The sequence below is a fragment of the Echeneis naucrates genome, chromosome 7 (genome assembly GCF_900963305.1).
Source record: "Echeneis naucrates chromosome 7, fEcheNa1.1, whole genome shotgun sequence".
Lineage (NCBI taxonomy): Eukaryota > Metazoa > Chordata > Actinopteri > Carangiformes > Echeneidae > Echeneis > Echeneis naucrates.
The window spans coordinates 12,371,972-12,430,966 of record NC_042517.1 but is presented as its reverse complement, the minus strand read 5'-3'; the positions used below and the strand labels follow the sequence as shown (position 1 = coordinate 12,430,966).

The window sequence follows — 58,995 nt, the reverse complement described above, 5'->3', positions numbered from 1 at the left end:
CAACAATTTTCAAACTGAGCTGTGAGCCAAGACTTTAAGAATGTTCTCATGGAAAAAGAATGACTTATTTTCACGCAAAAAGGGCATCCAAGAAGAAACAATGACATTGGAGGATTAAAATTACCAACTTTCCCTTATTGAATAGCACCAATGTCTATGGAAAAGGCTTAAAGGGCAACATGAAATTAGAAAACTTTATTAAAACTTGTAGGAGTGAAACAGTAGCAACAAAGCAATTATCGCAGTTGCTCAGACATTTCAGATTGTTATTCATGAGTAATTGACTCGCACACGTTGCCAGCATCCGTCACCAGATAAAAAGTGGTTTATTGACGTGCTGACTGTGTCAAGATGCTCCTAAACTAAATGACCTGTTTGCAGAAGATGTGCAATTTGAAAACAAAGATTACATTAAAAATTGTGGTGAAACCTCTATAAAATATATTAAATTCCAATTTTGGGTGAAAGAATAAAAAATAAAAAAAATACAGTGGAGGCGACAACAAAACAAAAAAAAAAAAAAAAGAAGAAGAAGAAGAAAAAAAAGTAAAAAAAAAAAAAGTTTAATATTCTGGGAGCATTTTCTTACAAAAGAAACCTTGTTGCACCAGAAAAGCCAACAATCACTGTTAAACTGGGCACACACAGACACACACATTCTCTGTCTGTCTCATACATGTATACACGCACACACGCGCACACACACACACACACACACACACACACACACACACACACACAAAATGATATTGGGAAAGTGCACATTGTTCCTGCCAAAATAATCTGAGACTTTTTTCTTTTGCAATTGATGTCATTAAATTAAACAATGCAGAAAAATGCTGTCAAGTATGAAAGATCAGTCAAGTTTTTTTGTTTTGTTTTGTTGTTCAAATTGAGAGTTCAAAGTTCATTTCCATGTACACATTAACACAAGTAATACAGTATTTGACCTCTAAAATACAGTATACAGACAACACCCTTGCCCTCATTTATCACCCCCCTTTTTTCTGTAGGGAGGATTCTGCCACTTTTAAATCATGAGTTTCTCACTGATTGATGTGATTTATGTTATCTATTCAGTGTTACAGACATTCAGAAAGAATTGGTTTTAAATGGTAATGTTGAAATGAGAAAGGCATGATCACAAACTTAAAGAGACAAAACAAAACAAACAACAACACAAAAAACAAATAAACAAGACCCCCCCCCCCCCAAGGAACATGTGGTCTGAGTTTGTTTGATTTATGAACTGGAGTTTGATTCAACATGTGAAATGCAGCGAAGGATTAAATGTAAAAAGTACTGACGTTCCACAGGTTTAGTAAGGCAAAGTCTGTCGTCATTCTTCATGCCATATTTTTTATGAATTATCCTTTTTTCCAGAGATTCATTAGTTTAGAACTGCGAATATCACAATAAAAAAGGCACTGACTTGCCTTCGGATAATTTATCTAACTTTAGAGGAAAGATGCTCTTCGCTCTGAGATGGGAAGTCATGCAGACTGAAAGCTAAGAGATCACTTCAGCTCAAGCCAGGAGACAATGAATTATCTCCTGAACCCCCCGAAGCTTTCAATCATTTTACAGGCTTCAAAGTTTGTTCCCTCTTCATGGGCGTTTTTGATGGTTGAAAGCCCTTGCAGTAAGTTTACCTTGAGTTTCTTTCTTTCTTTTTTGTTTTTGGCCATCTGGTGATTTCATTACGTTACAGTTTAAGAGCACATTATCTGATTTGCCAAAAAATAAATACTCAGCTATAAAAAAAAAAAAAAAAAGAAAGAGGGAAAGAAGGTTTTTCATTAAAATTTACCATTACAAAAAAACTCCTGTGTTGCAACTGTATTTTCGAATACAAAGGACAGTGGCTACACAAGATGTTAATGAACAAAAGTTAAAAATCAATTGTACTGATGAAGGCTCATTTATTTTTCTTTCTTTTTTTTCAATTCCGATCCTGTTAAGAATGTTGTTCCTCTGAAACAGATGGGGTATCTTTCCCTCCAGATGAGAAAGAAATACTCTCAAAATGTGAATAATAGACTTTCTAAGCCTTTCAAGTATTGCAGAGTAATTCATTTTCAGAAAAGCAGATATATGTGCTTTGACTTGCATGTAATTCCAACAGGAAATGCACAAAATGGGGCTAAACTCTGAATATTCAGCGTTGAACAAGCTACTCCCCTGCTGTCGCTCCTGCATGGCTTTTTTGTTTGTTTGGTTTCTTTATGGAAAATAACTGACTTCCAAACTACCATGCACAGCTCAACACCAGGCATAGCTTCAACACATCGGTGCTTTTAAGAAATGAATTAGTAACATCATAACCAGGAGGAGGGCAGCACAGAGGCATAGTGGTTAGTGCTGTTGCCTCACAACAAGAAAGTTGTAGGTCTGGTTCCCGGGCCTGGGGCCTTTCTGTTTGGAGTTTGCATGGCCCACTGTCTGAAAATTGTCCGTAGGTCTGAGTGTGAGTGGTTGTTGGTCTCTGTCTGTCTGTCTGTCTGTCTGGCGGCCCTGTGATGGACTGGCGACCTGTCCAGGGTGACCTCGCCCTCACCCAAAGTGAGCTGGGATTGGTTCCAGCTCCCCCCGTGAAACAGATAAGCGGTAGAAGACGAATGAATGATTGAATAAATGAATAATCATGAGAGCTACAGACCAACATCAATCTAATGGATTGAGGTCTACTTGCAGTGAAAAGGAAAAATTTTTCATCTTTACTCTCCATCTCAGTATGATAATGAAAAACAAGTCTTTTTCCAAACCAACAAATAACCATGGTGTATTTCTTTTTTAGGAGATTTTGTAACATATGATTGCCAACTGCATGTTTATCGGCAAATACAGCATGTGATTGGAGGCAAACACCTCGGTGCACCTGGTAGGGAGGTTATGCATTAGGATGGCCTCTGTGGGCTGCACTTACTGGTGGCACTTTTTAATACTGTTGTGGATTTGCTCTTGTGACAGCAGCAGACATGCGGGGTGTCCCCTTGTGGAAGATGAGGCAGGAAGTGGCCTAAGAGGTGCAAGGACTTAAATATGCAAGGGGGGGGGCAAAGTTCAGCAGTTCCAGTGCACCATCCTGCCTGCAAGATCGAGGGAGTCAAGAAGCAACATGGGGTGGTTCAGGGTAAAAACCAAGGAATGGAGGATGGTGGGATTTCTTTCTTTGATGAAAGTATGGAATTAATAATGTCTTATAAAAACATGAATTGGAGCCATGAGGGAGAAGTGGGATGAACACAAAAGATCAGGATCAAATTTCCTCCAGTTGACAGATGTGTCTTCTGTACAGAGGAGAGAGAATCTCAGTGAACGTGGACCGCAGTGATCGAGCAGGTGGAAGCAAAGGACCAGTTTCTGAGGGGGAGGCAAGCTCTCACTACAGCACTTGTACTGTACTTGCATTCCCACAACATTTGGTGTTTTTAACATGTATCTGAGGTTTAATATCCAGGTTGCTACTGAACACACCCCGATTCCTTCTCCCTCATGTCTGTCCTCAGAGCCTGGCTCAGTTTTCTGCATCACTGGGTGAAGGGTGTTCACATGTTGTAGGCCACATAGATGGGATCCAGTTGGTCTGCGAGGAACGAGTCTCGCAGGTGCATCCTCTGCTTCTCTCCTCTGGAGTTGATGGGAATCACTCCCGGGTCCACGATGACGACCACCCCCACGATGAGGTGGTGCTCCTCCAGGACCACGTTGGTGACGAGGGGCACCAGATCCAAGGCCTCCTGCTCCGAGCCGCTCAGCTCCGCCACCACCACCAGCAGGTTGGTCCATGTGAACACGGCGCTGAGGAGCAAGAGCACAGACCAAACTCTTTTGTGTTACTGCCTCAAATTACAGTCGTTCCAAATAAAGACACAGCCTGCATATGAACAGGACATGAACAGACTGAACCGCACCTCTCTGCGATGCTGCGGTGGGCTCTGGACACAGATGTCTCAATGTCGATTGGATGGTAGCGCAACCCCCTCAATTCCAAAGTTTCATCGAGGGAGCCCACGACAAACAAGGCGTCGTGACGATCTGTAGCCAAGAGGGACAAAAGGATTTGATTATTTGCAGTGGACATGATCATATCAACAATATACAAAGGTGATATATGGTTAATTTAGGAGATTTTAGAGATCTCACCATCCCTTTTATTTACAATTTTTAAAAGTTGAAAGTCAGAGAGGACAACTGCTTTAAGGGAATTTTGCATTAATGTAATGACTTATATTAATTATTTACTCTGAATGCTTGCTGAACCAGAAAATCTTTCTAGCCAAGAAACAAATGCCTTCTCACCTCCACTTGCATCCAGGAGCTCAGTCCTTTTGATGAAGCCCAGGTAGCCCGTCCTGGCCCACAGAGTGTGGGGCTCTCCAAAGCTGAGTCTGGTGTTGAAATGATCCGCCTGCAGGCCCTCTTCCCCGTAGATTGTGTAGTAGCCACTGGCAGTGTGAGGACTGTTCACCCAGATCTGAAGAGAAACAGAAAGGCTGGAGTATTTCTGGATTTGTATGACCTCTAAAATCACATTTCCTTTGTGAAACGAATAGAGAATAAGGCTATGGTTAAAAAAAAAAAACAACAACAATGTCCAGTGCATTGATAAGTTCCCCCTCTGCTCTATTGCCTAAATTTGCCAGTTAAACAAATCTAAATGCAGCACAACCATAAGAAAGAAGAAATAATACCCAAGTATCGTTATGCCATGACTCTTTCTGCCCACTCACCTCCCCGAGATGGGAATCTCCCAGTGGCCCCCTGGTCTCTGGGTTGACTATGATGACCCTCACTCCAGGCAGGATCTTAGGAGAGAATATAAGATGAGGCTTCAGATAATACAACCACTTCTAATGGCTCTCTGGGTCTGTGGCCACTGTAACCACCAAACAAATGACTCTTACTCGTCAATAATCAATACTTACAGTGCCTGACTCCATGAGTGGAAGACTTTGTGGCGCTCCTCGCTCCACTAGCCTCACCCTGAGGGACATGGACAAAAGATAGTCCGTCGATCATTCTGTTTGTTTTCACCATTTAGCATCATGTGACCATAGCTACTTTGTACTGGTTATTAGCAGGGATGCTCTTGTCAGCTTTTTTTGGCCGACTACTGATTACCAGTCACTGAAATCAGTATTTGCACTGATTCTTGATCAGTGCTTACTGCTCACAGGATGTGTGGGGGGATGAGACTCACTAACTGTACACAAAAATATATTAGAAATGCAATTAAGAGCTTAAAATAATGTCAACAGCTGTTTATTTTGAAGCATGAATGTCACGTTATAGTCTATGCTGCACGTTGTTCCCCTCTTCCTTGTGACTTTCTGCTGACCCCTTCTTACACTTACTGTTGTTGGCATTATGGCATAAAAGCCCAAAAGATGGAACTTTAAAAACAGTTTATTCATTAGGAAATGTATTTAAATTTTTCTGGAAACTAGGATGTCTAAACAGCTCATTCACTGCCAAATGAATGATGGGTGAATTAAGCAAGTCTGGCTTTTCTTGTTTTTCATGCTTACCGTATTCTATGAGGTGACAGCTTCTCAAATGTTTACTGAGGTGGTATTAAATGTCACTGATGACTTAAACCACCAAGAATTTCAATCATATACATTGTTTCTAGTGAGTGTGATGTATTTTCAGGTATCTTGAAAAACTGCCAAACCAGAAAAGTTATTGTTGCCAGCTGGTTTCATCGTGTGCAAAGTCTTTTGGCTCAGACAAATCCGACATCACATGATCGAGGAGCGCCAATCAAAAACATTTATTTTAAGTGAATATTGGATGATAACTAGGCACCCGATACTTTGGAGCATCCTTAGTTGTAGGAGGTCCAACTCTTACCTGTCGTGGCGCAGTGACTTCATGTCAACATAGACTGTGGAGGGGTCTGGTCCAGCAGTGCCCTGAGGACACACAGAACCGTGAAACTGTACGTGAAACTTAACGTATATTCTGTAAACTTTTTTTAAAAGAGAAAAGAAGTATTGCAGAACCATGACAAAATAAACACTTTCATAAAAATTTATAGAATAAAGCAGCATCACCTATCTACAGAGACCAACCTGCAGGCAGATGGCCAGGCTGACCCTGGAGCCAAAGGCTGTGCTGACAGCGCGCGGCGACAGGCCAAGGTCTTTGAAGAGCTTGGAGAAAGACTGAGTGAGAGCAAGACGGGGCCGCTCCTCTGCTATCACCACACAGCTCCGTACGCATGACAGATTCAGACCCCGTGCCTGGAGACGTGCACGGTTAAAGTTTACTCACACTTTTAACATAGAAATGTAGATGCAGCGTGACACTGGCACAAACCCAGAGCTGATGTACCAATAGAAGCAGATGATATGCTGACACACATAGAACCACATGAGGAAGATTGTTGTGTATATACGTGTGGGTGCGCACGTGTGTGTTTCTGACCTTCAAAATCTCTGTCTGGGTGCCCAGGCCTTTGGTGCAGAGCTCCATTACAGAGTAGGAGCAGAAGGTGTCTCTGATCTTGTACTGACTGAGTGTGCTCAGCCACAGAGGAAGCGAGCTCTCCAGCTCCAGCGGAGGGATAAGGATGGACTGGTGACCTGAGTAAATGCTGGACCAAAAACATATTGACTTTAACAACACTGCCACAATTAAACACAATGGTTAAACTAAGTGCAGTTTTCAGGCTGTGTGTGTGCGTTACCTGGAGAGGCACCACAGGACAAAGCCCAGGCCACAGTATGGGTCCAGACAGATGGCTATTTGTCGTGAGGAGTAGAGCTCACACTGTAGCTTAATGGAGCGGCATAGAGTACTGACTGCAGCATGAGACATCTGGAGGGAAATGTTAAAGCTGTCGTCAATCCCAAGAGCTCTTCTGCTCCAAATACTATTCTATTATACACCAATACTATTCATGTCCTGTGCCTAGTATGTGTAACATATTAACACAGTGTATGTCTGATTTGTGTCAATAATTTACCTTGACTCCAGTCAACATGCCTGTGGTGGACACACTGAAGTCCAGGTAGGCCAGCATCTCTGCTGTGGGGGGCTTATAGATATGTGGAGGCCGCTTTCTGGGGAGATCATCTGAGAAGAGTAAAAAATAATTTTCGTTATCTTCTTACTGGGCAAAACAATTATGCACTTTCACTGTCTTACTTTATGTGTTCTTGTAATTCTATTAGGAGTGTGCTACCACCTAATAATTGTTCAGTGATTTTGTCACTGATCATGTGACTATCATGTTCAAAGTTGGGCAAAGAGCATATAGGACACCTTGTGGCCAAAGAAGGAAAAGGCTTTGTTAGACAGATTTTTGTACTACGTGTGCAGCCAGATGTGTGTCATAAAGAAACTTAAGTGCAAAAAACAAAAAAAAAAAAAAAACAAAAAAAACTTGTCAACTGTGTTCAGCTGCCCTCGACTGTGCCAAATCGATCTATCCATTGTCCAGAATCCAGCACCTGTATCAATGATTGTGGGCCATGTCTTGACGTTGACGCTGGCGGCAGCCTCCCTGGACCTGAGGATCCTCATGAGAGGCTGAGTGGTGAGGATGCAGGCTGCTTTGCTCACCTACGATGCACAGCAGACACAGAGAAGTTGGCTACTATACACAAACTATCATGCTTTAACAGCAATCCCGAATAAAAATCATCCATTGAAGGTGTTTCCCACATAAGAGGCATTTCATAGTTGTTATACTTTATTGATCCCTGAGGAAAATTCCATTGTATTGGCTTCCTTCCAGGGAAGCCAACGCCAGAAGTACTTCACTGAGTCTGGGTGGGATTTAGTTTCTTGCTTGAGTTTGCACTTCAATATTTATAACAGGTTTCTGAAGTGGTGCATAGAAGCTATCATGAGTAATGTTCACATTGTTTTTTGAACAATAAGATAGATGTTTTTGTGTTTACTAATCTTAACAATTGCAATGTTTTGTTTTGAATGGATACTATATAGATCAGTGAAAAATAAAAAACACTGGAAGAGTGAAACATTCAATTCAATCAAATCACAAACCAACCAAATAGTTAGTGGCAAAGCTTGATATAAAAACACTCTGATATAGAAAACACTTTTTTAAATGCTTGATTTTCGCGTGCCAGTCCAGGAGTCTTGTACTCACATCAATGATCATGCGGACAGTGGGCAGAGTAGCAGCCAGGTTCTGTGGGTGAGGTGGCCTCACTGTCACAGGGATGACTCCCGCATAGAGACAACCATAGAAGGCAGCTATCAGGTCAATGCCTGCAGAAGTAAGACAGACAAACAATCCTGTGAGCTAAAATCACAGCAAATTTAAAGCATTGGCACTTTACTGTGTTTTAAACGGAACCATTTAAAAGGTGGTCATCTACAATGATGGGATTGACTGTATGTTTACCTGGGGGATAAAGCAGCACCACATTATCTCCTGTGTTGAGGCCTCCTCTCTCCATTAAGGTAGCTGTGATTTTCTCCGCTCTCTTGTGTAGTTGTGCACAAGTGGCTGTGCACACTGCCACACCCTAGAGCAAAAATGAAAGAGGTCCAGCTGAACATACCAACAAAATGGATCACAATTACCAAGAAAGATCAAGGACTTTTATCTAATGCAGTGTGTGTGTGCGCGCTGAATCTACCTTGGCATTGAGCAGCACATACAGGACATGGTCTGGGTCTGTTTGGGCTCTCCATTGCAAAGCTTCAGACAAAAACTGGTGCTAAAAAGAACAAAAAGAAATTTGTTATTTTATAAACATAAAAGGTGAGTTGACTGAATACATTTATTACACATTTAAGGTCAACCAGTGGCAAATTATAATAATTGAAAGAGTCAAATAGCCTCCTCGGTGACAACAGATACATTTTTACTTTCAGTCTCAGACAACAGAAACATGATAAAGAAAATATTTTGAAGTGCATCAACAGATATTATATACTATGCTTTTGACCTTTCACATAAAAACAAACAAACACAGAATGGGAGTACAGGAGTGTCCAGAGAATATTTTTGCCAAGACTAGGGTCATGCTGGGACCATCTGCACCAGGCAGGAGACAAATTGAAGCCACTGTAAAAAAAACTAACAAGCTTTGGGCCTTTCAAAGAAAGAGTCATAACAGTGAAAAACAAGTCAATGCATCAGTGTACAAATTCTTCAATTAAGTGGCTTCAAAGAAACAATCCTCCAGCTATTTTTTACAATTAAATTCACAAGTGATATGAAACATGTTGTTAGCATCTCAATGAACAGTATCCATAAGCTGAGGAACGAGCCAGTGCACAGGGAAGAACAGGACAGAAGGTGGAAGCAACAAATCCTTTAAAGGCAGGGGACAAAAGAACATTTTGCAGCACATAGAAAATACAGAAAAGGAAATGAAGTTAACACCGTGGCATTTTCTGAACATAAAAACAGAATTTGCAGTGGTGTCACATGGCTGCCACTTGCTGGAGTTATCCTTTGTGCCGACCACTCCCTTAAACAGGTTGTGTTCTGGTCAACATTGAACCAGGAGTCACATCATGCAGACCAGCTGCCCTGACCACTCATCAAGCCATGCTACACATGGGAGCATCACAGTGAACGCAGCGAGCAGAGGTGCACACGAAAACGTTCCTGATTACTATTTACATGATACTTTTAAAATGTGTCGCAATTTACATGTACACATATTTAATGGGTCAAATGCAAGGAGTTTATGATTGTTTCATCGTTTCAAGTTTGCATTGCATCCTTAAAGCAAAGTGATTCTATGTCACTGATTTTTGGAAAGAATATAAACTTTCATTACCTAAGATGTAGTTTACTACTGAGCTTCATTTAAAACAAATAGGTTGCTGGCCATCTCCCATTTCAAAAGATGATAGAAAAGATCAGATAATCTGTTATGGGACATCTTATAAATAAAGGTAAACGCAATTGATTCCATTATGAATGAATTTTCCTCATTTGTCATGCATTTGTTTATTAAGATGTGTGGACCCCTGCTGGCCATGGAGCCAGCCTGGACTGCTATCTCTGTGTGCCAGGCCAAAACTGTTGCTGGTGGCCATCACGATGTCACGGCTGCAAAAGCACATCTGACTGTAGCGGAAGCAAAGACAAGGGGGGGGCCAGACTAGAACCTTACCATCATGGTGGGCCACATACAGAGCTAAAGCCCAACCCAAGCAAAGTAGAGGCAGAACAACAGAGGTTTAGAATAAGACAGCTACATCATTATGTTTCATATAGTGAACAGAAGCAGCTAGCTAGATTTTTTCAATTTTGATTATTTCTATTTAACAATCATTTGGTCTATAAAACAGTAAAATTTCCTACAGTCCAAGGTGATGCCAATAAATATATTGTTTGGTCGTAAGTAGTCACTAGACAACATTTAAGAAACATCACATACTTATATATGCCTTTATGAGTAATAATTCTCATAGTTGATTAATTCTCCCAGCTCTTCTGTAATGTACAGTCTATACTGACTAAGCAATAAAACCAACATCATCAAATGAAGTCGCAAATTTTGTCTCACCAGTATTGTTGTTCAACACTTAAAGTCTTGCAAATGTACCTGTTGATTCATTTTCCTGACATTATACTAATAAATGCTATATACCTTATCTCATAATTTAGTCAGATAATTTTTCTAGGGTCAAACTGTTGTTTTATTTCAGTACCTTTCGTATCAGATCCTGGTCCTCCACCACACCCAGCTCTCTACCCGTAGCCTGAGCGATTCGTTTCCCCGCCACCAGGTTGCCAACCAGCATTGAGGCTGGACCCACATCCACTGAACAAATGAGAAACAATCAGGATCTCACAGTGATCTAATGTGATGGGACGTGCCTAAACAATTGTCAAATTCCATTAAATCAGAATGTTACATACTGAATGTGATATTATGTTGGTAGCAGCAGTAGATATGGTCAAATATGGCTTACCTGGCTGTTTCTGCCGTGGTTTGGGCAGATTGGTGACGCAGGTGTGTGGGCACATGAGAATATTACAGGGGTGCAAATTTCCCTCCAAAAAGTTCTGCTTGGTTTCACAGATATGGATGCCGCCAAGTGGCGTCTTTGGGAGGGTGTTAGCTGGGACGAGTGCAAGGCAGTAAAGGCCAACCTGGTGGATACTGTCGATAGCCTGTACAGGGAACATGCAGCATGTGATATGGGGTGATGAATGCAAAGTGTCGTGTCATGTAAAGTCATGACAAGAGGTTGTGCTAGAAATTTCATTGTCTGTAATTTTCAGGGACAGGTAAAAAAAAAAAAAAATCTGTCATAATCTATTTTTCTGTCATTTAAATTTTTGTTTTTTTAATTATAATAAAGACATAGTCAGTAGCATTTGATTTTCATTCATTCGTTTTTAACGCAAATTCAATTAGAACAAACTAAATGATGCACTTATAAAGGCATGAGAGAAAACATTCATCATTTCAACATCACATTTCCCCGCAGTGACAACTGTGGCCATATGTGCAAATGAACAAGTTTTACAAAATTCAATACTTGCAATTGAAATATGGACAAACTTCGCAAGAAATCTGCTGAATTTAACTCAGTTCACCTGCTGCAGCCTGGACTGAGTCTCATTCACACTTTCCTCCTGTTGCGCATGGAGTGAAACAGGGTGCCCGCTTGTGCATAATCAAATGCGTCAAGTGAGGTTGCTGCAGAGGCGATTGTCATTAAATTTTGTACCTTAGCCTCGGACCGACGGCTTCTCATGCTGTTTTGATATTGTTCTGAAGTAATTGTAACATGGCAGCGAATTCTCGGTTAACGCAACCCCTAGTCATGACACTTCAGACATATCAGGCACAGGGGACATAACTGGTGCATATGATTTGTGGCATAATTTAAGTTTGACTTACCTGCAGTACTCGACTCATCCACTGGAAGCTGTCCTCCTCACTGGCATCAGGCCTCTGCTCTGCCACGATTACTATCCTCTCATCATAAAATACTGTCACTGAGAACACAGCGATCCTGCATGGGTGACAACAGGGAATTGAACTGAGCAGCACAAACAAAAGTCTTGGTCCTTCCATCCTGTTACCTTGAAATTGAAATCGTAAACGCAGAAATGCACACTTGCTCACAGGAAGCAGTCAGTGTCTCACCTCCCCCTGTAAACTGTTTTGACAGGCTCCACTGCGAGTGCCGTGGCCACCAAGTCGTCTGCGTTGTGGCGTCGCCCACTCACCATCAGCAGGCCTTCAATCTTCCCCACAACAAACACCAGACTGCCCTGTGGAGCGCACAATTTAAACTCAGTAGGGTAAGGCAATTCTCACCACCTTTAGAGCACTTACTAGTTGTTGATGTATTTTTGTATGTTTTCCTTACCGGTCCTACGAATCCCAGCAGACCAGTCCGAGTGAAGGGAATTTCTCCAATGGGAGCTCCAGCTTGGTTGACAGGTATCACCTTAAGGTTGGCAGAAGATCAAAAACTCATCTCATATAGTTGTAAAGAATAACTCACACTGTAATTATATTTCAAAAGAAATGAAAGTATATGTGAAATTGCCTCTTACAGAGTTAAAAGTCAAAGACAGAATGCATAGTATTGTGTAAATGCACATTAGGAGTATTATGAAGCCTCTTATCAAAAAAAAGAGAAAAAGAGAAAATAAATAACGCAGCTAGGGAATGATATATTTGGCTCCAACTATATTTTTTTTAAGTCAGTGTTCTGTTCCCATTCATCCATTTTCTTAAGCAGCTTATTCTCAGCAGGAAGGAGGAGACCTGGAGCTGTTCCCTAAGCACACCAAACAAGAAGCAGCACGTGGTCACTCACCAAGAAGTTCATTCTCAAATGTTTAAATAATATTCATTGTAGGAGTGTTTTCTGTGTGCTGCTGAAAATTTGATTTTGTTCACATTTCTTGCTCTGAACATTTAACAATCACTGTATTTTCAAAAAATGTATTATTTTCTCCATTATTACAGAAATTGTGCAGAGACCTCTGTATCAAGGGCAGATGTGTGAGGAGTCGCACAATTAGCTCTGAAACATTTTTAAAACTTTTACAGACCTCAAATGTGTTCTTGGTGACACCAGGAAGGCCATAGTACATGGTCCCTCCAGCCCGAGAGTTGATCACAATCTCTCCTATTTCATCTGTCTTGCACAGTTGAGGAGGTCCATCTGGTTTCACAATGCACATCAGAGCTGCAACACACAGACAGTACACAGTACACTGACATTGATTATGTGAAGGATTCTGATGCTGTAGGAGACAATGGACATAGAAAAGTGATAATGCACAGTAATTGTGGTAGCTGCTGCATTTAAGTTGTGCCAGATAAAACCAACAGCAGCTGCAAACCTCCAGGCATAATGTGGCCCACGTCTTGAACGGTGAGAGCAGAGTTTTTGTCCTCTGTGTTCACCCTGATCACGCTGTGGCTCAGCCCGCCCATGGACAAGATGGCCCTGGCCGGCAGTGGAGCTCCTCGTGCACCAGGTCTACAAAAAAGGCAAAAATGCATTCATTTATTTCATTCATTAATCTTCTACCGCTTATCCGTTTCTGGGTCAAAGGGGCTGCTGGAGCCAATCCCAGCTCACATTGTGCGAGGGCAGGGTACACCCTGGACAGACTGCCATTCCATTGCAGGGCCAACATACAGAGACAAACTACCACTCACACTCAGACCTGGGGAGAAGTTAACCTCAATATGCATGTCTGCGGATGGTGGGAGGAAACCGGAGTACCCAGAATAAACCCACACAAGCATGGTGAGAACATGCAAACACCGCACAGTGCTAACCACTATGCCGCTGTGCTGCCTTGTATTCATTTATGCATCGTCTATAAAATGTATAATTTTATGCGCATGTGTACACAACCACACAGTACAATTAAAATTTTGAATTTGATACATTTCAAGAGTCCTTTTGCATGACCACATATTTGTATAGTTTCCTGTTGTTCCCACACAGATGACATTTACACTTAAAAGAGAAGTGGTTCCACAAAAAAACAGAAGCACAAAAAGGAAGGCAGCCTCCAGTTCAGTGATTCAAATTATGCCATGAACTGTCAGCATCTTAAAATAGCATATCATTTAGCAAAGCAAATGCATTTGAAATACATAAATGAGCTGAGATGATGATGAGTGGCTCTTCAAGGAGGAGACAGACTTAGTACCTGCGTATGGCTACAGTCAAGGCCTCTGGAGAGGTGGCACATGGACAAATGACCTCAGGCTTCAGGCCATGTGACTGGAACACATTTAGGAAGGCATCACATGACGACACAGACCCTGATAACAGAGGATGAGAACATTATTACACAAAAGTGCAATTATAGTTACAATTCACAACCTAACAAAAGGCTAGTATGTAGACATTATTTACTAAAAAGGGACTCACAAGGGTTTGCTCCATCTGCCACAATCAGCATACGTATAGAGGACAAGTTGGTGTCTCTCTGGTCCTTATGGGCCATCATGGCCCAGTGGAGGTCACGGCACTTCACCAAGGCGACGCGTGCTATAAAAGGGGTAGGAGACAAAAGAAAAGGAAAATTCTTTTTGTCTGTAATAGCAGGTGCCTTTTATATAATAATAAAAAAAGAAAGAATCCTATCTTATTTAATTTAATGTGTACAATCCTTAGGCCATTTTTTGTTTTACTTTGAATACCTAAACAGTAGAATGAAAAGATCTTACACTTGTTACATGTTTAGATTCTTTGTAAATCCAAATGCCCTAAGAGAAACTGTGCACAAATTACCTAGAACTGTTACTATTTTAAAGTCATAGGGCATCATGCTAAAATAGAAATTATTCTTAATATCAATTTTACTTTTACTGATACTGGTTAGTGAAGGCTAAAAGGAAAAAATATTAAAGCTATGTAAATATGGCTATTGGCTGAACCTTTATGAATGTGGACCCTTTGCACCCAGGACATTGGACAAGCTTTCATAACTGCATACGGCACTGTGATGGTGTGGATTCTATTCATGACACTCTGCAAGGAAATAGAATACACATATTGTCAATGCCAATGTGTCACACCAAATTAAGGACGATGTGTGGATATATAGTGTGAACTGTTGCATTCAGCCCCACCGTTAAGACACCATGCCACAAGCCCATGTCCTTCTTGCAGTCCAACACATTAACCAGAGTCTCCCCTAAGAGAGAAAGATCACAAAACAAAATCATAAGATAACTGATGCTAACGTTGCCCTCTTGCTCTCTCTCTCTGTTAGAGATCAAGAGCTGAACACAGTTCTTTCATTTGTTTTAATGCATAGTTCATAATGCTGAACCATCTCACACACAACAGCAGAAGAAAGAGAAGCAAGCGATATCTATGTCGCACAAAGTGCTGAGCGCTGACCTTCACAGTAGTTGCAGGCCTGGGTCAGGGCTTGACAGTGAGTTAACATGGAGATCTTGGAAACAGCCACTCCCATCACTGTTCCCTCCTTACTTGCTTTGTACTGTTGTGAAAGAGATGCACAAAAAACATATTTTTTTTTTGCTTCCTGCAGAGAAAAAGTAGCCTGGAAAATAGACCACAACAATATTCGGATAGGTTTCATTTATGCATTGCATGATATGCATTTCCTGAGAAAACATGAAAAATGTGTAATCATATCACAGAAAAAAGTGGGACAAAATAAACAAATCTAATCATAACGGCACTGCATATTTTTAAAACATTGAAAGATATAATTTAATAAAGTATGCCAGGCATCTTACACAGATTAGTGAGATAAAACATTTTATAAAATAAAAATAAAAAGTAATTGAAGATAAATAAATATGTATAAAATAATTAAGAACACCACCTTTCTGTGATGCATCTCTGAAGGTAAAAACAAATAAAATTAATCATAACCAAAATGGAAATATCACCAATAATTAACGTTAATGTTATTTTAATGTAATGAGTACTTCTATGTAGGCGGTGTCTGTGTTGGCGGTGGGGATGTGAGGCTGCCAGTCTTTGGACGGTTTGGTCAGATATTTGGTGTCCGTCACAACCCATTTCATCCTTGGCCATCCTGGTGAACAAAATTACAGCAGCATAAGGACATATCAAAAAACATTTTTGCCAATACACATAAAAAAAAGAAAGTGCTTTAGTCACACTAATTTGGGGTAGTAATAAATTGACAGTGTTCACTCTGCAACCTCATGGCTTCGGGGCTAAATGTGAGCAGCCAACATGTAGCAAAAAAATTATTCAACAGCCACCCACTCAAATATTTTGCCCTTAAACTGGCCTCCTTTTAATGAGTCTGACTAATGGCTCCCAAAGAGACTTGGACACGGATGACTTGGCAATTATGCAGTTTTAGCTGGCTGACCTTTGAACTGAATGATTTCTCCGTTTGGTGTCTTAGGCAGCCCTTTGAGACACACCTCGCTGGTCAGTGCCAGGCTAACACCACAGCTGCCCAACAGGAAGCCAATCTGCTGGCTGCCTGCATCCTGTGGAGAGGAACATGGGTGGAAGCACTTAAAGCACACATGTATGCCATTGTGACAATATATTTGTGTTCTAATAAATCCATATTCTCTATGTGGATATGTAAGTGATGGGGCATCATATACAGCATGTATTATTTATGGTTGCAAATAACACTTCAACTGAATCATCATCATCATCTTTTTCCAAAATCCTGCAGCTCTAAATATTGCATCAATGCCATGTTGCTTTAATGGAACATAATTAAATATTGCTGGGATACAATGCAACTGATATTCATGAAAATGGATTTAGTGATATGAAACAGCACGTTATGGGCAGTTTTAAATTTCATTCCATGTAGTTGACAATACAGTACTTTGATCTGATTTTTATTTCTCAGCGATCAGTGAACACTTAGGAATTCACATATTTCCTGTTTACCTGCCGTGACAGCGGTACCTCGATGGGCACAGGGATGACCTCAGCTAACAGGCAGCCATAGAACGCCACCCAGAACATGCCAGGGTCACTGTTAGGATATACCAGCGCCACCTGAATAACAGAAAAACCTCTTTTCATTTTCATGTTCCATTATACTACACATTCAGAGCAGAGAGTGACGGACTCGTACCCGATCTCCGGGCTGGAGCACAGGCTCAGTCTTGGTGCCCAGTTTATTCAGCAGTGTATAGGCCAACTTCAGACTGCGACTCCACAGTTTGCCTAGAGAAAACAGCAGTGAATAATGTTTTTAAAATGTCCTGCTTGTTGTATGTTTACCATGTATTCATGTTGCATAACCGATCCAGGATAGATTGACTCCACAGCCTACTGCAGCTCCACATGGGGGAGATGAACTGTAGGTGTTTTCCTTCTTGAGCCAGTAAATTATTTATTCAGCTGAACCATCTTTAAAAATATTCTCTCATATTTACATTTGTTGGACACAGTGATGTGAGCAATCATCTTTGTGCTCAATAAACTGAGATGTCGAACAAAAAGTGTGTGACTAGAGTTGCTATTCACCATATGTGAGTGTGTAGAGAGGTTTGCCAGTGATGTCCAGAGCAGTGAGGGCAGGACTCTTGGCCTGTGTGGCCCCCCAGCGGGCCAGAGCAGCCTGCAGGGCAGGGGGCCAGTTACTGACCACGCCAAGGGGCTCCCCTTTCACTGGAATGATTTGACGTCCCTCAGGCTTTGGGGTGTTGGGGTCTGGCTGGGGAACTGAGCATCAAAAGAAACATAGATAAGTTAATGTTTAGAGGAGACAAACAGTGAATAGTAAATTTGCAGGAACACTGTGAGGAAAAAAAAAAAGAAGAAAAAGTATTGCTTTGAATTAAAAAAAACAAACAAAAAAAAAAAAACAACATAAAATGGTAGATCAGTTAATTTTGACCACTTTCTTACTGATGCATTTCTATTAATTCTAAATAATTTATTTTCTTCAATATTATTGTATTAGCTAGTTAATGTTATGTTAATAGCGCTGTGCTGAAAAATGCACTGAAATCCACTTTCAGTCAAAATGATACAACCCATCCAACAAATTGTGAAATATTGTGAGCACATATGATTAATCTGCTAATCCAATGCATTTGGAATAACAAGACTTTATCTCTTAACCATAAAAAAAGAACCCCGTTGCACATTGCTATTGTTGAGAAGGTGTAGCTTACCTTCCACAATTTCCTCAGCATCATCAAGGAAGAATTCAGTGAGTGGTGGCCTTTTGGGCCGTTTGAGTGTGTTCAACAGCTGCTGGATCTTAGTGGACACCCTGCTATTGACAGGCACACCTGGACAACAACCAACAACAACTACTGTCATAAACATATGCAAACTAACAACCTAAAACACCCCACTCATCCACACATGCAAGTCTATTCTAAAACAGATCTCTATTTAAACCCACATGATCAGACAGACAGGAACCTACATACTAGCGCACACCCATGTTCAGAATCAAGAGCAGGAAGGATTCGAAAGGGAAATTTGTGTTTGAAGAGACACAGATCAGACAATGGGAAAATCAAATATAGGAGGTTCTCTACATCTAGACCTACAACAAGAGACAAACATTAAGACAGATAGAAAACACCAGGCTGGAAAGCAAGCTGAGTTGCACCTCTTCAGCATCCCTCCCATTCCCCGATTTCGATTTATATTACCTTTTCTTTTTCCTTTTTTAAATGAAAGGCAAGACAGGGACAGGATTAATGGACCCAAAAGAAAGAACACAAGATAACTGTCATTAGCACCATTCACCACACAGTGAAATGAGGATAATGTTGAAGATGAATCGGGGTGAACATGAGCACCTCTTGTTGATTTGAACACACTCCAGTAATTTTTGTCACTGCAATACTTTGAGTCACACAGTCAGTGCTAAACAGAAAATATCACTCAGCAACTGCCATGATTACATCATGCAAATAGATTTAACCTCCTGTTCTGAAGCAGGAACCAGATGACGGTAACCAAGTACACGACATTTCAGGAACTGGAAGTTATTTTCCCACACATTTACAAAACTTACGCTAAAATACAAAACACATTTATGGACATTCTGGCTTGTGTGAGCATGAGTTTACCATCAGCAGTATCAAGCATGCTGGAGCGGCTCTGCCCTCTGCTCATGCCCCTGACTGCTGGAGGCAAATCCACCCTGGAGCCTCTGTCCTGGTGAGTGGTGGATGTCACATCAGGGGGGACACTGTTTTCTGGAGGAGGAGAGGGATTGAGTCTCATACAGAGAAGCAACAGCGAGCAATTACTCTTTGATATACGTTAATATTGGACCTTTTCAAAGAGAAAAGTTTACCTATGCGTGTGTGAGCCAGTACGTCAGCCAAGACGGAAGCAGCAGGCTGAAGCTGGGGCTGTGGTTGGGTCTTGGGCTCTCCATGGGAGAGGGTGGAGGATGCAGATGAAGATGTGGATGAGCTTTGGACGGAACGGTTGATCCAGTAATCGGGGCTCTGCAGACTCTGAGCCAGCACTGCACTGAGAGCAGCCTTCCTGCGCAGAGAGCCCTCATCTTCTGATGCAGAAGATGTGTCTAATGAAAGGAGAAAGCAGTTCGCAGAGTCTCTGTAGATTACTTTACATACTATACTTTGTCGCCAAAGGGGATAAGATGGAGCCCTCTTACCATTGCTCCAGGGCACTTCACTAATACGGACACTTGCTGTACAGAGAGACTAAAGCCTAGAAGAGACTGAGCACGGGAAATGTAGTTTACCTGGAGGTGTGCAGGTGTCTATGGGAGACTGGACAAAGGCTGAGCGTCTCTTCGTTGGCATAGGAAGTGCCATCTTCTCTTCTTTGTGTTTGGCCAATGCTGCCTGCACAGCTTCTGTGTGAATATCTACAGAACAGACACCAATAAACAGAGTGAAATAACAGTAAAATATTATATTGTATGAAAATAGTTCAGTTCAGTTCACAGGCTGACTTTACTACTTCTGAATGGATAAACTCCATTGAAGGCGTAATATGATCAATGTTCTTGCACCATTTTAAGAGTAAAATTTAATGCTTTTTAAGACCTCAAAGAATAAAATTTAAGACTTTTTTTTTTTTTTAACTAACAATTTAAACCTGGCCCAGCTGCGGCTAGCTGCTGCCTTGCCACTGGTACTTTCCTCCTTTCATATGCAACTGGACGGCTTTGAAACCCATGGTCCCTAACAAAAAAGTCTTTTTGCATTTTGCACATTGCCTCATTGTTGTTCTCTGCCAGCGCCAACCGCCCCCTCCCATCCATTTGACGATAAATTTGCACTTCTACATCTTTGCATGTTGAACTGCTCCCTTCAACGACCATGGTGCAGCACGTAGCCGGACGTCAGTCTGTCTGATGTACTGTAAAATGGCTATTACTCGCAGAGTCTCTCATTTACTACACCGTCTTTGTACTAAGTTGATATAACAAATATACACTATGTTTTAAGTTGCTTTCCCATTGGCATTAGATGCACAGCCTGGAAATGTAATACCTATAGCAAATGTATGGTGAGTTTAAGAAAATTTAAGGCCTTAATTACATGGATTTTAATTTAAGACATTTTAAGACGGGATCCCTGATGATATATACCTGATCTGTAACGCTCATCTCTCGCCCCACCACTGCGATGCGTACGGTGATGTCTGGAGGCAGAAGTGGAAGGGCCTGGGGCCTCTGGACTTGGGCTGGGGTCGGCACTGTGGCCTGGGGAGAGTTGTATATCTGGCAGAGACAGATCCACATCTGCAAGAAAAAGGTATGAGAAATGTCAATAAACACATTTAGTAAAAGTAATTCTTTAAAAAAAATATATATATAAAAAAAAAAATGTAAATATCAGACTTTAGATAGTTGCACACAAACAGAGCACACTCAGTTTGCTTTGCATTATTGTATTAAAGCGACACATACATAGACATGAATATTATATGATACACTGGAACTTCCTCACTACAGAGCCTCTGAATATGATAGGAAATAAGGGCAAGTACTTGACTGATGTAACTTGTACTGTTAACAGCGCACATGAAACTAGGTTAGATTCAAGCAGATATATTTTTATCAAACTGTCTTCCGGCCTGAACCACTGAGTCCCTGTGGAGATGGATGGTTTCAAGGGAAGACCTGAGGAGCTAGGCAGAGGACAGGAAGTGACCTTTGTAGATTCAAAAATTCTCAGTGTAAGCCTTTGCATTCATGACAAGCTGTCCATGATACAGCAGCAACCAGAACCTGCAAACAACCACAGGTTGGTAAGAATTTTAAGATCCTGTGTTCAAAATCATTTGACAAAATGGACCAAGGTCAAAGCAGCAGCCAAAGAAGTCAAGTATCACACTTTTTAAATTAACTTATGTCCCATCAATATGGATTTTTTCATGCTACTGTTAATGTGGTGCTTTTTTTTTTTTTTTTTTTTTTTTTTACAGGAAATACCACACCCTCATGTGAGGCATCTGACTAAGAAAAACCAAATAAAATAGCTAACCATTGAGGACAAAGGCAGCAGGCTCATGGTGACATAGTGAAACTCTGATACTTCCCTACCTCTGTTACTGCTTGTAAACTTGCACTGTCTAAAAGAAATGGTGTCCACCAGTTCACAGATCCCTGCTCTACATTTGCATTGTCATTTTCTTATTCATTTGTCAGAAATTATTGTATGCTTGGTTATTGTGTGTGCAGTTCACCTTTTGTCCACTAGAGTGCCCCAAAAAGCCAGAAGTAGATTTTTTTTTAATGGAGTTAAGAGAGAATTTCACACTTCAAATCACACAAACAAATCTGTTTTTTTAGTGTATTGCTTCAGACAGATGGTAAGAAATCATCTGAGATTGAACAGCATACTGAAGGCACAAATTTATAAGTTCCCCTGATGCAATTAAAGTGCCCAAGTCTCAGAGTGACCAAGTACAGGGATACTGACAGGGGAGAATAAAATTACGCATGGCAGAAAGGAAGGGTTTACAAAAAAATAAGGAAAACAATAGCAGAAGAGGACTTACTTGACAAATGGGGAATGTAGCAGGCCAGCAGCTTAGCTCGCTTCTTCTCATAGCCTTTCTGTGTGATGTCACCTTGGAGAGAAGACAACAACACCACACTGTTATGTTAGTCATAAATGTCACACAAACAACAGACAACTGCACACACATTAACCACATGATGTGCACACTGACACACACACACAGACCATGCTTTAGCTAATACATTTGGGGTTGAGTCATAAAAATAATCCTCTTTAAACCAAATCTACTGAATTCCACATGTTGACGGCTCAGTCCATTTACAACAAGGTAAGGCGATAACACCATTGTTTGGCCTTACATTAGCTCTGGTGAACAAACATGATGTGTGCACAAAAACCTCCTCCTGGCTACAAAACCCAAATAAGATTACGACAACTAGTAGATAACCACACCAGGCAGACAACAATGGCAAAAACTGAAGGCTATCAGAACAGTTGGGATAGCAAGCAGAGCAAAGAGGAAGCCATGTGAGCCAGTTTCACATGGGACTTTACCATTTATCTCCTCCGCCTCCCCCTCTTTTCCCCCCACTGCTCTCCCAGCACCACCCCTTCCTCATTTGCCCTTGGATTTGCAGGACTTCCACCACTACCAGAGTTAGCTGGAGACAACAGAGGCAGGACAAAGGCCACTTGACTAGGACTCCAAAACACATGGTTTGCTTGTGCAGCAAACATGCGTGCTAGACACACCCTATCCAGTTAACTAACATATACACACTCCCCTTGAACACAAACAATCCCACTCCTTCAATCACCCACAGTCACAGTTATTCCCCATCCTCTCTGACCTGTGATAACACTATATGCGCTGTCAAGTGCAAGGAGCCACCAGGCAGCTCTGTTTAAATCTCCTGACACCTCCTTCATATTCAGCAGTTACAATGAGGGGACTCTCACTAAACCTTGCTAGAGGAGAAATGGGAGAAATAAAAAAGATAACAGAGGCTGATTTTGGACATTGGAGTAAGAGCGAAAGTTGGTAAGAGAGGTTTAGGAAGGACAAAACATGGCAAGACTATCTGGTGGAAGTGGTTATCGCAGACATGTACAGTTTGTGTTTGTGTATGCAACAACAATTAAAAGAAAATGTGGATAAAGAGGGGCAGCCATAGCTCAACAAACCATTTTCGCGGGTGGTGGGATGGATTAGCCAGCAATGGGTGGGGACTCCCATGTGTTTAGTGTCTTAAAGCTTTCTCACATTCTGGTCAGTACCCACTGGTGTGGGGTGTTTGCCTATATAAATAATGGGTTCCCCTTTAGAAAAGTGTATGTAGATTACTAGTATGTGTTGCTGAATTTTACTTGTGGCCCTTCCCATGCATGAGACTCTGGAGGTTTCACAATAATGTGAAATCATGAGAAACGAGGGGGAGCGGGGGGGTTGAGGGAGTTCACTACATTTGCGGTGAAAAAGTCAGCAAAACAAAGTCAGATAGTTTTGGAGTGATTGAGCGCTGTGTGCTTTGCCATCCCTCAAACGGGGTGGCCAATATTCAGATCTGACTTCAGGCCTGGGTGCACACGCTGGCTCAAAATCTATGCCAGATAAAAAACACAAACAAATGCGTGCTGCAGCCCCCTTTTTTTGTTTCTCCTTTCCTAGAAGGCACGCCATAGGCCTTGTTTATATAGAGGCAAATGCTCATAGACAGAAGTACAAGCACAGCAATCAACAGCTAATTGATTGTAGTGGACTGGAGTATCGTTGTTGGAGACAGGCTCCTGTCAAGCCCAGTCCTGGTGCCCAAGTGGGGCCGGAGAAGGAGGGAGGAAGGGAGGGATGGGGGTCATTAATACAGACAGAGCAGAGTCTGTATTGGTGTGGGACATAACAACAGGCGCAGGCTGGCACGACCACACTGTCTCTGGTGCTGGCAGTGGGCAGTAAACACTGATGGGCTCCGGGCTGAACGAGTGACTGTGACAGCTGCTTCAAAACAGAGGAAAAGCTGTATGTTTAGAGAGCAAGAATGTGGTATTTTGAGTGTGAGCAGGAGAAAAACAGTACACTAACTGTGTGTGTGTAATCTGAGGTCAGGGGACAGGATATGAGCGCTACCCCACCCTGTGCGTGCGCTGCCAAAATCGTCTCCCAGTGTCCGTCTAGAGAAAGAGGAATGTGCTGATTGGAGTGGACCATACTAACAGAGACAGCCAACTGGCCAGGAGAGTGAGCTCACTGGCCAAAAACTCCCCTGAGGTACAGGAAGTAAATGTGAACTGTGTGTATACACAGCTGGTGCAGGTTAAAGGGCGCCGCAGTACACAGAGGAATGGATGCTGAGTTAGCCCTGAGCGAGAGTGGCATTACAAGCCTGCTCTGTCAGATGTGTGTCAGTGTGTCAAACCAGGACCGGGCGTGTTTTTTTTTTTTTTTTTTGGTGCAGGCACACTCTGCTGCCCAACATACCGTGGTCCAGCTGAGGTGTTTAATTGAACACATGTATAGAAATGTTTCTTAGATGCAATATAAGTTACAGATATCATCAGATTTTTTTATTGGCATCATAACCCCCCTAATTCCCCAGTGTGCACTTGGGGAATGTAGTTTAAACAAGCTTGCCCATGTGGCTGTTTCAGAGCTTGACGAAGAAGATACTGAGTGTCTGATTCTTTCCTTAAACTGGTGCTGTTGACTTATGACTTCAGGACAATTCAGACAGAGTAACAGCACTCTCAAACGGCATGAAAACATACGCACAAATCAGACACTCCTCTTTACATCAATAGCTATCACGATCTTAAGTGCATTCTGATGTAAAGGGGTTTACAGTCGAGGTGATGCAATCATCAGTCATTAACCCTCCTAAACCAATCGCCTCACCAGAGGCAAATTAGCACAACCACACTTCAAATTACTGTAACCTCGCGAATGTTTGTTCTATTAGTCATCGTGGTAATATTGAAGGATATTGAACAGATATTGAAGGTTGGCAAAAGCACTTACTCACATGACAATTTTTGGCCCTTTTATGGTTAAAATAAGCAAAAGGTCCAGGTGGAAAATTTGAATCTTATGATGACAACTTCAGTTTCCATCTGCGCTGCCATTCTTTGATCTGATCTGGCACATTACAGTCTTGACATCTATTCTTCACTAAGTTCAAAAGCAGTTTTACAGTTTATTGTATTTTAAGTTTAGTTCTGAGCTTTTTTTTAGGTCACAATAGGAATTAGCTGGATCCTTTTTTCGTCTTCTTTTTTTAAGGTGAACTGAGAATTCACACGCTTAGGGTTAGTCCTACTGCTAGTTCAGTTCTATAGGGTATTCACACTAAAGCTATGTTTAGTTCCCCATAATTATGTTTCAGTTCACTTAAATTAGTGCCAACAGCACTAATTTGTTTGATGTTTGATGTTTAAAGTGGTGGATCTATAATGTAAGTGGTGGTGACGATGAAATACGATTCTGTCAACATCCATTCAGGACCGAAACCTTCCTTTAGGTTTGGTTATGATATTCAGATTAAAACATATATTTCAAGATTCCTGTTTGTTGAGGCTTGTTCTTGTTGTACCACCTGACTCACTGACTGCAGCAGAGTCTTGGGTTACTATGAACAATAGACAGTGTCTGGTTTTTTAAACAAAAGAAGAACATGAACACCCATCAGTGGAGAATAAATGATGAGTAATAAATGGTCTCACAGCAACACACAGTTGAAGAACCAAAAGTAGGAAAGGCTTAAGTTATGGAAGGAAGGCAAAAACACACAAACATTTTTGACATAGTTAAATCAATGCAATTCAAATTCAAATTCAACATTATGAGCAAGCAATTTGATTTAAGAAGCCTCTATCAGAAAACAACACAAGGGAATATAGATAAGACTTTAGCAGCAAAGCCAATGTGCTCATCAGCTATTCTTCAAATCCAAGCAACACCTGCTGCCAACTTTCACACTGTGACAGTCCTTTTTCTTCTTAACTGATATTAAAGGATTCATGAAAACTGCTTGCAGTTTTGTAAAATGCTCCACATTGCCTGAAATACTTAGTAAAGGACTTTCATGCAAACATTTCCACTCGTCTTCTGTCAGAGAGCATTTTCTTGAGTGAAACTCCCCTTGGCAGTTTCAAAAAAGAAAGCCAGCAAGTCTGAAAGTCCCTCCAGCTGTTTTTGAGTACAGAGGAAGCACCCTGGGTTACAGATGAAGATGGCAGTCTATGAACAAGTTTCTAACCAGCGACTCAAGGACCAAAGCAAGAAAAGATAGGACTGAAAATCCACTAAAACAAAATCAAAGTTTCCAGAGGTCACTGCTGGGTTTTCATTTTATATTATATCATTTTATAAGAATGAGCTACTGATAGATGATAACAGACAGGGCAGAGTCTGGACTAACAGTTCATTTCCATCCATCCAGCAACCTAGACCCAGACTGTCAAGACACATGCACTCATAAGAAAAATCAGATTAAAGCCAGTAGTAGCTGTCGGTACGTTAAAGTGCAAAAGGTACAGGATTTATGTTGTGTTTTTGTGTAAAGGGGTTACTCAGGGGTTTAGGAGTCAGCTGATTAGCCTCGCAGCACCCAGTATCTTACAGTAAGAAGACAAAGGTGATGTATAAACATGCTTTGTCCATTTTCATGTTTAACACACAAGAGGCAGTGAGTCACTTTTTCACTTCTTTATCCTTTTCATCGCATCATATCTAGAACCTTTCCAGTTTGCAGCCACATATTTAGGCCCCCCAGCTGAAAGAGCTCCTATAATTACTGTGGGCAGGTTCACCCAGAAAGAAGTAACATAAGAGCTTTTGTCACTCAGTTTCCTCTTGCGTCACAGTTTCAGTTCCTCTCCTTGCATTTGCACACAGGTACGTACACATCATGTGTCATTGTACAGACATACACAATGAGGATGTCTTTTAAGATTTCACAGATTGTTGTAAATTAAGCCTTCCTTTCACAGTAAGACAGCCCGGCATTCACATCCCTGGCTCTGCCCTAATCTGTAGAGATTACATTTGACCAAATAGATTACATCATTCCATCTGGACATTTGTGTGCACTTGTTAAAAGGATAGATGAACTAAAAGAATGTCTGGGCAGGGACTGGCATCCAAGTCTGAAATGTAGGATCGTGTTCTAACCTTATGAAGTCACGGTCGGGCTCTTGGCCAGTGATACTGGTTTGATCTGCACATTGCTGTTTTTGTTTATCAGTAGTTTACTGTCTGTGACAAATGTGATGCTAACACACAGCACTGTTACAACTCAGTCTCTTGAGAAACCAATACCAACAAAAGATATCACCTCTTTCAAATGGTCTTGGTGAGAAAATGGCAGCAAGGACACACAGCACTACCACAAAGAGAAATGCACACAAACAACCACAGAGCACACATTTACATGTAAATAAAAATAAACAAAGGGGCAGAGAGAAGAGGAACTAACATCACCCACAGAATCTTATTTATGGAGACTAAAAGCGAAACACAAAAACAACAGGCCGGCTGTGCTAAGAACATGGGTAAAATGCATTTGGCAGGAAATGCAAATGAAAATCTGACACAACACCACAAACCCATTTCACAGCACCTCGTCATTAGCTGAAGTAGATGTTAGGATCTTATCACCACAGAGCACTATGGATGGAAGCTAACAAGAGAAAAAACAAATATCTTTATTCTTATTTTGCATGATTAATTATATTTTTCAGCACAATGCAGACAACCTCAGCTCAAACTATTTATCTATAATCAGTCTGTGATGAACCTTTTTGATCATTGCTGAATTTATTCTTTTTTTTTTTTAAAGAAGCAAAAAGGCTCAGGATTTTCTGCCTCTCTATGTGACAGCAAATGAAATATCTCCAGGTCTGACAGTCTTGACCCAGAAAGAAATTGGTAGTGACGATGGTAATGGAAATCTTCAAAGAACACAGTTTTAATAAAAGTGGTCTTGATCAGACTGTCCACACAGGCTTATCCTTTTTCTTCTAAGCAGAATTTACATGAAACATTTACGTATGTAATGTACCTTATAGACCTTTTCAAGCATATTGACAGAAATACAGTGGAAATCACCAGTCACTGTGAGGTTGGTTGAGATATTTGGCTTGGTAATGAAGACCCTGAGGACTGTGTGGGTTTCTACAGGTGCTTTTTCTTAGAGTGAGCAGCTGAATCACAGATATTAAATATCACAAGCTATTTGTTCTTACTCTGGAGGTATTTTTCTTCTTGACTGGGTTGTGATTCAAACATTTGCACAAAGACCTCCCACTTCAAGGGCCAGTGTTTTCCACTGCAAAACAAGGCCTACAATTCCTCAGGGACCCATTGAGTCCATGTGGGGGTTTTCAGGCGGACAGGGAGGATGACGCTCTATCTGGATGGTCGAACAAATCTGCTGCCAGCCGAGAAAAAAGGCTGGGGGTCGTGTAATTTGTCTTGACAGAATCAACATAGGAAAAAGACGTTCACTTTGGTCTTTGGTCTAACAAAGAGCATTACAAAAGTGAATGTGAGAGTCTAAAACTACAAGAAGTAAGGGGGAAACTGATACACTAAAATGCATTCACTTCATTCAAGAGTTTCCTGAATGAGAGGCATAATACCTCAGCTGTGCCTCTGCAAAACCTTACAAAGACCATACCTAAAAATGCAGCGCATACATATTCACATACACGCCCACCAACACATCACCACGCAGGCCAATTCATCCCTGCCTGACTCAAGCACCTAATCATTTCATCAAATCAGACCTTCCTGTACAGGAAAAAAACACTTCGGTTCAATTGTGTTGGCCGTACTCAGATCAAAATTTAGATTATGAACAGTGAGTTACAATTCATTTTAGAGGCAAAATCAGACTGGACAGAGTGGAGGAGTTATTTTTTCCCCCTTAAAAAAATATAAACTGAAAGTTCTGTCCAAGCTTTGAAAGCATCCATATTGCCTGAGTGCAGAGGAAGTACTGCTCTACTTCCCCCATCAGTTCTATTACATTGTGCACTTCTTATTGATGGAGACAGAACAGGCTGTGTGATACAGCAGAGATCTGAGCTGGGGACAATTGCTGCACACTGTTTGTTTCTACTTTTGTCTCAGTGAAAAAGATGCACACATTTGCTGACCTAACGGTCTATAATATCAGCTAGAAAGATATTTATTTATTTAAAAAAAATAAATAAATAATAAAAAAAAATCTGGTCTAATTCATTCCTAAATTTAAGCTGTACTTGCTTTTGACCATAATCTGACATGGTCCTATCCCCAAAGCTATTAATATACTTTCACACCAATTTAAGTCCCTGTGGCTTTTAAAGTGAGAAACAGGCATGTTGTGCAAACTTGGCAATGACCAGCTGTTTCACTGATAACTCAGAGAACATTACTTCATCAGATAAGACTTGTGAACAACTGTACGTGGTTGCTTCATGAGTCAGAGTAGCACAAGTGGGTTGACTGTTGGTCACTGGTTATGCTTATCTAAAGCACAACACCAAAGACAAGCTGCATTGATGCAACACTACCAACACATGGCAGATTTGCAATTGCAAAAACTATTCACACTGGATGAAAGATGGTTGTGGTTGTGATTACACCAAAAAATGTCTTTTGTATACTGCATGCCAAAATGAAAAACCTGGACAGCTGCTGACAAAGCTCAGTGGTTAAACCAAATAATTTAATTAACAATAGCTACATTTCATTTCACCTCTTCACATCCAGAGCACAAAATCTAAACGGAGAGATGCTGTGTATTCTCAGTGTGGAACAGGCATAGGATAGTTTCCCTCCACAAACAGACCACTTCTGTTATTCCTTGCTCCCCAACAGTTTGCACATTTCAAATCATTAGTTATGATAGTTATGTTGCTGTGTGACAGATTGGGTTCAATATAAGTCAAGCTTTATATTTGGGAAACTATCCAACTTGGATTAAACTCATCAAGAGGAAAATTAAGATACAGACCAGTCTATGACTTTGCTGTTAAACCAGTGACTGGTATTGTGTTCTCTATTGTACAATCTCTTTAATCTGCAGGTTTTAAAAAATCCACAGGGGAAAAAACAAAGGAAAATAAAATACAGTGCTGAGAGAGGAATAAATGTGATTATTGCACTGTCATCAGCCATCACCATGATAGCTATTACATTAAAACCCCTGTGTTTTTTCTTCCGGTCAAAATATCAGCAGTTTAAAAAGTACAGTCTCATAGTATAAACTGACATGTGTGAGCACTTTTGTCACTGCCTCGTCGAGCTCTTATAATTTAACAATGAAGGGTAACTGACTTAATTCAGCACATTGTAAAGAATAGAAAAAGACTGGATCTGCGTTTAGAAAAAGGCATCCTGGTCGGCAAACTGCATAACAATGCAGTTTTCAGCCTTGCTGAGTAACCAGAGTGTGTTGAGCCGCTTGGGGATTCAAGTTTCGATGGTACTGGTGTGGAGATACAGCGGACAGACCTGATCTGAGCTTCACTAAGCCTTGGACATCAACTGAACTGTCAGGTCCACAAGGCAACAAAGCTTCAAACACGGGTCATGTAAACTGAGATTCTCTTCACAACTAATGATGTTCCTTGTCTCTCTGTCTTATTGCTCATAGATGGTGGGTTTAAAAAAACGATACTAATGTAGAAAAAGGAATATTAGCCAGTCACTGATTCATTTCATCAATAACAAACTCATAACAAGCCATGAGTGTCCTTGTGAAACCCTCACACACATCTTGGGTGTTGAGTGTGCAGCTGACATTGAAACCACACAGGCCTCATTGCCTACGTTCCACTCCCTGGACAGCTCAAAGTCCTGACCTCTCACCACCCACTGCTCATAGTCATTAAACAGCCTGTCATCAGGATGGGAATCTATGTCTACGCTGAAAATGATGGCTCTGAAGCTGTCGGGATGTGTAGCAATGTATAACAATGTACAACACTAGTAGAAACAAATATCTGTTCAAATCTAAAACAAGCAAACCTTTGTGTCAGTGGAACAGAAGGTTTAATGTCAAGGGGTAAAGGCAATGAGATTTTAGCAACCAGTTACTCATTTTAACACAAGCAGGTATGTGATTAGGAGACTGTGTAGCGACAGAAGGAGAGAACCGACAGTGCAGCAATTAACTCTGGTATGATCCTGCTGATTATTTCATTCAGTGTGGGCATAAAATTATTTAAGTTTTCTCACAGATGTATAATGAAAAACAGAATACAAGACAATTGTATTCAATTTACTATAACATAGGGCTCTAACAACCCATATATTTTCCTACGTTTGGCAATTAAGTAGCATAAAAACAAAACATCTTATTTAGTCCGACAAAGTCATCTTGGAACAGCTCACTGAAGTTAATGGCTTGTGATATTGTCTACCAAAGGTGTGTCAAGATTCATTTGGCAACAAGCATGTGCATAGTCTGAGTCTCAAGGGAAAGTTTAGCTGGATAATCTTGGGATATAACTTTAACTCTTGGTGGCTGTTTCACCGCAGTCACAGCCAATTCATTTATATAAAATCCACACAACAGTCATCAATGTGTCATCACTGCCAGGGCCTCCTACTGATAGGAGTGTGAGAAATACTGCACACACATACTGGCACAATTTGCTCCTCAGACCATTTAAACACAGTCTTGTTTGATGCTAACACTACACAAACTGGTCTGATACCCTTAAGAAGAGCCATAACAACACAGATTGCACTAAGAGCAAACAACCAGCAATCTTCAGGAAATGACTAATACCAACCTGGCCCATGACTACAGCTGTGACTCTATCTTGGGCCAGTGTTTCCCTTCAAAGCAATAAACATACGAGTTTTCACCTGCTTAGAGGCCAGTGTTACCAGCAGTCATGGATTAAGATGTTGAAGGCACACCCAGCCTGTGTTTTCATGGCCTTTGTTTTACTTCTTTCTCCTGGGAGCTGAAGTATAGGGGTCCAAGACTGCAAGCCAAGCACTAGCACAATGTGCTCTGAGGGGCCAAGAGGGGAGATACACATCAGCTTGTTCAGGGGTTTCCTGAGGACTTTTACTTAGTGGGAATTTTTGATAATCCTTTGGCCCCGTACAGGCATTATGTATAGACCTGTTCAAAATCATGGCACAAGTCTAAAAGAGAAAACAAAAACAGAGTGACTGACAGAGAAGTGATATACCTTTATGAAACTTCAAAACTCTTCAAAAGGCCGTTTAGATCAGCTGAAGAGGCCAGATGAAAGACAGGCAGAGAGAGGGAGGGAGGGAAACGACAAGCAGCACAATTAACAGACAGCCGGACAGACTCCTGCTTCGGTTAATTTCAGATGAAACTGGGATTAGAGCAAAAATGTAATCCACTCGGGTTTATCTAAACAGTAACACATCTACCAACATACAAGGGCATCACACCAAACTAGAGTTTGGTGGAAAAGAAATAATTTAGCTGGAAAATTTCCTCAAATTTTGAGTGCCGAGGCAGGCTGTTGCAGGATGTTAGCATGTCAGTGTGATCCAGACTTTGACAGAAGTCTCAGTTTAACAGTTGATGAGCAGCTCTCATAACAGAGGGGTTTGTCATTAAATCATCGCTCCACCTGTGGCTCTCCCCTTAAAAAGGAAGGGTTGCTATGGTGACCTCTGAGATTACCATGACAACTACCCCAGAGCAGAGGAAGCGAGCTGAAGACGAGACAATTTTTGGCTCAGCAGACCTCTGAAACCAAGGCTATTTTTGTCAAGACGGTATCTCCTACAAAAAAAAAATATATACATTGATTGTTTATTTAGACTTCTGTCAACATTTTGAAGTTTGAATTAAGTGTGTAGCTCAAAGTATTAAGGAGTAGTAGAGGCGCTAAAAAGCCTAATTCTTATGTTTTTTCATCCCCTCTCATTCACTTTATTTTCATTATTCTTGATCGTCAGGCGAGTTAGCTGGACATAAAATAGAGTAAGATCATGGTCAGTTAACCAGTTAGTCACTATGGGCAGGTGCTGGGGAATAAAGCACCTAAACAGTAACACATCTACCAACATACAAGTGCATCACACCAAAATAACCCTTAGCTGGAAAATTTCCTCAAATTTTGAGTGCCAGGGCAGGCGAGGCAGGCTGTTGCTAATGAAGCTTTCTTAAAATTGCTGAATCAGCTTTTGTTGACAATCCCTCGTGATTGTTCTTATTTTCCTACCTCTCTTCCCATCCAGTCAACTCTCAACTAAGATGCTTTTATTGATAATTTAGCATGCCAGTCCAAATCCCCAAACATAAAGACCTGGAACCCAACAACTAGCTAAAGATGGACAGGAGAAGTTGTGAATTTGGTAGTTTTGAGCTTCACATATCTTCAGTGCTTCCCTCAAACAGTGGGATACAAACTACTCAGTCGCTGAGATGAAGGACCTGTGTTCATTTTGTGGTCACCAAGAAAGAAAATTACTCTGAAAGTTAAAAAGGTCTAACTTGGTCAGCAAAGATGATGAGTATACACAATGTATAGTTGACTTGCTAAAAAGATCTAAAACCACAGTTATGACGCTTCAACAATTAGCACCCCTACAGCAACTTTCTCCATGGGTCAGACAGCAGACCGGTTGGCCTGGGAGGGGCCATTCTCAACAGCCCATGGTATTTCACACACAATCCATGGGTGTAATGGTGACCCACATGTAGCAGCCAACTAGTCAGTTGGTTGGATGTGGAAGTGCCACTGGCTGCTGTCTGCTAGACAGAAACGTTAGGCTCAGTGAAAAAGAAATGCACACAATTAAGACTGACTCTTTGGGACTTGAGAGAGAGGCCTCCACTGCAATAATGGTGGAGCTTTTGTGTCAAAGAGATGCTTGTTTTCTCCTCCTCAGGCATGAAAGTGAATTTGTCTTGCCAGTCAGGTCTATTTATATTCGCAAGAGCATTCTTCAGCATTAGCACAGTCACATGGCCTGCCGGGCAGTGGATATGGACTAGCAATATATTGGAAGGGCTTCACATTAGCTCCCTCTCTGAGAGCATTCCAAAAAAAAAAAAACAAAAAACATTCCTTGAAGTTTATATTTATACTATTGAATTCATCATTCAATGAATGATGAAGCCCATGAAGCATAAATCAAAGTGTGTATTAGTCAGCTCTGTCTGGTGTGCCACACATTGGACCACCGACTAAATGACTTCAGGCCACATAAGCACAGAGAAGGTTGTACGGTCCAACATCACAAGCATGCTGAACCAGTTCCATAGTAGACTTGTTGAGATTAGATGTTGGTCAAGTGTAGAAAGGTGGGTGTTGTGCTGCACAAAGGTCTCATATCACAAAAACCCATTCACTTTTCCCTTATGACGAGTCACAGTTTGCATTGTACCTATTAACTCAGTAAACAGGAGGCAAAAACTGGTTCTCTCACTTTGTGGTGGACAGATGTGCCCTGGAGAAGAAGACACACCCAACTGCTGTGACTCACAGACATACAATGAGACAGAATCCAGACCGAGTTTGTCTGAAAAGCTCTGTTTCAGTCAGTTACATATCAGATTAATAGGGAATTGAATTAAATGTGGATTTTTATTCATACACTGTGGGGAACTTCTCTGCTGTCTTGCCACTCACCACAGGAAGGTCATAGGAAGAGCACAAGGTCAGACACAGTTTCAGCTGCAGAGCTCTGCTCAAGGGCAGAAACACAGATGCTTCAACCCAAATCTTTAAAGCAATCACTACACAGACTGTTCCACTATTTCATGGCCTGTTTGGGCCACCTCAGACTCCCACAGTCCATTATCTCCTTACACTGGGACATGGTAATGATTCAATTCTCATTACAGTAAACTGCATTGGGACTAGGGGAAGCCACAATACTCCAAATCCTCCATTTGATTTCATTTTCAATTTTAAGGTTACAGTTGAATTCTATTCTTGATTTCTTTTTCTTGTGGTGCTTTGAGCACAGATGGCTATGCCAGTTTAAGACTAGTCTAATCTAGTTTTGCATCAATAATTTCATACCATGATAACTTTTAATTTTTAGAATTATGATTTCATAAAATTATCTGCATGGTGTCGTTAATTATATAATCTCCATCAACTGTTTACAACATACCACACTAAGGCCTTATTGTCAATCTTAAATCTTGTATTAGGATTTTATATAACAATATTTTGTTTCACTTGTAAACTAGAAACTTACTTTACATATCTTATATATCAGAAGTTGTCATGGTGTCTTAAGTGGCTGCAGAATCAAGTTAGAGGAGATAATGTTCACTCAAAGAACTTCAACATGTGTCTCCCCCCCCGCCGAGTCCAACTTTGATTTTGAAGCTCAAAATCACAATCTCACTTTAATCCACATCAGATTTACAGTCAAGACACCATTAATTGTGGCAAGCAACATTATGTTATTCTCCGAAAAAAAAGATTGTCTTATTGATGATTTTAAGCAACATGAAACTTTTTAAAAAAATTATTATGAAGGGTTAAGTTTCCGCTGCTATAAATATTCCATCTGTTATCGAGACCTAAATTATTTGAGCTCATATTTATCAGGGGGACATCCTGGCCAGGCTCTCACAGTGATGATGCAATGTCTGTGGACTTATGAGAGAAAATCTACACACCAGGGGGAAAAAAAAAAAAAAAAAAAAAAAAAAAGCCTGAACCCAAAACCTTTTGCTGTGCTGCCCTTGTATGTGACAGCAGAGCACAATAAACTGCATACAATATGTGTATGCACAATAAACTGCATACAATATCGAAATCAATGCTTTGTCTGCCTCACATTTTGCATACTTAACATTTACTTGGGATACTGGGGGAAAACAAGTTCCTTTTAATAAAGATTTCTAGCATGTTTCTCGGCCCAACCATTCATTCAACAAGTTCAGCATCTTTTCTTATGAGAAAGATGTCAATATATCTGGAATGAGTTCAAAAGATTTAAGTTGGCTCTTTCTCCCTATGCATGCCCCAACATCTACCTTAGCAGGATGGAAAAGTCTCACACTCAGTAACCACTCACACCCACGGCCACACCACTCTGTGAGGGTGCCCTGATATTTAATGAGAGCATGTGAATAATTCAGCCTACTACAGGCCTGTGGGAGTAAAAGGGACGGCAGCCATGATCAACTATTCACAGAAACAGTATTATATCACATGCATACAAACATACTGAGTATACACACAAACACACATAAAGGAAGACCTTTGCCAAGAGTACCCAGCCATCTGCTTGGGCCTAAGGCCTTGGCTCTGAGGCTACAAGGAAGATGATTTGTGCCTTTTAGGTGATTTACATAAAACGGACATAGGGATATATGCTACTAAAATATCTATCCATAAAAACAGTCTGATGTGAAAACTCTTCAGATAGCTTGAAGCTCATTGAAATGCGGTGAGGTACACTGGAGAAATCTTCCAACTTGTTCTACTAGTTCAGCTGGGTGATAAATCATTTTTACTTTGCTATGGGGTTTTGTAGTTATACTGCTTGAAAATGCCCATGCTGAATGATCATTGTTCATGTGACCCCATACTGGTTGTTCTGCTCAGTGTGTGTGTGTGTGTGTGTGTGTGTGTGTGTGTGTATATTAAAAAAACTCAATTTATTTTTTTTGGGGGGGAATATAGTATTCTGTCAATTTCAATGAATATTTTTATTCAAAACATGGTCAGTTTTAGTCTGTTCAATATTTTTTCCTGTTTGGCCTGCAACCTAATGTGTGCTATGAGTTTCGGCCCCTCATGTGATTGAGTTTGACACCCCTAGTGTAAACCATCAGTACTCCATTAAAGACAAAATACCACATGTAGTCCTTTTAATTAATTAACAGCACAGAAATGGACATTTGACAACATTGCCTATTCCTTTGCGTAGGACATGTTCATGCCATTTGGACTTTTAAAAGAATATCTGTTATCTGTTAATATCTGTTTATAAGTAACACAAAGAGATTTGTTTTCATTGACATCCTCCCCAGCTGGGAGGAGACTCTCCCTCAAGGATCCATCAGGATTTGTCCTACAAGCTGCCACTGATAACTGGGGTCAGAAGGATGGATGGTTGACAATGAATGGGTCCATTTCAGTGCTGTCATCCTCTGTTAAGGGCCCTCTCCCTTAATACACAAATGCACTCAGTCTGCTTTTGCTATCTGATTAAATATGTGATTGGCCTAGAAAGGAAACAACTGGCAATTCTATGGACTCTGAGTTTCCACATAATGATCAGACATGCAAATACAAACATTTGCACAAATTAAAAACTTTATAAGCTGAATGGGAGGAAATGCCCAACATTTTAAGTAGCATTTCAATGTCAAAACAGCACCCTGGTCTGGACCACCAGCTCCCGATTCACACAAAAAATTCCTCTGTGTGGAATTGTGCTTGGGTCAGCAACATTTGGTGTCTGTATGACACACTTGACAGTCAGGAGAAGTCAAGCTGGTAGTCTAGTATCAGGGAAGAACCAGAGACGACCTTTTACCCCTCACCCTGCTCAGATATTACATGGTGGTTGCGGGTGAACCTCACCCATTAGAAGTGCACACTACACATCATCTTCTCAAGTGTGACCAGTCACAGGCCCCTCCCTTCTCTTCCTATGGAGGCAGTTCATTCCAACGTCCACACAAAGACTGGGTTCAGCTGAATGGCCTAAATGGCAGCAGAGCTCCTGGCCATGGTGGCTCAGACCAGCTGAATGGTCCTCATTGTGTCCCCATGGTCACAGGGGGCTCGCAGAAATGGGTTGTTTTTTAAGAGGCCATTTGGCAGGCCTGTGTTCTTATCCGAGCAACGCAGGAACAGGCATTTTCACTTGATTTAGAAGAAGGCTTGTTGGGAAGTCAGAAAAAGAAAAAAATGCCTCTAAGGTGGGAACATGCCACACGTATCCAGTCATAATGGGACAACAATATCTGAAAGCTGTAATGTCAAACGCATTGCATTGCATTACACAACAATGACTAAACATGGGCAGCAGGATACTGTAATTTTGGTAGTTACTTGTGTTGAACACTTAATGATCTTGACAAATCGGATATTTGCAATTTGAACAAAGCCACAGTTGATGCAGGACAGTCACCAACAGGTAAAAAGTAGAGCCTATCCCTGGTAGATGAATTTCTAGCTCCTGATTGTCTAGTCATATCAGACACTCCTGAATGTTAAGAATAAAACCTTAATAATAAAGTAGCAAGAACTATAACACACTTACTATTTGATTTGCTAGAATAATGCATTGAACTCAGAGGTCGGCTCAGAATAATACCTGCAGATGAACCAACACTAACACTAATTCTCTTTTGAATACATATCTGTATATTTTCCATGCAAAATGTCACGTAGTACAACAGTCAAATGCAAAACCACATTGTCAAGGCATTTTAATCCAATATGTTCATTTTTATGGCTTTACGAAAGTAAATAGTTTGCCCACAAGTGTAAATCAGCCAAAAATATAAAACAATGGCTATCTGCAAGGATGAGGTTACCCTGATTAACACTCAGGATGACTGGATTTACCTCAGCTGGGGTTGTGTGTGTCAGTAGTTGTGGAGCAAGACAGCTGCTCTGGGGGAGGGGTTGATTTGAATAGACCGTGGATGAATGAACGGTCCAAATATGTGTAAAATACAAAATAAATGAACAAATAAATGAATAAATGCAGCGAATACGTAACACCTGACACAGCTCACACACAGGACTGACATTAGTGTAACCCACAGAGAGCATCACAGGTAGGCAAACCTATAATTTCAGTAATGGCAGGTTAGCACAGGTGTACTGAATAAAGCTGTGTACACATTGTGTTGTTGGTCACTGAGCTCACACACTGGCAGTCATTTATAACAGACCACAGATCATGACTGCAGGCCCGGTCATTACATCTCAGCACCACAGTCACAGTGACTCACAGCTTTGGCGAAATGAAACCTTTCTTTCTCAGCTGGAACTCGGACTAATGGAAAAACATAGGTGTGAATGGAAAGGCAGATGATGTGGAGAGATATGTGCGGTGAAGGCAGAGAAAGGGTCAGGCACCGGGAGCCAGACGGCTGCTCTGTCTGTCTGTCAGGGCAGACCGTTAATGGAGGAGATGAGCCGGAGGAACACGTCTTTTAAAAGAAAGCTTCTCGCTTCAAACGAGCCACTTCGGAGATAAAGGAAACAGGAGGATCAGGCTGAAAGGCGTCTGTCTTCCCCACCATGTTGCTTATCGTGCCGGGCTAGCTCGTGTTCCTACATCCTGTTTTAGCGGCAGCCGAGCTAATGTGGCACAGCCCGGCGGGACCGGGGGAGACAAACAGCCGGAGAACTCCTCCTTCAGCCCCCCAACACACGAGACACAGCAGCTAGCTAGCTCCACAATGTCCCCCTCCATCAGCCTCCCTCCTCCCTCTTTACCTTCAGACAGCTCCAGGTCCAACTCCGCCAACTGGTCTCTAACCTCCTTCGGCAGGGCGGACAAATCCGAGCCGCGGTCCGCCATGACTCGGCGGACAAACACGGGAGCAGTGGGGCCGAAAAGACGGCGGGCTGGTGCCGCGGGTGTGTGAGAAACTGATAAATTAAGCGCCCTCTCTCAGGACGTGAAGCAAGCATCAGAGTGGGAGAGACAGTCCATCCGCACGGCTCGCCGCTCCGCCATAATGGGAGAAACTCACCGACGGCGACGCGCGGTCACGTGACTGCGTGTACCTCGCCTGTGCCTGAATTCACCGCATCGTCCTCCCTGCCGAGAATCACGCCGACACCGGTGCTCCCTCTAGCGTCCCGCAGCGGGAAACACACACACACACACACACACACACACAACACTTAGGGAAATAGCGGGTTTAGCGCACACACACACAAAGATGAAATATTGAATGGGTCCACACCCACTCAGGGGACCAGAGGTGTGTCCTCATTCTGCTCGAAGTGAAATCAAATGATTGAAACAGAAGAGTCAAAACCAAACCAAAGAAACACACAATTACTTGACACAACACACACACACACACACACACACACACAAAGTGCAAAGCAATGCAAAGTAAGAAACAGAACCGAATATGATTAGCCATAAAAAATACATCAGAAAAGTGAAATAAACTTTTAGAATGAGCCTGAAAATGAAACATGAAAATGAAAAAAAGAAGTATTGCAGGACACAAAATTTGGACTTAGCAGTTACACAAAAAAGAAAAACTTCTACTTATGTTTGGCAGACTTTATTCTTGCACTGAAAGGAAAATAAAAATTATAATGATGTGATTTTTGCTGGTTGACCAACCAAATCTCTCATGTCTGGAGAATATGATTTAAAAGACCACTTTGTCATATTGTCTTTTCAGTTATATCTACATTACATCAATTTCAAAGCTAGAAAAAGAGAAGATGCACAGGCTGAGAAGGCTAAGTAGTCAGGGGCCCCTTTGACCAGAGCCTCTGTCCAAAGTGGGTGGTTTTCATATAATGTTCAATGGCCACACAGATAGAAACTAGAAAGAAATGCAGAATAACTGCAAAGGGATGTACTGAAACCAAAAAAAAGAAGTTGTTGATGATTTTTGCACCAATAACTGATCTCGTTCAGTGTCTTTTAGTGTCTACTACGATCTGGTGTCCATCAACTCCTGAGGAAAATATGTGGTAGCAGCTTGTGAGTTTTTAGATCTTTGCTTGGTGCAGCAGAAAAAGTGGTGAGAGTGAACTGAAAAGGTACAATTACAACTGAGCAATGAACTCAAACTGAATATTTTTCTAGTATCAATTTATCAACTTATAACTGATTCAATAATTGTTTCAGGGGAGTGTTTAGTACTTTAAGGAAACATGCCTTATATACAAGGACGGTGTCACTACCAACCCTGCTAACCAATAAGGTAATTGCTCCATGGAGGTCCATAAACTTTAAATTTTGCTTTAGGTCATGTAAGGATACATGTGCTGAGAAAGCTGCTTGTAAGTCAAAAAAAGAATGTAAGTATGTTACTTAAGGATCATTGTCAAAAGATTTATGTGATGTCTATGCAGAAACCTTTACAAAAATAACTACACAAATCAAGCTACTCCCTCAACAATTTCCAGCCAATTGAAAATGTCTTCTAAGGAAAACAAGCTTCAAAGTAAATGTGAACATAATGGTATAATTGTAGGCTACTTTGTTAGTCTTGCCATTTCAAAAGTACTTGAGTGCTCAAGAAAAACATCAACGTAAAAGTAGTGCTGAAGCAATAATTGTTGGCAGGTCCAAGCTGTTCAGCACACCCTGCAGTTTCTAAGAAACATTGGATACTAGCACTCAATATGAACTAATTATTTGGTTTTTTTTGTATAATTTATACATTTAAATTCTTAAATTATATCTTTTGTTAATGTTATTTCCAAAGATCAGTGTTAAATAGCTCATTCATTTTCTCCCTCCACATGATCAGGAATAAAAGTGGGAATGAAAAATTGAAACATGTCCAAAAATCCCAATTGATAAATGCACGCCCCAAAAGTCAAATACAGAGGACATGATGTCAGCATCCTTATCAATGGGCATGGCTCTGCTTAAAGTAAAGATGAAGAATATTAAAAAATTACACAGAAGTACATGAGTCACTGATTCGGTTAAAATAACCAGAAAAGTTAGTCCCAGAAAATCTCTAAAAAAGCTGTTCAATGCCCATACACACAGTAAAGTTTGTTATATCTAAATTAACTGGCCTTTCTTTTTTTGTCTTTACCAAATTTGGCCAAGTGCTATGAGAAATCTCCATTTGCCAACTCAGACACAAATACAGAAAGCATGTCGTGTAATTTGGCATCCAAGATGACAGTCAAACAAAACCATATATTGTTCATTAAGATGTAGTTTCTTTAATTAAAACTGCAGCACTGTAAGTGTTCATAGTATTCCACTTGGACATGCATGGAAAAGTAAATATATTCATATAGTACAGATATGTACAGTACAAGAACAAATTTTTTGAAATCATCAGCCCAGCAATGGGAGTGTGAAAAACCGTTAAAACACTATGGGCAACTTCCACATTGTTGCACTATTCATTACATTGCTCTTTTCAAAACATTTTCAGGGAGCGTTAAATGCCAAAGACTGATGACAATTGCTATTTAACCAATTAAGTCAAAATAAGTTAGACAAGGACCATTGAAAGGCTCAACCAAATTAATCTTAGAATATACTAAAGAGGTCACATCTCTTCTTCAAAAGGTCTAAGGCAATTTTCCGTAGAGCAAACAAATAAATCTGTGTGGTGAAAGAAATTTGTTTCTATATTCATCAGTACAATCAGAAGCATTATGACAAACGTTGTACAGTGCTGAACATAGCACACAACAAAACAACAGTAATGACAGAAAAGGTGCCAATGACATGATTTACATGAAAATATGAAAGCTAAATATAGTTTGAATTTTCATTTCATACGAACAATCGTCTATAAGGGACTGCCAGCCAAATATAGCGCCAGCAACAAAGTACAACAAAATGCCGGGCTCGCCATTGGGACTGGAGGACAAGAGGTTCAGTCAAAGGTGAAGACTATTAAAGTTGCTGAGCTATTTCCCGTTAATGAATACAGTACAGATAAGAGAAAAATTGTATTTTTAAAAAACAACCAGTATAACGGTAACAACGATTATTATTTTAGTGCATAAAGACATGCCCTTACACTAATGGACAGATATCTTGTTTTTGAAATATCACATGCCAACAAAAGAGGGATGAAAATACACATGAACAGGAAAAAAACGCTTGTTTAAGTGTTTATTTAAAAATATCCTGATATCTGGGAAAACATATTGGTGGGATTGATGAGGAAGAGATCTCAATTTGTTCTTTAAAATATTTTTGCTGTGTCCCTCCAACAGATGAGTTTTGATTTTATAACATTGAGAAAGACAAATGGTTAAATTAACTCTTTATCTTAAGGGCTTGGCTTAGTCTTTAATAAAGTTATTGCAGCTTTTTCTTCCTCACTGATTGTTTTCCATCACGAAATTAGCAAATTCAGGAAAGTATATTTTTCTAAGGCTCCATACATTTTCACGCAAGCAAATATGCATGTTTTAACGTGGGGATCTCGGAGGCACCTTTGTGATTTTAAGGCAAAATTACCAGACATTGTGTGTGAGACTGTTTAAGTGCAAGTAACAAGCAGTGAAGCAGTGAGCTGTAGATCATGTCACTGCAAACTCTGAATCAGAAAATAACAGTCTGGCTATTGCCCCAGAACAAGTACCAGGTGGTCTTTGGAGATTCAGAGACCTGATTTGTTATCATTATGGCTTTGTTTAGGTTTGGTAGAAAAGACCAAGGAAACCAAGGGGTTCATCGCACTTCCAATGAGCAGCAAGGATGCACAACCATCCTAAGAAGTGTGAAAACAACAGTAACAGAGAAAAGCGCTCACCTAAATAGTTTTAGGTAAAATGGAAGTCAACCACTTACAAATCAATGAACAGCAAAACATCCTCTTTTAGAGGAAACATCAGGAGAGGAAAGGTCAGAAAACATATTGCTAAAACAAAATTATTTTAGTTGATACTAATCTTGGGCAATCCAACATATTTTGGTTCTGTGTACTAATCTTGGAGGATGTGCCGATTATAAAAAACAAAACAAAAAAAACATAGCTGCACATACTGTATCAAGAACATAACACCCTAATAGAAAATGTCACATGCTAACAATCTAAATATTAATGTATCAGATCATAAGCAAGCAAACTGCTATGTTCTGATGTACATAAATATATACACACAGAGCCAATCACACACAATTTAAAATTTTTTTCATAAAGGGTTGTAAATGAGGTACACTTTGGGTCCGTGTTGAGATCAGTTTGAGGTGGAAGCATTTACAAAGTGTTTCTGTGACTATTTGAGAACTCAGCCACTGAAGTCTAAATAACTACAACATCTTTGGAGCCGAGGGTGTATAGGGACTTATGTTATGATGGCATGCGTGGGTGTGTGTATGGCTGAAAAGTCGAGGAGCACAAGGCACTATTCCCTGCTGAAAACAGTGTAAAGTCCTGTGTTTTGTTTTGTATCTGGTTTGATCAAGAATGTTTATGCAACACCTGTGTGTTTCAAACTGTGCATGTGTTTGGTTCTTGTCCACATGGGAATTTCATTATGGCAGTACACTCAGAGCGATGCAGTCCTACAGTCCAGTGAAGAGTCATTTTGACTGATGGTGAGGAGAGATGAGCAGGGAGGCATCAAGGAAAAAGGAGGTTGGGGTTGGGTAGGGTACAGCGGGGTGGGGGAGTCCAGCCCCTGTAGTCTATGGTAAAGTTAACAGGAAGCTCTCTCAAAAGTCTCAGTCCATTCCCAGAAGGCTGCTGCTGAGCTCCAGGCCACAGCATGATAGCTCCACAGAAGGGTCAGAGAGAGCAGAGGAGAAACAGGAAAACAGAGGTTGAGCTCTGTGAACTTCAAGATGGGGGAAACTAGGAGGGGAGGGGAGTGTCCGCTGCTCTTTTTTGCCCCACTGATGAGCCTAGTCTTGGCTGGGGTGGCATTGCTCATCATCTGGCAGCAGATTGAGACTGTGCAGCCATGATAATGTGAGAGGGTCCACTCTCAGCCCTCTGCTGCTGGCCCATTCCTGCTAGCACAGACATAGCCATGGCCTCTGCTGCTGCCCTTGAGCTCAAGCCATTTTGCCCTCCAGAGGGGCTAGGAGCCAAAGAGCTGTGCTGGATCACCGGGGCTGGAGAACCTGTAGGCTCTGAGGTGTCTTTAATGTTGTCCTCTGCAGCTACACAAAAAAAGAGGAAAAAGAGACGACAGAAGTACAGATTTATACTTCAATTTCAAACACAATTAACTTTTAAACTTGAATATACTCCACACCACCCATACTGAAGGTTTGTACGTTATGTTTGTTCTACAGCAGTTTCAGTGACACTGCAGAAAAGTATCTGTACGACAAACATCACTTCACTTTAGTCACAATATCCAAAATTTAAGCTTCTTAGAAATATAATGAATTGCTGAAAATGTAAATGTTTTTCCTGGTCCAGATACTGGCTTATTAATTCACGCTACTAAACAAACTTGTGTTTACTATAGAATTAGCATTGAAGTTCAGACGTTGAAATAATGTTAAAATGTGGAATGGCACAATTTTTTGCCTTGACTTGAATTACATTAAACTCAAATACCAATGTCATCAGAACAGTCAGAAGTGATTTCTAATATTTTCTGTAACTTTTAGTACTTTGACAATCCTTTGCCCATATTGCTACATATAGGTATGAGAGAAACATGATTCTAAATCAGGTTTCCTTGAACTTTAAATATCACCAGGTCACTATCAGCAAAAATGCACAAGGCTCACCTAAATAAGCAGTCTTCTTCTGTAGGGTGGTAACAGGACAGTCCTTATGGGCCAGCAGCAGCTGCTTCAAATGAGCCACCTCATTCCGCAACAGAGAAACTTCATTCTGAATACATGGAAAATCCAACCAATTATATGACATATCAAAGTAAGACATACAGTAAAGCCAAAGAAAAGTCATGGGCTATGTTGGGTCCCATTATTATGAACAGTGAGACCTTTCACACGCATTTCTCACAAATGTAATGTTTAGTTTTCCAGCTTCTCATTACAGGTGTATGAAGTCTGGTTTCTCAGTGGATTAAAGCTGGCAGTGGAAAGTGACCATATGGTGTTAAAACAATCTGCAAGCCTAAATAATACAACCAGGGTTTAAAATAAGTTGCAAAAGATTCAAAGAATTGTTAAGTGGACACAGTTTGATAAGACCACACATAAACACATAAACAGAGGCTTCCCACCAGCCACGTTTCATCTCTGCCCACCCACTCACCGAAAGTGAGACATTCAGGCTGCTGAGCTCCTCAGCCTTCTTCTCTAGGGAGCTGACCCACAGTTTGCGTTTCTGTCTGCAGCGGGACGCAGCTGCCCGATTTCTCTCTAGGAAGCGCTGCCTTCGTTCATCTGGGTCATCGTCTGCTGTACGCCGCCGACGCCCACCTGTAGGCTGTGCTGGAGATACCTAGAGGAGGCAAAAGGGTGAGAAGGAAACCAACAGACAGGAAGTGAGATGAGAAAGAAGGGGAAGTTTGAGTCATAGTTTCATTATTTTAGTTAGAACACATCATAGTCATCTTACTACAAGAATTACAAGCCTCAATTTCAGTTACTAAAACAGATGATATGCCATTTAATCAGCAAGTTTCCTCTCAAGTTACTCTGGGGTATTTTTCAAACTTTCCAAGTTTCAGTCGCAACGGTAATGTGCTTAAGGTTTCGACTCCAGACAATACACTGTACCTGAGGTTGCGCAGGTGATGGAGCATCTGGTTGTTGCACAAGAAGCTGGCTCTGCTCTGCCTTCTGAGGCACCATGGGGCTGCTGCCCATGGCCATAACCCCCATACTCTGTCCTGATGGGCTTTGCTGGGACAGCGCAGCCTTCAGACGCTTCAGGAAAACAATCATTTGATCAATATCTCTAAAAATCAGAGGAGCCACTATACACAAACAAACAGTGTGAACTATGTCATGACAGTAGAAAAGAAAATGGTTTGCATATAACTGCCAAGACAGAGAAAGTGCTGACACTTGAGGTCACAGAATTTTTCATATATTGTCCTGCATCTTAACCCATGGATTCAATTCTAGTTTTAATCAAGTTAGCTTGGCCCATTACTCAGCTGCTAATCTTAAATACAGCTTCCAGTAATTTCACTTATAAATCAGATACACCATGTCGTGAAAGGCATTTTGTTTCCAATTCTGCAAACTAGTATCTGATGCAATCAGACTGTCCTGTGCATATATTTCATAGTGAATAATTCAATTCAACTATGGTTTATGCTACATCTCTGATGTTTTCACAATGAGATAGAATCCAGTGCCAGGTCGTCCCACCCATCGCCTCAGGAAAACCCCAGATTGTACAGGAATTACTTTAAAGTTGCTCTTACACTGCAGAGACCCTCATCCATGTTGACCTGACAGGGTCTCGTGACTCTTAGCTTATTTTCAGCAGCACATTCATGTGATATTCTGTTCTATCACAACCCTTTTGAATGGGTTAACCACTGGAGGCTTTGCATAATCCTGGAATAAATTTAAGATAATGTTGATTTGTCATATGGGGCATTCACCAATGCCAATGCAAATTTAAAAATACCTTACTGTGGCTCTGAAAGCACATAACTGGTAAAAAGCAGATTTAAGCCTTGTAATGATTATCACATAGTGTGTACTAGTACTACGTGGGTGTGCGACAGGTACTCGCATGAGTGTCTTAACTTATGCATGTGTTTGTCCCACACCCCCTTCACCACCCAGCTTTTACTGGCACCAACGATAAAGAGGATACTTTCTGTAAATTGCATGAAATAATAAAAGTAGTGTGGTTAAACATGAAAAAGTGGATTCCTGTACAAAGCTTTGTGTGTGCTAGGTTTGGTATCATAAATTCAGTACAATTTTTCATTGTGGTGTCAGGATTAAATAAACAAACAAGCAACTGCTTTAAAAAGTCATATGATGAACAGATGGAACCATTTTGCAGAGGAAAGCTAGAGGGTGAAGATGGAGACAAAAAGAACAGATAAAGAGATAAAAATAGTGAGCTGATCTAGTGCTGACCATCTTGGCCTCTGAGTGGATGCTGTAGCCAGAGGGGGAGTTAGAGCCGCTGCTGCTCCCTCCCAGAGGAGGACCAGGGATCCCAGGAATGTTGGGTACCATGCACAAGGGTCGGGCCAACTGGAAACCAGATGAAATATACAAATACACAAATATTAGCAACTTGGCGCAACTTCTTAGCTATAAAATACAACATTTTAAGACTGTTGGTCTGCTTACATTAATGACGGAGGGCATCTGTACAGGGCCGGGGAGCAGAGGCACTGCCTGACCAGAAGGAAGCATCATCATGGGGTAGTGGCTGGTTGGCGAACTACATAGACAGGCAGCAGAGGGAAAACAGAAACAACAGGTTGAGATATGTTTGTATATATGACAACAATGACTGTAACATAACAAGAAGAACCATTTAAGAAAACATTCACTCAACAAAATCCCCACTTGTAAGTAATATCATTACTTGTCCAAAGTGAGCAGGATTAAAAAACACTAAAACACACAGTAATGTATTCGATTCTTTATTTTACGCAAAGAATGGGTCAGCTTGAATTCCAAAGACTCAGTATTTTGAGTAGCAGATCAGGAATATACACTGTGATACTGTCATACAATGTTTATTTAAGAGCTTTAAAATAATTTAATGGACATTTCAAGCAGGAAAACCAGGGCTAAAAGATCAGCAGAGGTCAGGGTAGGGAACTCACCCAAGAGTACGATTGGAGGGTGGAGCCTGTGTGATGACTGACGTTGGTGAAGGCATGGTGGGCTGGAGGGCATCAAAGCCCAAGTGCAGTGGGAGGGAACCTGGACGCACAATAGTTGGTGTGGGGGCTGAACTCCTTGGGGGGGTGTCCTAGGATATTAGTGGTGTAGGGAGTTGTGTTTAACAGTTAAAATATTGAAACACACATTCATTGTCAATAAAGCAAAATAAAACTGTGCTTTTGAACATAACAGGAATCGCCTCTTTGAGAAAAAGCGATTATATGATTCACTTCCTTCAGTCTTGTAATACTGTGAAAGCTGCAATGACATATCTAATGAGCCATACTTCAAAACGATTCAAGGTTCCACAATCTTCTTTATACACTCATAGCTACCCTTCCTCTCATCGTTCTCCTACCTTTCCTTTAACCAAAAGTTCTCTGCTGCTGTCTGACTTTCCAGAGATAGATTCAGGGCTGCCGGGAGGTGAGGAGTCGACCTCTACAGGTGCCTCCTCTTTCACCTTCATGTCTGATGGCGTCTGCAGGCTCATGTCCAAAGCCACAGAGTTGGCAGCAGGGAGCTGAGAAATACATATATTAAGAGAGAAAGAATAAGTTCACACTACTTATCAAAGAGAACATTCTCCGTAACAGTTAAGTAAAATAAGGAAGTGGGTATTTATGACATAAAACCAACAAGCACACCACTAGTTTATAAAATACTATTTCAGCTGCAATAATACACACTGAAGATTCAATAAAATCACTAACAAACTTTTGTAATCATATTCTGGACAGAAATAGTGCACAGACAAACTGCACAAAATGGGGATTTCTGCAAACAATAATTGTCGAGTGCATCAACATTTAGACTAAGAAAGAAGGAAGTAAAAAATTATTTTTCATTTTATATGCGTCTTTGCAGAAAACTTCCTTGGTTCCTGTGAACAGTGGCATGTGCAGTTAAACATACACACATGTACAAATAGATGAAAACAGACTAAATCAACCCCAAGTCTTTCTTACAGAGTTCTTGGCCCTCTTTTCATCATCGTCTTGTTCAAAGGAGCTGGCCAGCTCGTTGAACAGACCAACCTCCTCGCAGTTCTTTAGGAAGCGGGTGGGAGTAGGCGTCTGGTCTTTGAATTGAGAATGAGGAGAGACAACTCTAAGTGACATTTTCACACCAATTTTAAAATGTGCCTTTTGAGCTGCTATTTTTGAGATTGTACAAATAGGGTTGGCAGTAAGGTATGTTTACCAGACTTAATCTGAATGCAAGGATAGGACATGTATCAAAGGAAAAGAAAAAAGTGTCTGTCTTGTCGACAGACAGTACCTGCAATTATCACAGAGTCGGTCCTGGGTGGTCCAAATTTCAGTGTCATCTCATGTTTATGTTTGTGTACAGCCAAGTGGTCCTCATTGGTAAACCTCTGGAACAAGGGAGCAAGATAATAGGGGTAAATTAGGTTTTATGAATTAGCCTCAATATTTATCTTGGTGACCTAAAGAAGCTGTAACCTGGATATCATATTGCAATAATCACAGCCAGATAATCTCTCATGAGATATTTCCCAACAAATATTGCCTATACCATATACATTATGTGAACAAACCACAGAAAGAAAACTATCTATGGTGTACAGATGCAGGTAAAGGGCTCAAATATCCTCAAACCAACTAGAATTATCTGGAAAAAGAAAATGGGCTAGTATGGATGAAAGCTGAAACAATTTTAGCAGCCTGGAAATATCTGGGATATGCAATGGTTGCAAAGTGTCGTTAAAATGATACACACTGCTCGCATAAAAGAATGTCAAACAAGCTAACACTTCAAGGTGCTGAAAATGCAATTTGCAATGCATTGTGTTTTTACAGAAGAAAGCTTTTCCAGTCAAGCTAGTTGGTGTGTAAAACATACAGCTGTAATTTTCATCATGGTAAAGGTCCACACTGAACTATGTGCCGTCAGCTAATATCAGGTATCCACAGTGGAAGCTACAGGGGGTCTGTCAAATCAGACAGTCAGAAAACAACCCTGACAGCCATCCTCTCCTTTGAGACATGGCACTTCTTCTTTGGAGAAGTGGCGAGGTGAATCAGTCAGACGTAGGAGGAATAATCTTGGCTCTGGCACCAGCCTATTCACCATTCGCTGGAGACTATTTTAGGGCGCCATGTTGCAGTTGCGAGTTCAGTCGTGAGAGTGAAGTGGAAACACAGTCAAGTGTCATGAGACTTATTTTTATCCACACCAGGCAGCATCACCAATACAACTAAATGTCTCTTTCCTCAGAACAAGGTGGCTGAGTCTCGTGGAGAGAACTATGTCCAGTCAATCACACCGAATGAGATATTGGCAGCAAAGATTATCCCACCCCAAACAGTAAATACTGAATATCATATAATCAGGGTCTGTTTTTGTTGTTGTTGTTGTTGTTAACTTGGCCAAAGGAAAACCCAGAATGAAGCCAGGAGTCAAACATACTTGTTCTATTATGGGCATGATTCAGACTTTCCTGGTGGACAACTGTTGCTTGTAAAGGGCAGCTGTAAAACAGAATCAGGACATAAGGTGCCTGTAATATAAAGATTGTTCCCATATCACATATACACAAATTATCATCATCAATGATGACAATGTTAAAAGCAGGAAAACATGTAGACTGACTGACATGACACGTGTGGGAACAGAGCACAACGTATTGAAAACTGTGAGGAAACGTATGAAGAAACAGTTTTGGCATATTTGTTAATTCCATTCCTTGGAGAGACAGTTCTTGATTTTGTATCAAGTATGTATCAAGAGTGTTTGGCTAAAACAACATTTGATGCTGCACTGACCAATATTTTCACATAACCAATCTAAACGAGTCTCCCTTAGTTTTACGGAGAGAATAGTGTTTTAAATTGTTTTGGTTTTCTGGCCAGAAATATAATTGTTTTGGTTCAGTCCAGCTGCTCTCACCAAGCCTGACTCCAGCTTTTTTCAGTGAATAAAATCCACTGTGTGCGTTGCCCAGAACCAAACACTACACATACAACATTAGTGGTTAATGCTAGCTGCTCAATATAATGAAGCACCTTGCAATGTGCAAAGGTGACCAAAAAAGAAATGAGAGAAAATATATATTGATACTATGGAAAATCAAAAAAAGAAAAAGCCATTTCAATCTGAAATTCTATTATAAACATAAACAAAATGGTTCTATAAACATATATGCTTATATTGCTCAAAATAAGGTGGTGAAAAGGCGCCCAAACATCAAGCACAATCACACCATACTACAATACCAGAGCTGTTTATACAACAGTTTGACACTCAAACACAGCTGGGGAGTGTGCTGCAGCTGTAGACCAGCTCCATCATCAATCGTCACTTTGCCTTGAAAAGCTTCCATGTGATTCATTTTCTCTAAGTGTCAACTAAATTAATAATGATGTCTACAGATGAAACACACCACAGATACATGTCACTGGAAAGGTAAAATGTGTTTCTCTATCAGAGAAGGTGTCCCTTAGTGTCCATAATGTTCTAAGCAGAAAACAGCCAAACAAAACGTGATTTATTTATCCAACACACGCATGTTTAACTACTTCACATGGCAGCGGTCCAAACCACAAACTCCATTTCCAGATCACTTCTGATCAGAGAATAGAAATGGGCTTATGAATCACAAGTGTTTCTTAACCACATAAACACTTTCTTCCTCCAGAGCCCAGGAGAGATAATCCATCTCACTCTCTGAGGATATCACACCCAACTGGACCCAGCATCAGACAGCTAATTTAGGATAACATTAGACAGAATTGTTCTCATGCTGGATAACGATGAGTCTTTGAATTCACTTCTTTTAATTTGTCCTGTTATCAGGCTATGCCCCGACAATGCACCATGTTACTGGCATGTGAGCACATTGTTGGCACTCAGCTGAGTCACTGCCACGGCTCTAACCTGTGTCTGCAGGCACTAGAAGGCAACATTGACAGGTTGAAACAATAACTGTGGCCTGATTACTCATTGGACCTTCCAGTGAGTCATGGCTAAAGGAGACAGCATTGTCTCACAAGACAGCCTGTTCGCTACAACTTTATCAGTGTGACGATCATTACAAGTGCTGTATAAATCACGGCTAGTTAGGTCATTCTGGCAAATGGAGCAAGTGTCTTGGCTAAACGGAAGTCTTTTCAGGGTCAACAAGTTCTATGTATATGTACACAAAAACTATGAAGCTTTATTATTCAATGAAAATACTATATATAAAAAAAGTATCATGTAGTGCTATACCCTTTCCCTTCTCTTTCAATTCAGTTTAAATACATTAAATCATAACTAGTAGTAGTAATAACAGTCGTGTAGAATACTTGCATGAAAAAAATAAATAAATAAAAATAAAGCACAAACTACACACGCATGGACAGACCTGAAACCAAGGGCAAGGAGAGACAAAACTTACCTGTCCACAGCCAGGAGCATTGCACACAAAAGGTCGGTCGTCCCCCATTTTTGCAAATAGCTTGCAATGTAACTGTGGGAGAGGAGAAGAGGAGAACATTGGTGTGGCTTTTCTTGATTTATGAACTGGAAAATCCTGAAAACAACAAAACAGGGATGCTGTGGCTTGTAGTCTTTAGTCTGAGCAGGAAGCCGAATGCAATTTAAAAATAACCCTGGCAAAAAGGAAAACATGCACAGAGGCAGCGAGACGAAGTTTCCCTGGTGATACTTCCTTCACACAGGGGGGCTTTTGGTTGGCCAATGAGGAGTCGCTTACACGAGGACGGCAGCTACCATTTACACAAAGACATCTCCTTCTCCTTCTGTCTCATTTTCTGTCATTTCCAATACCTCCTTCTCTCATTGCCACTCCCTCCTATCACCTTTCCAGTACCTCCCAATCTCTTCCCTGGTACCCCTCATTCCGTGTCTCAAAGAGATGAACCAAGTGTTTGTGACATCTACGGCTGTAACACTTGGATAGAAAAATTATCAGCAATTAATTCTGATAGCTAATTACTGTTATTAAATATTGAAACATTTTGTTTAAAAATTATTTTATTTCATGGCTTTCTCTTATCTACAGTGTGTTTAACTGATTATATTTCGGTTCTGAACTGTTGCTTGGACAAAACAAGACATTTGTCATTTTATAGGGCAAAATGATTATACGATTGATTCGGATAGATCAGCCAAATAAGTTGAGAAAACTTTACCATAGATCAAGACAACTTTGACCTATTATTATGGTTTTAATTTCAAATTTTATGATGTGTTTTATAATTGTAAGTATAAGTGTACCATTGTTGCCTGGTTGCTGAGGTGAATTACAGTAGAAGCCTTTTATTCGATTGTTGTAGTCTTTTTTTACATTGCCTAACTTCTGATGTTTGCTCCTATTTATTTCAGATTTTGCACATCCAAAGTAGTCTTCACATTGACTTGTTGGTTGAGCTTGGAGTAAAACGTGATTGGCTACTCTTATTTATTTTGTGGTTTTTACTAGTGTGCTATTTACACAACATAAATGTTGGATAGTACTGTAAAAATAGAAGCACATAAGGATGTCACTGTACATTTAAATGTACTGGAAACATTATCAAGGGTTTTACATGACTATAAACCAAATGCTGGATCCCCCTCTTCCTGAGTACATGCTATTATCAAGAGTTAAATATGCACATGCTTCTGTTTGGTTTCTCCTCCTGTTGTGCCTGAAGCCAAAGTGACATAAACTAAAGCTGTGTGAGGCTTACTGCTTCTATCAGCTGTCTCCACTGAGGAGAATAACTCCTCACAACCCCCTCTCCCCTCCTGCGTCAGTCCCTTCCCCAGCTCCCCCCTGCACAGCTCTGCACAGCTTAACAACACTTCATGTGAAGACAAATTGGGAAGTTAAGAAAAATAACTTGGTCATTAAATTTAAATCAGCGAATTAGAGAAGTCGCAATGGCAATGGACAAGGGACATAAATGTTTTAGCACTCGCCCAAAATGACATCTTGCAGCTATTACACAATGGTGTCCCATTGACTGTACAGGAACTAACCCACATGCATCAAGGACTATGCTATGTACACAAGTGAGAACCTTTTAATAAACAAAAGCCATTAATTACTGCAATATTCAGGACGACTCAGCTAAATTGCAAGCTCAAGGAACACAGAAAACCCTACAGGTTGAAGACTAACCCTTAGTCTTTGAATTTTTTTTGACCAACCTCTTGAACTTTTGATTTGACTAGAATTTGACATTTTTTCAAAAATGTGTTCAATCATGCTCAATTGAAGTCAGTGTTATCACTTAAATATGATTAGTATTGTAATATTACTGGGGTACTGACCACATTAACGTTTGCTATACCAACTAAATTAGTTGAGTATGTAGCCTGACATTATTGAGTGGGACAGATTATTCATTATGCTGGCAAGGCATAAATGTCTGAAAGTTTTCCCAATGTTGAAGTCAGTACATTTTCCTCCTTCTTCCCTCAGTTTCTCCCTCTGCTGAGGACAGCTGCCCCTGAGCCAACACATGATTACTGAAGCCTTGCACTGGAATACGAGGCTCTCCCATGACACTGGGCCTGTAACAGGCCTAACCGTTGTATTTCTTAGCTCTATGTCTTCATGAAGAAAAAGGGCCTGCATCATGTTTGCATGCAAAAGGTCTGTAATACTCTGAACAGATCAAAAGGCCAATGTGGCAGAGAAGTCTGATTTCTTGCAGACCTCCTGTGCTGTGTAGAAAGACAACAGATCAGTGCCAGAGCCCTCACAAAGTGCTTCCAATCCACTGAGTCTATTTGGACTGAGATGTGTCTGCAAACAAGATACACTGTCTAGCTCGTTATACAGAGGGTGTGGACTATGTGGGGAAATGTACACATCTGGTGTGAGGAATGGGAACAGAGTTCTGAGTTTACATCTTACTAAAGACATGCTAGACATTAACTTGGCTGGCAGGCACCAACATGAAATGTGGGATTTGATCTTGTGGGAAGTCCACCATAAATTCCAGATGACAGTGGTGGAAAATATCATTTGTTTTCATAGCTGCACCAACAAATATCTCAACCTGATTAAGACAGATGTGCTGTTTTTTCCCTTTAAAATTTATTTCTTGGTTTTGTGGTAAGACAATCTACCACAAAGTACATCTTCAAAAGTTGTAATTCTATACAAAAGGAAAGGATGCTCTTCATTTGCCACTCTGACAATCAGACATGACTAACTCTTAATGAGTTCGCAGCGTGAAGTTTTACAACACTGTAAAATGCTCTGATTCATTCAGATGTCAACTCTGAACAACTATAAATCAGTCTGCTGCTTATATTAATTCAGATGCACGTCATTGATATTCAGGCATGGATATCAAGTCCACCTATTTTCACCACCTTTCGTCCAAGGTGACATGGAACCACTCAAAGTGCCCTAATTCCTGTCACTCTCACTGAAGTGATGCCAAAGTCCCACCATTAACTTGGATTTCTCCGACTCAGCAGGTGTAGAGGAACAAGTCCCAGCTATAATCAGCCTCAGCCATCCAGTGTTTGATGCAGCCTGCTAGGAAACTGACTAAACAAACTGTATTAATAGCTCATGCTGCAGCCATGACTCTGGAATCTGAGGCTTGAATTGCCAGAGGGTAGGGGAGACCCCACAAAAATCCAAAAAAAAAAAAAGAAAGTGTGTGTGTGTGTGTGTGTGTGTGTGGGGAAATTAAAGAAAGAAGATCTAGCATGGCTTTTTACTGGATCACAGGTAAGGTTTTGTCAGTGTGGCCTATGAGCTCTAGAGACCACAGCTTTAGCAGGGTGTGTGCAGCAGCCAATATGTATTTATGTAAGCAAAGTGAACATGAGATTTGGTAAATGGAACAAATGAAATACTATATCCATGTCTGCATAACTAACAGGGCCTACAGGCTGAATCCCATGCTGAGCCAGCAAACAATGCAGGACAATACAGGATGGACCCGAGGCAGTTTTCTAAAATTAAATCAAAATCACTGTGCTTATCTGATTTCTGGTCGGCAACTTTTATAAGTGCTTGTCGTGAGGTTTTGGGTCTACAACAATGCATTCAAAAGAAAAGTACCATGTCATTTGATGTTTTGCTCTTCAACTAAAGTGGAACCAGTACAGCCTCTGGTAGTAAATCACCTATAATTTTGCTAAGTCCGTACACTTCATGCTCAACAGCAGTCAAATATAAAACTGACAGACCGGTAATAAAACGTGCAGAGTTTAAATCACTGACAGTTCATTGAATTACACAGCTGCATATGTATAGTACATATGTGTTTCTGTAAATAAAGATTAATTCCCCATGCAACTAATATCTAAGTTGCAGTGAATTGCATGTCTTGAGTGTGGGACAAAATATTTCATTGGACTGAACAGAGCAGTTTTCTCTGGTCTTATACTTTTTCATGTGATGGAATGAAGTACAACTCTGCCAAAAACATGACCTACATTCCTAACCAAGGTGTTGACATGCATGGGGATGCGGATCCTAGGGCGTTCAACAGCTCCAATTGCAATACTATGGATATCATTATTACATGAGAGTCTGGATTCTTTTGGGGCTCTGCTTCCAGATCCACTTTAACAGATTAATATTCCTACGCCAAAAAAAAAGAAGACAGACAAGCGAAAAAAATTCCCTGGAGTTTCAGGCACGTGAGAAGAGGGGGGCCAGTGTCAAAGTGAAATCCCGATGTCCTGCAGATTTTAGTTCCCTTTCCAGACAGCGCTGACTGCTTTGAAAAAGTTGGTCTTTCTCAGCCTCCATTACCCTCTGGCTATGTACGGGCACACTTAGCCCCGCCTTTTCCCGTAACAAGACCGCCTTTCCTTCTCTCCGATTGGTTTATTAGCACGCCAGTCGACGTCGTCTAACGCATGCACAGCTTCAGATCCTGTCAATTACGTCCACTGCCAGAATCTTATTGGTTACAAACCCGAAATCAACTTTTTGTATCCACGCAAAACTAATGGATAGCCTGGCGTGGCTAGCGTTAACAACAGGCCGAGTGCACGTTGAAAAAGAGTACTAACAGCGCTACTAGCGCTCTCTGCGCTGACAGGAAACACACGCTAACACACATGTAGTTACAGCTGAAGGGGTTTGAAGCATTTCGCCGACATTACGGACGACCACGGGCAGAAAAGCAGGAGGGGAAAAGCAGCAGTTGGCTGGTTAGCGGACTGACACTTGAGTGCGGTCCGAATGAAGCTGCCACAACAGTTGACAATTCAACGGACGCGTAATTTTTCGCCATAACAAACACTGAAAAGTGTCGCGGCGGGTGACACAGTGTGATCGTTTGTGGCAGTCGACATATCTTTGGAGAATTTCAAGGGTAATAAAGTGTTTACAAACTCACCCTCGCGCCCCTCGCTCTGGCTCCCCTCTCCTCTCCTCTCCTGGAATTTGACACTCCCCTTGGCGACGTTGACTTATCGCGAGACCTGACGCTCCTTATCTCGGCTGGACTGAGAAGGGTGCTCCTTACATCGGAGTCCTCTCTCCTAATTCACGGACACGTTGTTGTTTTTTGTTTTGTTTTGTTGATGAGATACTACCTTCGTCAGACTGTGAATACAAAAGCACTCATCAAAACACCCAGTTGCTTTGTCACCGTTAAAACGCGTGGCTCTGGCTGGAGTAGCCAGTCCCCAGCCAGTTCAATATGCTGTTACATGTGATGTCCCGGTGCACATGATAAACACAAACTGTACGAACAAATGAACACAAAAATGAAGGCGGCGTCTTCCCCTCATGCTCTGGTTTCCTTCCTGATAATGTCACCCAATGCCCCTTCCCGGTTAGCAAATGTCCTCTCAGTCCTCTTACATTACAGCATGTCTCAGAAACCTACAAAAGTCTAAAATATAAAAAATGTATAAACTGGTTAATAATGCTAATAATAGTGTTATTCTTATAACATTTCTAAAGCAATCATTTAAAATCTCAAAATTTGAGAGCAGATCCCAAAGGCCTGGTCGCCAAGCCTGTGTTATCAAACATGAATGAGGTAAACCATGGAAATTGTATTCAATTTTCCACAAAGAGGGCAGCACAGCAGTATAGATAGCACTGTAGCCTCACAATAAGAAAGTCACGGGTTTAGTTCCCAGCCTGGGGCCTTTCTGTGCGGAGTTTGCATGTTCTCCTCATGTCGGTGTGGGTTTTGCTCCGGGTACTCCGGTTTCCCCCCTCTGTCCAAAGACATTATGTTTGGGTTAAATGGTGACTCTGAATTGTCTGTAGGTCTGAGTGTGAGTGTGTTGGTCTTGTTGGTCTGTCTCTGTATGTTTGCCCTGTGATGGACTAGTGACTTGCCCTCGTCCAGAGTGAGCTGGGACTGGCTCCAGCACCCCCTGCTACCTGAAGACATATAAGCGGCAGAGGATGAATTAATAATTAATTTCCATAAAGACATAAATGTAGTGAACATGAACAACAGGACATTAAAGACAACATAACTAAAGACAGGACTAGAGAGACCCCCAAAGGATGATTTGAGAATTGAATCATCTTAAGTTTCCTTTTGTTTTGTTTTTTTTTAGAGATGGAAGTAAATATATCACAGAGAATTTCTCTGATTAGATTTAGTTTATCTGTTTTGGCAGTTGGGATACTTTGAACGTTAGGGAGGAAGTACTGCGTTAATGTGAAAATGACACTGACATTCTCTGAAAGTGCTGCATTAAATTTAGAGAACAGTTTGT

The 58,995-nt window shown here is 40.9% G+C and overlaps 2 protein-coding genes across 7 annotated transcripts; both read right to left on the bottom strand.

Annotated features, from left to right (window-relative positions):
- Positions 1–2,519: 2,519 nt before the first annotated feature.
- dip2ba (disco-interacting protein 2 homolog Ba) lies at positions 2,520–39,577 on the bottom strand. Of its 5 annotated transcripts, none has more exons than XM_029506181.1 (39): positions 39,324–39,577; positions 21,943–22,014; positions 20,528–20,680; positions 19,673–19,798; positions 19,231–19,489; positions 19,019–19,144; positions 18,108–18,229; positions 17,455–17,652; positions 17,060–17,151; positions 16,870–16,980; positions 16,325–16,448; positions 15,909–16,018; positions 15,349–15,451; positions 15,075–15,139; positions 14,880–14,973; positions 14,371–14,490; positions 14,147–14,261; positions 13,322–13,461; positions 13,028–13,164; positions 12,334–12,414; positions 12,108–12,235; positions 11,859–11,973; positions 10,921–11,122; positions 10,657–10,769; positions 10,116–10,139; positions 8,622–8,702; positions 8,384–8,507; positions 8,126–8,247; positions 7,461–7,572; positions 6,974–7,083; positions 6,695–6,825; positions 6,433–6,601; positions 6,078–6,248; positions 5,857–5,918; positions 4,929–4,986; positions 4,734–4,808; positions 4,303–4,477; positions 3,915–4,038; positions 2,520–3,801 (listed from the first exon to the last, which is right to left on the bottom strand). In XM_029506181.1, exons 1-39 carry the CDS (start codon positions 39,406–39,408, stop codon positions 3,549–3,551), a joined length of 4,782 nt encoding a protein of 1,593 aa, XP_029362041.1. In that variant the 5' UTR covers positions 39,409–39,577; the 3' UTR covers positions 2,520–3,548. The 5 variants fall into 5 exon arrangements, with proteins under 5 accessions (XP_029362041.1, XP_029362037.1, XP_029362040.1 ...); XM_029506177.1 differs by lacking the exon at positions 10,116–10,139 and adding an exon at positions 18,600–18,611 and having other exon boundaries at positions 18,108–18,227; positions 19,023–19,151; positions 19,253–19,489; XM_029506180.1 differs by having other exon boundaries at positions 18,108–18,227; positions 19,023–19,151; positions 19,253–19,489.
- A 2,176-nt stretch (positions 39,578–41,753) lies between these two features.
- On the bottom strand, positions 41,754–57,692 carry atf7a (activating transcription factor 7a). Of its 2 annotated transcripts, XM_029507195.1 has the most exons (12): positions 57,648–57,692; positions 52,718–52,789; positions 49,597–49,693; positions 49,284–49,396; positions 48,674–48,838; positions 48,255–48,403; positions 47,770–47,863; positions 47,551–47,670; positions 46,222–46,371; positions 45,755–45,943; positions 45,262–45,367; positions 41,754–44,679 (listed from the first exon to the last, which is right to left on the bottom strand). In XM_029507195.1, exons 2-12 carry the CDS (start codon positions 52,763–52,765, stop codon positions 44,447–44,449), a joined length of 1,464 nt encoding a protein of 487 aa, XP_029363055.1. In that variant the 5' UTR covers positions 52,766–52,789; positions 57,648–57,692; the 3' UTR covers positions 41,754–44,446. The 2 variants fall into 2 exon arrangements, with proteins under 2 accessions (XP_029363055.1, XP_029363054.1); XM_029507194.1 differs by lacking the exon at positions 57,648–57,692 and having other exon boundaries at positions 52,718–52,816.
- Positions 57,693–58,995: the final 1,303 nt, after the last annotated feature.

Excerpts from the sequence above, each read along its gene's own strand:
- atf7a (XM_029507194.1), bottom strand. The coding sequence starts at position 52,816 with ATGTTCTCCTCTTCTCCTCTCCCACAGTTACATTGCAAGCTATTTGCA. Across the intron at positions 49,694-52,717 it reads ATGCTCCTGGCTGTGGACAG|AGGTTTACCAATGAGGACCA; the intron begins GTAAGTTTTGTC and ends CCCTTGTTCCAG. Across the intron at positions 44,680-45,261 it reads GAAGAAGACTGCTTATTTAG|CTGCAGAGGACAACATTAAA; the intron begins GTGAGCCTTGTG and ends TTTTTTGTGTAG.
- dip2ba (XM_029506181.1), bottom strand. The coding sequence starts at position 39,408 with ATGGCGGACCGCGGCTCGGATTTGTCCGCCCTGCCGAAGGAGGTTAGA. Across the intron at positions 15,140-15,348 it reads GGCCTGCAACTACTGTGAAG|GGGAGACTCTGGTTAATGTG; the intron begins GTCAGCGCTCAG and ends TTTCTCTCTTAG. Across the intron at positions 6,826-6,973 it reads GCATGTTGACTGGAGTCAAG|ATGTCTCATGCTGCAGTCAG; the intron begins GTAAATTATTGA and ends ATTTCCCTCCAG.